At 44.7% G+C, this 72089-nt stretch overlaps 1 protein-coding gene across 1 annotated transcript; it reads left to right on the forward strand.

Moving 5' to 3' along the window:
* The first annotated feature begins 4723 nt into the window (after nt 1-4723).
* LOC8033263 (4-coumarate--CoA ligase 1-like) lies at nt 4724-37616 on the forward strand. The gene is made up of 9 exons (XM_042291594.1): nt 4724-4738; nt 4877-5078; nt 5206-5309; nt 17600-17802; nt 19874-20042; nt 20637-20909; nt 27131-27275; nt 28759-29019; nt 37492-37616. The coding sequence occupies exons 1-9, from the start codon at nt 4724-4726 to the stop codon at nt 37614-37616; spliced, it is 1497 nt and encodes a 498-aa protein (XP_042147528.1).
* The last annotated feature ends 34473 nt before the right edge of the window (nt 37617-72089 follow it).

Here is a 72089-nt window from a genome sequence, read left to right on the forward strand (position 1 = left end):
TTACAGACCAATAGCATTGTCAATTTGTCTGGGGAAAACCTTTGAAAGATTAATTAACAGACGTCTTATTTATTTTCTCGAGCAACATACTATCTTGGATACTAATCAGTGTGGCTCTCGTCCTGAGCGCTCTACAATAGACCACTTGGTGCGGCTGGAGACCTTTGTGCGCGAGGCATTCGTCAACAGGCAGCATTGTGTATCATTTTTCTTTGATTTAGACAAGGCCTATGACACCACTTGGAAGTATGGCATCTTGCACGACCTTTTTGTGTACGGAATACGCGGTAGAATGCTTCAGTGTATAAAGAGATTTTTGTGTAAACGCACTTTTTGAGTTCGGTTGGGAACAACTTTATCAGACTGGTTTGTTCAAGAGAATGGTGTTCCTCATGGTGGAGTCTTAGCGCCACACTCTTTGCAATAAAAATTAACTCTCTTAGCAAAGTCATTCCTCCTTCAGTATCTTACTCGCTATATGTTGATGACATTCAGAAATCTGTGGCGTCATGTAATATGTCTAGCAGTGAGCGGCAGCTACAACTGGCCATAACTAAAATGACTACATGGGCTGATGAGAATGGTTTTAGGTTCTCTCCGGATAAAACTGTTTGTGTTCCTTTTTCTTTAAGGTGTGGCCTCTGTTTAGACACTACACTTCTGTTAAATAGAAACAACATTGCTGCCAAAACGGAGCACAAGTTTCTAGGAGTTACTTTCGACCGTAAACCTACCTTTGTTTCGCACCTCAAACAACTCAAGCAAAAAACTCTGCGGGCATCGAACATACTCAAAGTTCTTTCGCACAAGTCGTGGGGCTTGGATAGGAAATGTCTCCTTCGTCTATATTCTTCGCTCATTCGATCCCGCCTTGACTATGGCTCAATTGTCTATGCTTCTGCGAGACCGTCTGCTTTAAAAATGCTCGATCCAGTACATCACCTTGGGCTGCGTTTGGCATCTGGCGCTTTACGCACCTCTCCTGTGCTTAGCTTGTATGTTGACTGTCATGAAATGTCGCTTGAAAAAAGGCGACAGCTACATAGCCTCAACTATGTTTACAAAATGTTGTCGGACCCCAGCTCCCCCACTAATAGTTGTATTCAAAACTCTAGGTTTTCTCGCCTCTTTAACCATAAGCCAACTGTCGTGCGGCCCTTGAGCCTTCGTGTCGAGAGTCTTCGCTCCTCCCTCAATCTGTCTCATGATTTTAACCTCTTGAATAGTTCATACCATAGTGCCCCATGGAATGTCAAACCCATTTTGTGTGACTGGTGCTTCACAAAATTCAGGAAGCAGAGTCTCACCTTTAATTTTACAACAGGAATTCTTTGCATTGGAGGAAAAATACAAAGATTATAATCATTATTACACTGATGGTGCAAAGTCGTCAATGTATGTTGGTGCGGCTGTATACTCTTCTCGTTTTTCCAAAGTCGCTCGTCTAAATACTCTTGCCAGTATTTTTACTGCCGAGCTGTATGGGGTCATGATGGCGCTTGACCATATAGTTCAGAGTAAAATAAAGAAAGCCATCATCTTTGTAGATTCTCAGAGTGTTATTCGGGCTGTATGTTCTGTTTTATCAACAAAGAATCGGCTGACCCGGACTGTGCGTGTTAAGGTACAGCAGGGCCTACAGGACGGTCACGACATTAGGTTTTGCTGGATTCCTAGCCATGTGGGCATTGCAGGCAAAGAGGCTGCAGATAAACTGGCCGTCTCTTCGCAAAATCTTCCCGTGTCACATGTCCGCATCCCCCACCAAGACTTAAAAATGCCTATAAGACTTGCAGTCTTCCAATCCTGGCAGTCTGAGTGGGATGTAGAGGTTAACAATAAGCTTCACACCATCAAGCCAGACCTTGGTACCTGGGAAACATCTTACAATAAAAATAGATTCCACGAGGTCCTCATATGCCGCCTGAGAATCGGCCACACCTACTTCACCCATAGCTACCTGCTTACTAGTGAAGAACCTCCATCCTGTGAGCGCTGCGGTGAACCTCTGACTGTTCTTCATATTTTATTTCTTTGTCCTGGTCTTCGGCAGCAGCACAAATTCTTTTTTCCTGATCTTTTCAAGTATCGCATTCCATTCCACCCTGCCTTGCTGCTTGGTGAGCGGCCACTAATCTCATTCAAACGCCTTTTCGATTTCCTTGAAAATACCGGATTTTTAAACAAACTTTAGAACCATTCTGCTCCCCATAGTTTAATTCTACTCACCCTTTTTTACTGACTCACCTTGTTTGGCGCAGTATAGCCATTGATGCTCTTGCGCCATTAAAACCGCAAACAACAACAACATCTCCCTACTGGTGTGATGAGGTGTCCTCCGGTGGTTCTTTTTTGTGGTTCATCCCACGGCGTCATGGCTTTTCGAAGGCGGAGGGAGAGCCTCCCACTCAAGACTGAGTAGTCTGCTCCGGTGTCGACGAGTGCCGATCCGTCGAGGCCGTCGATAACAATGTTTAGGTTGGTGGACACCGATGCAGGAGCGTCGTTGTGATGCGTAGCGTCGGGAGAGTAAGAGCGCTCCGTCGTCCTTGGAGACTCTTTACGTCGGTCGTCTTCGGCAACTCCACCTCCAGGGGTTGCCGCGCCTAGTTTCCCCGGCGAGGAGCTAGGGGCGACAAGCTTTCACGTCGGGGTCGGTGCATCGGCGCAGCTGGACATCGCGGCATTGGTGACCGGAACTCTTGGCGGGACGCAGGCTCGGAAGACTGGGGTCGTCGCAGGTACTCGTCGATCTCCCGAGGGCGTTCACCATACCGGGGGCGCGGGTCGTTTGGGTGGAGTCCGCGCAGCCCGGGTCGTCGATATGGGCATCGGCGATACACATGGTCAGCTTCCCCGCAGTGGTAACACAGCGGGCGCCGGTCGGTCGTCCTCCAGACGTCTGTCGTCCTCGGCGCAGGTTGCTCTGGGTGAACGTGCGCCTGATCTTCCTGTCGTCGGGGGTACTGCGGCGTTGGGGCGTCTCTTCGGGGTGGAGCCGTGGCTTGGCGGGGAGCTTGCGGCGGTCGCCTGGCCACTGCGGCGTAGGTCAGCGTCGGCTCATCGGCTGCGGCCACGGTGAGAGGGGCATCCGGAAGGAACGCTCGCTGAACCTCATCCCGAACAATCTCGGCAATGGAGTTTGAGGCCGGGCGGTTAGCTGTCGGCAGAAGCTTCTTAAGCTCCTCCCGGACGACCTCGGGAATAAGCTCTCGAATGCCCGTGGTGCCGTGGGCAAGGTCGCAAGGGGACGGCGGAACCGCGCTAACGCCTGGTAGCCTCTGGTAGTGGCTGGCTAGGGCTTGCAGAGCACGCTCGGTGTTCGTCGCCTCTGTTACAAATCCTTGAACGGTCGTGGGTGGGTTACGTACGAGTCCACCGAAAATGTCGTCCTTCACGCCGATGATCAGAATACGCAGCTTCTTTTCCTTGGTGGCCTGAGGGTCGACGCGGTAGCTCAGGCGCAGGGCATCTTCTACTAAATTCGTTACGCTCTCATTGGGGCCCTGGGTCCTGGATTGCAGCAAATCTTCGGCCCTCTCTCTTCGGTGTTGATTGGCGAACGTACGCGTCAGCTTGTTCTTGCAAAGCTCCCATGAAGTCAAGGATCCTTCGTGGTTTTCGAACCAGCGCCTTGCAGTTCCTTCAAGCGAGAAACAGACGTTCTGCAGGCGCTGTTCGTCAGTCCACCCGTTCTGGCGAGCCACGCGCTCGTACTGGTTGATCCAGTCTTCGGCGTCCTCGTAGATCTCGCCGAGGAAGGGAGTAGGCGTCCGCGGAGCGACGGGCAGGACGACGACGGGCGGGGTGGTCATCGTAGGGATGTTCTTCTTCGGCTTCTGCAGCAGGGCTGCGGATCCCGGGAGTTGGACTTTGGAACGGCGGATTGCTCGGGCGTCGGCGTCTTCTGCGAAGGGTAGTCTTCCGGGGCTAAGCACCTTACTTGGCCGGGATGTCTTCGGAGGGGTACGCTTCACGAGCATATAATGCAATACCCAGCACTCCAACAAAATGTCACGAATGACAATTGATGAGACGATGATAACTGAAAAAACTCATCGTTTAATGGAGCGAACTTGTGCCCAAATATAAAAAGGAAACAAAAGATAACAGCAGAGCGTCGCGGGCGTCGATGTCGGCGAAACCGCAGGATCGAGCGCTGGGGCGAGACTGACTCTGCTCGCCTTGCGGAGTCCCTTATGTACGTACCCTCGTCCGTTTCTGGATCATTCGGCGAAGAAATTTCGGTGCGTAGAATATTCGGAACTAGATCAGACGAGAATGTTCTCGAACTTACGAGAGGGCGAAGTTAAAAGAATGAATAAAAGGAAAGTCCGCTGACTGAAATCGAAGCTACACCTACCACGCGAAAGTCAAGCGCGGTAACCACTCGTCCACGCACGCGCTTGCTCGCCGACGCGCGTGGCAATATCATCTGAAGCAGAACGCAAAGGTGGCGGACGGATAAAACACACCCAAAGGTGTCCTTTTTGTCTAATAGTGTCTTTTGGTTTTGTTATTTCTTGGGAATTGTTGGGCACTTGTCTCTTCAGACGGGAAGTCTCCCCAGGTACACCTTCGGTGACGTCATGTCGCTCCAGGAGCTTCATACCCCCATGTCTGGAAACCGCAATTGTGTAAAAGAGAGAAATGTACATCAATGAAAAGGAAAGAGCAACATAAATTAGGAATTCACTCGGAAGTAAAGCGAGTCAGGCAAAGGATGTCAAGCTCGAATGTGCGTGCTTTGTGTAATGTACAAATATTACTTGATACACAAAATAGACCGACATAGACATGAATGACTTAAGGCCAAGCTTATGCAGCGGAGTTTGCATTTCTCAAAGGAGAATATAAGCCGGATACTTCTTTCCAGGTTGATTCTCAGCAGACCATTACCGCCAATGATCTCTTAAAGAAGATACAAAGGTACGCTTTTGGGTTTCAACAACATGGCTTGAAGCCTGGCTCGAGGGTATGCACCCAACTCCGGAACACCATCGATAACATAGCCGCAGGACTGGCGGTTGTATTTGCTGGAGGGACACTTGTTATGGCGAAGACCTCCTACGTTGCAAGTGAGTGTCAATTAGTCACCAGAACGATATGAATGGCGGTCGTAATTGCAAACATAGTCCTAATGCTACCCAAATATGTTTAATGTGTGACGGTATTTTTGTTGTTGTTTTTTTTTTTTTTTTTCAGGGGAAGTAATATACACAATTCGAGACAGCGAATGCGATTACATCCTAACAGACAAGGATACAGCTCCAAATATTCTCAAAATTACCATGCCGTCAACCATTAAGGTAAGCGTGGTCGAAAATCCCAGATATATCATTGCAGTCATACTGATGGGCACGGTAAAGTTGTTCGCATTAACGCGATGCTGTGAACTTCAGTGAATACTGGCGACGAAAGTAACTGTTCACTGGTTTTAGAACCCCTGCAGTCAAGCTTCAACCCTCGCACTACAAATTTCAGTAGTAACCGGGTGACATTAAATCTAACAAGGCTTTGTAATTATTTTTAAAATTGAAGAATCATTGGGGAGCGTGCGCCATCAAAAAGGGCGCGCCGCTCCTCTTTAGCAACCAGAGCCAAAAATAGAGCTCTGTTGGCAACTGCTTGGAAACAGCACAAAAGACAAAGTCCGTATTACTTCACGTAGAGAAGCGCTGCCCGCTCCAATTTGTTTCTAATGCCAGCATGCCTTGGCCGCTACTGCGCCTACTCGCGAAGTGGTTTGTTGATCTCGTTCCGGAGTAGAGGTTTAGCACCTTGACATTCGTAAAAGTATCTATGTCCTCCATTCCTCCGTGAGCATGTGAGCGCACCAGCAATGCGGTTGTCTAATCCTTTTCGCTTCTTAATGTAGTTCTTTGTGCCCCTTTGCGCGGGCTTTTCCGCGTTACTCTCAGGCCGTGCCGGTGATAGCGTTCGCGCTTCTGCGAGCCTTGTGCTACTATCTGATTTTGGCATCGCCAAACGCAGCAAGTGGCTTCTTAGCAGCCTAGTGGGATTAGCATAAGCCATACACCAGGCCATCTACATCAACATCGCCATCACTCCCGGCGCAAGTTCAAAGAAACTGGCAGCCTCCATTAGCATTCAGTGGGCATGGGAACCTACCAGAAATGCATGTCGTCCGATTCTTTTCCCTTCCTTATGCAGGTCGCTTTATTTCCATCATTGTACTGTAAAACGTCTGACAACCCCTGCCCCCTGGTACCTCAAACCCACATGAGCTTTTGGCGTCTTTTAAACAGTGTGTTTGTCTCCCTGTATCGCGCCTGAGTTTAATTTTGTCTGGTGATATCGAGCTAAATCCCGGTTCCCCTAAGAATGGGAAAGAAAAGCAAATAGCCGATACCCTTTTGGTTACTTCAAAACCTTAGTTCCCGTTCAGTTAGATTCGATGAAGGGCAATCCCTGCTTGTTAACATTTAGGGTGCCATCAAAAATAAACAGCAGTCAAGTGAAAATGAGGTAACCACCGTCCACAGCAGACTCACTGTCATAGAACAAAATATATCCAGCGTTGACACCGTTCAGCTGGAATTAAAAGCCATAAGTCAAGCCGTCGGTTCTCTTCCCAAAGAAAACGCCAGTCTGCGCACTAGCCTACCTGAAACAGAAGACCGTTCCCGCAGAGAAAACTTAATCGTATATGAAATCCCCGATTCGCAGTCTTATACGTTGCCGATGTCAGAAGTTAAAGTGTGCAAAATAATAAAAAAAAACAAGCTTGACCTTGACATTTCTTCTGAAAGTGCTGTCCTTGGTTATGTTTTTAGCGGCGACAAGCACCGCCCGCTGATTGTAAAGCTTTTCTCTTTTAAAACGAAAGAAAAAGTGTTCGTTTCTAAACACCAACTTTGAGGTACTAACATTTCCATTTCTGAAGACTTCTCCATCGAAACACGCAATGTCAGAAGAACACTGACTGAGTTTGGTAGGCAAGTAACGAACCTTCTAAACTGCGCTATATTGTCACGAATGACAACTGATGAGGCGATGATAACTGAAGAAACTTAACGTTTAATGGGGCGAACTTGTGCCCAAAAATAAAAAGGAAACAAACGATAACAGAAGAGCGTCGCGGGCGTCAATGTCAGCGAAACCGCAGGATCGAGCGCTGGGGCGAGACTGATTCCGCTTGCCCCGCGGAGTCCCTCATGTACCCTCGTCCGTTTCTGGATCATTCGGCGTAGAAATTTGGGTGCGTAGAATATTCGGAACTAGATCAGACGAGAATGTTCTCAACCTTACGAGAAGGCACCAACTGAAAGAATGAATAAAAGGACAGTACGCTGACTGGAATCGAACCTACACCTACCGCGCAAAAGTCAAGCGTGGTAACCACTCATCCACGCACGCGCTTGCTCGCCGACGCGCGTGGCAATATTGAGTTATATGTAAACAATAAGTGCTATTTCTACTGTCGAAACGGTAACTGCGTTTTTGAACAGCCACCCCAATACAGTCCGAATTTCGCGACGATGAAGTTACATCGTCGTCATCATTAAAACAGAATAATCGCCGTGATAACCTCGCTCATTTTCCCAGTGAAATTCCAGTTTTATTAACTGATATCCGAACCGTTATGATTTGGTGTCGCTAATCGATCTTCATCTAGTGATATTGTGGTACTGACAAAAACTTGGCTTTCTAGTACAGTTCACGACAGCGAAATCTGGAAGTGCGATAAGTGTTTCTACTTGTATCTTTGAAAGAAAACACCAAGAAAAGGGTGCGGGGTTTTATTAGCAGTGAGCGAATATCTTGAATCTTTTCATGCAAATGTTACTACCTCACTCAAATCTGTATATGTGCGACAACAGTGTGCATATAAAAGTGTCTTCCTGTGCGTTTGTTATTGACCGCCGACAGCCCTGCAAGTGTTTTGGGGTATTTACTCGATGTTTTTATGAGATTTGTTCTCGATTTTCACTGACACATCTGTTTCTCTAGGACGATTTTAACCTTTCGGACATCGATTGGTCCGGACCTTTTTCCTCTGCTACTTGCAACTCTTCCCCCTATTCAGACTTCCTTAACTCTTGTTCTGATTCGAGCTTATCTCAGCTTGTAACTGAACCTACCCGAATTACTGATTCAACTTCCAATGTATTATACCTTATTCATACTACTACTTTGGATCTTATTTTTCCTGTTACTTCTTTAGCAGGCATCAGTTATCAGTCGGCGTTAGATTTCTACCTTCTTACAATTGTATGTGGTCCCATAATAGTGTCAAGCATTTTTTTTATTATAGCATGGCTAATTCTGACATAATCAACAACAAATTGGCTGTATGTAGTAAGGAATATTTGCCTAGCTTCTATCAGCGCTGCGGTGATGAAAATTGGAATATGTTTAAAAGCAAAGTGAACTCACTCATTTCCTCCTTCACTCCGCTTAGATTTGTCACTTCAAACTCCGCGTCCCCCTGGTTCGATATCGTCCTCAAAAGATTATCCGATTAAAATAAACGTCTATTTCGATCGGCAAAAAATTATAATCGTGCCAAACATTGTGCCAAACAAACTTTTTTTGTAGTGTTATACCGCCCCCCATCCGGAAATTTCGGAAAGTTTTGCTCCTACCTTGAATCTATACTAACGAACCTCTTGTATAAAAACGAAAATATTGTAATAATGGGAGACATCAACATCGATCTACTTTGTGATACAACTAATCAGCAGCAATTCCACGACCTAATACAGTCCTACGGCTGTGCGAACTTGATAAATATTCCAACAAGAGTGACGTCACGGAGTAGCACCCTTATCGATGTCTGCATTACAAATATAAACCCACTGGACGCCGTTCCTGGGGTGTTCTTGGCGGATATGAGTGACCATTTCCCTTTGTTCTGCTTCCTTTCGCACCTTAAACCCTCCCGCAGTTTACCGCAATCAAGTATTAATTTTTTTCAAAAAATTGATCACCACAGTTTAGAAACTTTTTATAATCTAATATCTGAAGTAAACTGGGAAGACGTGATGTCTTGTCAAAATGTCGAAGAATCTTATGCTGTTTTCTTTGCAGAACTGCAAAAGTGCTATGACGCAGCATTTCCTTTACAGAAATTTAGAGTAGGACGCAAAAAATGCAGAAAACCATGGTTGTCGAATGACTTGGTAAAACGTATAAATAAAAAAAATAGGATCTTTCAAAAATTTCAGAAGACTCGCGATAACAGCATATTTAAAGAATATAAGCAGTGCAGGAATGCACTGAACCGTGACATTAAGAAGGCGAAAGCGCAGTATCATATTAGTAAATTCGACAATCTTCGAAATGATCCAAAACGTACCTGGAGTGCCCTAAAATCTATTATAATGCCAAATTCTAAGTCTGCCACTATAAATGAACTGCGAATGGGGTCCGATGTCTACAGAGGACGTGACATGGCTAATGCAATAAATGAATATTTTATAAACGTTGGTGCCCACAATGGTAAAAATACTACCGGACCTGAGACCTTCGCGCAAACGCACCTGAAGCATACAATTATGCTCTATCCTGTTACTTCCACTGAAGTTGAAGCGATAATAAGGACTTTGAAAAATAAGGGCTCCTGTGGAGATGATAATATAAAAGTTGCACCAATTAAACACGTGTCTTCCTTGATAAGTAAGCCACTAGAACACATAGCAAACCTTATGTTTGAAAGTGGTACTTTCCCAAGTCCGTTAAAAACTGCGAGAGTAACTGTAATACATAAAAGTGGCGACAAAGATAACATCAGTAACTATCGTCCGATTTCTATACTCCCAATTCTATCCAAGGTTTTTGAAAATCTAATAAATAACAGAGTACGAAATTTTCTAACATCTTTCTCGGCACTCTCGCCAGCACAGTACGGGTTTCAAAAAGGCAAATCAACTGAGCATGCAATATTGCACATCAAAGATAAGATTCTAAATAATTTTGAAAACAAGTTGCTTACACTTGGAGTATACTTGGATTTCCGAAAAGCGTTCGATAGCATCAATCATGACGTCTTATTACACAAACTGCCTCACTATGGCATTAGGGGAAAGGCCCTAGATTTAATAAGTAGCTTTCTGCAAAATCGCGAACAATATGTACAAATCAATGGTATTTGTTCCGACCACATGACACTTAAGTATGGGGTTCCGCAGGGTTCCATTTTAGGACCGTTACTTTTTATTATCTACCTTAACGACATAGTCAACATCGCAAACTCTCCAAGTTTAATTATGTACGCAGATGATACCAGTCTCTTTTTTTCTGGCCCTGCTATTGACGTCATTGAACGCGATGCAAATAATTATTTACGAACTTTAAACAGCTGGCTGGAGGCAAATAAAATGCAACTAAACACTAAGAAGACAAAATATATGCTATTCAGGGCAAAAAATAAAAAGATTGCCAGACAACCGCGCTTGAAAATAAATGACTGCACTATAGAACAAATATCTGACTGCAAGTTTTTAGGTGTATGGTTCAATGACCAATTCTCTTGGACTACACAGACCATGAACATCAAGAAAGAGTTATCTAGAGCTATAGGAGCCATTTATAAAACAAGGGATATCTTGCCTACCTGGCTAAAAGTACAACTATATTAATAGTTTGTTTTATCAAAAACTGTATTATTGCTTTCTAGTATGGGGTACCACTTGTAAAACAAACTATAATGGGCTCATTCGTTTACAACAACGCATAATACGAATTGTAGCCAGCGCAAAATACGATAGCAATGCTAATGAATTACTTGGAAAACTTAACATCTTACCGCTCAATAGGCTATACCACTATAAACTTGGACAGCTAGTTCACGCAAAAGGAATAAATAGCTTTGATTTAATTCCCTCAAATCTAACGGACTATAACCTAAGGGCAAAGTCAGCTTACAAACTACCACGAACTAGGACGAATTACGGCAACCAAAAGATCAACTTCCAGATACCCCAACTCTTAAACGCTCTAGGCAACAACGTATTGCTTGCCGGCACCACAGGGGCTTTTAAAAAACAGCTTCGCTCCTTCTTGGTCGAACATGAGATACGTATTGTGTAAATATAAATGTACTAATGGTTTTTACTTTTGCCTGCATATGTTTTTTATTGTTTTAAAGGTGAATTATGGGAAAGGAGTTTTTTTCCTGACCATTTTTTATTTGTCACTGTTTTAGATTGTCCTTTTGACTGACGACCGTAAAATATATGGTACTTTTTAATCGTGGAATGCTTTCCATACACAAGCATTATACTTATTTTTTACACTATGCACTTTGTACTATGTAATTCATGCGTATACTCATTTTTACATAGTATACTTTATAGGCCTTTTTTTTTTGCTGTTTTATTTACATATTGTGTTTCTTCTCTATCACTCTCTTAACAATGTCTAAAGGCGGGCGGTGTTAATTTATTGTGCTGCCTGATGTTGTTTGTACGCATATGTATTTTTTTTTTGCCTTGTATGATGTCTGGGTGTTATCACGATGTTGTGTTACTGTGGGTTTCTGCATGCGCGGATTCTCTTTTTTTTTTGCTTTTTGCTTTTTTTTGTATTTGCCGCTGGATTTTGCCGTCCCCTGCCGGCCGCTGGCACCTCGTCAGGCAACCTGTTTGCCTTTTGTGCCAGCGGACCGTTCAAGTCGAATTTGTATTTGACTTGAAAAAATAAAATGATTGATTGATTGATTGAATCTTATCGTGGTGCACCCGACACCAATAAAACAGCTATCGTGGATATCAAAAAAATGTTTCTTCAGTCATAAATTACATTTAATGTTGCTACAAAGCACGACACATTTCTGTAATATCGTGAGCCGAGCCAAATGATCATTAATATTGTTTACAGATTTTAATGGTGATGTCCTACCGAATAGTCAGTGTGCCAAAGTTTTAAACAATTTTTTTCGTAAGCACATTCACTTGCGAGTTTGATTTGTCTTTTCCTATTTACCATTATCACAGCTTTCTGCCTATGAACCCTTTGGTGTTTAGAGTTGATGGTATAGCTAGGCTAATAAAAAATAAAAAAACCTCTTGTTGCTCTGAGGTAGAAAATATAAAGTCTATGTTTCTGAAAAATCACAAAATGTATAGCGCTAACTTTCTCTCTAAACCTTCTCAATTGTCACTCAACTTCACTACACTTCCTAAAAATTAGAAAAGAGATAGGATGGTTGCGCTCCGTAAATCCGGTAACAATCAAATCCATATTAACTGCCGTCCAATCTCACTATTCAGTGCACCCTGTAAAATTATAGAGCATATCGTTTATTCGCACTTTGTTAATTTCCTAGACGCTAACTCATTTTTTACCCCCTTTCAGCATGGTTTTTGTAAATTTCTTTCCTGTGAGACCCAACTTCTGTCTTTCACTAACGATCTATTTTCTATTCTCGATCGAGGATCCCAGGTCGATTGCGTGTTTCATCATTTCAAGAGATTCGATAAGGTTTCTCATAGCCTTTTACTTCTCAAACTTAATAAACTTAACCTTGACTCCTTTCTGTGTGTTTTGTTTTTTGTTTTTTTCTGGATTAATCGTTTTCTTACAAATCGGACTCAGTTTGTCTCAACTAATCAATCTATTTATCACCTCGGTGCAGGAACATCCGGTGCCCCACAAGGGTTCGTTTTAGGACTTTTTGCTTCTAATTTATATAAACGACTTGCTCGATATATTTCATATTCTACTAGGCTGTTTGACTTTTACTGTGTAATCTATCGCGAAATTAGTTATGAATCTGATGCTCTCCTACTTCAGGCAGATTTAGATGAAGCTTTTGAGTGGTGTAACAGATGGTGTATGACTCTTAACATAATTATATGTAAAGCTACCCGTACAACTCGACGTAACTCCTCACCACTGACATACTACGTTGATACCTCTCCCTTGCAACTCTCAAACTCCTACAAATATATTGGTCTTCATATTACTCTAAAATGTCATGGAATGTTCACATTAATCACATCTCAGCTAACGCCAACTCTACGCTTGGTTAATTAAAATGAAAATTTAGATTAGCCACCGTATCAATAAATTTAACATTATTTAAAACACTGGTACGTTAAAAATTATAATACGCTGCAGCAATCTGGGGTCCCGTTCACTCGACACTCGAATGTAACATAAATGCCATCCGAAATCGCAGCGCACGTTTTAACTTTCGTAATTATGTCCCTACCGCAAGTGTCTTGGCTATGCAAACTAACTTTTCTCTGCCTCTTGAGTCTTCGTGTCGCAACATTTCTCGTCTCTGTCTTTTCCACAGAATGTATTACTCTAATGGCGCGTTCACACTGGAAGCGGATCCGCGTTCGCGAAGCGGATCCGCGCGTTCTCAACCGCAAAGCGGCTAGGATCGAGCGGTTTGAGCGCGTTTTTGCCAACCGCTTCGGGACCGATTTCTCCCAACCACTTTCACGAACCGCAAAGCGGCAACCAATCACAACGCGACGCTGACGTGACGTCAGTGACTTTCAAAACAAGATGGAACCTGTCGCTGGTGAGTCATCCAAGGCGCTGTAATCCTAGCGCTGTAGTCTTAGCTTTCGACAAATCAACGGAGAAACTTGATGCTCACGTCCGTCACTTGAATCCGCCGCGAAAAGAATTGACTCGTAATTTTAACGGGCTTCGCACCAGTGATTTGGTTCGGGTAAGAGTTTGTTTATTATTCCGGGTGCCACAGCCCAAGCTCGCTGTCTTGTTAATCTCTGCCTGTAGAACATCGGAACCCGCCCCTGATCGACCAAAATGTCAGCTTTTCTACCCAATAAGTTTGTCGCGTGAACTATTGAAAGCTTTCGACACCGTGCATGATCACCACGAAGGCCGATAGAGACGTCGTGAGCTTGATTGCGTAGCTAACGCATTACCGCGGAGGGAGCAGGGTACCTGCGCTAGCTCGACCTGTAACGTTTACTACTAATCAAATAAATAAAGGGAACCTACTCAAGGAATAAAGTGTACGTACCAGACAGTGCATAGGTAATCCATACGGCGTTTATTTGAGCTTAATGTCAAACAAACAGTAGACTTGATCGGCGAGCGAGTGACGAGAGGAGAGTCCGCCACCAACGAAGCCACGACCGGCTAGCACCGAACACATTCCCCCGCACCACGGTCCACCCCACCACTCACAACTTCGAAAATGATAAGAGCGAACAACAACGAGGGGGAAAACTGGCCCTCTATCTCGAAAACAAGGTCAGCTATTCATGCGCGAAGGGTCCACTTCGAAGAAAAGGTCATGGGCATCCTGTTCTGAGTCAGCAAGGCGCGCCTAGCTGGGCTTTGCTTGTGGGCGAAGTCGAGGGAATCACAGGCGAGTTTGGCGGGTCCATGCTTCTTTTTTCGCTGCCTGAACTTGTGATGCGTGCGAACATTCCGGAGAAAAATATTCCGAGTGCCAAAATAGCAAAACTTTGGCTTTGGATCTTGAATTAAAGTGGATTTTGGACTGTAAAACAGGGTTGCCAAACACAAGTCTCAAAAGATCACGCGTGATCGCCGAGAAACCGCCAACCGCCTCTCGGTGTGTCTGAACGGGGTCGCTCGCGAACCGCATCCGCGACCGTTTCGCGAACGCGGATCCGCTTCCAGTGTGCATGCGCCATAACTCTCCTCTAAAATAAAAATTTCTTCCTCTCCCGCATTCTTCTGCTTGCCTTGACAATCAAAGCAAAGTAGGATTTCATTAATGTTGTACCAACGCCTACTTCAACTCCTTCAAACCATTTATTTACAAGGTAAAATATTTACATTCTTCATTTATTTTACAACGTAAAATAAATGAAAAATTAACAAGCGTCTTAACGTGGTTCACCTAGCATAAAAACAAAGCACACTCTATTTCACGCTAGGAGAAAGCATACAAATTCTGAAGAACTAGCTATATACTTAGGTAACGTGCAGTTGCTGCATGTTTCCTGTTACAAATATTTAGGTGTCTGGTTTGAAACCGATAGGCATTGGAAGAATCAAATTAAAAACATAAGCACAAAACTTGCACACGGTTGCTACACACTACTAAAGGCTCGGGAGTTTTTTAATTCGTCTATACTGCGCGTTCCATACTTTGCATTTGCACATAGTCACTTGAATTACTGAATAGAGTCTTGGGGGAACATATACCACGTATTTAGAGCCACTCAGTCGATTACAGAAAAGGGCTCTGAGACTCGTTAGTTATTTTAGATATACTGAACCAAGTGGTCCTCTATTTCAATCAGTTGGTGTGCTGCCACTAGACCTCCTATACAACTTAAAAATAGCTGAAACAGTCTTTAAAATAATAAAAACTAACAACCCACTCCCATTACATCTATTTAAATTACCATTACGCAATACGAGGGCTGCAACAAATAATCTGTTTAATTTGCCACCTTGTAGAAATGTCTATGGAGAAAGGTATATTGAATTTAACGGTGCCCTAATGTGGAATTATATCCCTACTGACATCAAATGTAAACCCAATTGGCATCCTTAAATAAGTATTTAATTAATTTGCAAGCCAATGAATAAGTTCAATATCATCTCCTGTCTATTTTTTTTAATTAGTGTGTATATTGTTTTGTGTATACTTTGATATGTGCGCACATTTGTTTTGTTTGCCTGCCGCATTGTAAAGCTTATTTCTAATGTTGGACCCACGACTAGCCTCCACGGCTATGGGTCCCAGCAACGATTGTGTATTTAAAAATAACAAAGAAAAAATAAAGAAAAGAAAACCCAGACCGTCTTCCGAGTGGAACAACCTTCCCGCATCCTAAGTCTCCATATCATCACCTGATTAGTTCAAAACTGCAATAACCAATCATTTTAGTTAATAATAACGTTGAGCGCTCACGTTTATATAATTCGTATTTGATTTTGTTCTTACTGAAGCTTTTACTGTATCTTGCCCCTCGCATCCGTAATGCCCTGGTGGCCCTGAGGGTACTGAAATAAATAAATAAATATGTTCTCAGATCATTTGACCCGCCAAATTTGCTCCGAGCTCAGGTTCGATCGCGTACCCTGCAGTTGTAAGCGTAAACGAAGGCAACACACTACCATGTTTATGTATTCATCTGGGCTGTAATACGCTTTTAGAAAGCACTTTGGCTCTTGACTGCGCAAAAGTAACTGCAAAACGAAATTCACCAGGGTCAGCAATATATCAAAAACGAATGAGGATCTTCTTTTTTTTTTTTTTATTCAAGGAGACGCACTGGAAATAAAATGATCACGGCTGTTTTCGGCAGCGCATGGAGAGGATCGGTGCTCTCTGTGCGCAAGTCATTACCCCCTCCCAATAGCCCTAGGCGCTCAATAAGGCAATGCAGAGAGAGAATGTTAAAGTAACGTATCAAAATTCGATCAATTTATATATGTTTTTTATTAGAGAATGCGCGAAGTTGTTATGTTATTTTTAGCTCGCTTCTTTCTGAATTCTATAGCGTTTTTACCTTAATAATTCGCAGATGTGTACAGCGCGGTGGTTTACGCATGACGTAAATCCGCTTAGTATCATTACTCCAGCTGAACAGGAATTGAGAGATTCTTGTTTACAACTTAAAACAATAGAAACTAAATAAAAAAAAGATAGTCATTGTTTTCGAGCTTCCTTTGGCTACTCACGTGCGCTCTGCGCGTCGTGGCGTCATTTCAGCTGAATATCCAAATAAGCGCTACACGCGTACCTATAGACTATTTTTTTAAACTGCCGTTAATTAAAAGAGAGCTGTAAATATTGTCACGGATAAAGGCAACAAAACGATGAATAACCAACTGAAAATAAAGTTCTGATCGGGAGTTGGCTAGGTAGAGACTGACTAGGCAAGTTCATTCTGGCCTTCTTTTCTCCTAAACTCGTGTAACGAATAAACACAAAACTACTAGATGCGCGGACAAGCGTTTATTCCCGTTCATGCACGCATCATTATATTCGTCCTTGTTATTTCCATGCAACTCAAAAATTCTTGCACTTGAAAAGTTCCTGAGTCTTTTGCGAGTGGTGACAGACATCGTTGAGTTTCTTTTTTTTTTATCAATTTCAATGTTTAATTTTATTTTCTGTGTGCTGTAAAAACATTGACTTGTGTGAGTCATGATACAATGTTTCAAGATTCATTATAGACGAACAGACAAATTTAGGAACCGGAGTGCAACAGAAATTATAAAACATATTTCGCCATAAAAAAATATTCATTAATTTGACACCTACTGGTGTGTCTGAAGGGATTTGTATAACATTGGTTCATGATGGTACAGCCGGCACTCACAAACCCAACCGGCAACCGAGTTAACTGGGGGGGGGGTTCTGCTTGTGTTTATACAGCCTAGAACTTGGTCTGCCTCAGCGGGTGACGGGTCTCCCAGCTGTAGATGAACAATTTAGCCAGTGCAGTACAACCGCTCGCCTGGAGTCTTTAACGTGCATCACGAGGTAGTGATCACGACCGCACGAACCGCACGCCGGTACGATTCTTATCCAGATCGAAACGGGCAGGGGTGTGGCCTGAGCCCTGGATTGTGGGTCCTGCAGTGCGAGCTTTCACTCCACGAGCTCCTAGCTGGTGTGCGCTAGCCCGATTGGCTACCGAACCCCCCTTCGCAGGAGCTGTTTTGTGTTGGAAGAGTTCCCGGATTCATTGACGTCCTCGAGTTCCAAGACTACTCGGAGGCTGGTCTGAAACCCCACGTGCCTGATGACACCACAGAGGAGGTCGTCGTGATGCTGTACACGTCCGGAACCACGGGCCTCCCGAAAGCCGTGCAAATCTCCCACAAAGCTTACGTCTCCTCCTACCGTGCTTTAATGTACGTTGTTTGTTAAACAAAAGTTTTTACTGTCAGAGCTGTTACGGGCGCTTGCCACCGGTGTTGGGGCGGCGTGAGCGTAACCGAATATAGTTTCCACAATAAATTTAGCGGAAATATTCACGCCATGTGACTTATTAACCAATTCAGCTTTCCCGCTAAATTTAGCGGAAAAAATATACGTTACGTGACCTATGCACCGATTCAGTTTTCCCTCTAAGTTTGGCGGGAAAATTGATGTCATTTGAACTGATGTCACGGGTCTTACAGACATGATAAGACTCCCCGATAAATTTAGCGACACATTTGACGTGACGGAATATATAGGTCAATTCAATTTCCTATTTAAATTTAGCGGAAAAATTTACGTCACGTCACCTATCCAGCTATTCAGTTTTCTCCGCTATATTTCGCGAGAGAATTGATTTCACGTGACCTGGCGCAACGGGACCTGCAGAAAAATTATTGTTTACCGCTAAATTTAGTAGTTAACATTACGTGTGTTAACATTACAGGACAGACAAATTCAAGTTACCCGATACATTTAGTGGAAAACTTTACGTCATGTATCATATCCACCAATTCAGTTTCTCGCTAAATCTTCCGGAAACATTTCGCGATGATGTGACGATCGTGATCGTCATATCATCAAATAAGGAGAACAGCTAAAGCTGTCTAAACACATCACGCCCCATGGTCGTCAAAATATTTATTTTATCAAATTAAAAATTAGTAAATACTATGTGCTGTCGCAATGACATTTGAAATTGAAAATCAGTGGATGGGGCCCACCAGGGTTCCTGAGATGCTTTGACGTACCCATTAAAAATATTTGAGGGTCTTTGTATGTCGTCAAAGTTTTCTAAGGGGGCTGACGTATCATTTAAGAATTCGTAAAGCGTGTAAGAGACCTGTCATAGATTTTTAAAGCTTCCCGTGTCTGTCCCAACCCAAACCACAGCACCAATCAAAATTGTTAAACGTTATGCTTATAAGTATTCCCATTCGAGGAGCACGACGTCGTGCGTGTTGCATCTCTCATTCCAATAACGTTGATCTTGTACGTTTCGTGAGTGCTTCACAGTCATTTGGCCGTCAAAAGTGTTGAAGGGTTCAGGGGGTCTGAAAGGTTGAATGTTCTGACGGTCTGAAGGGGATTGTACCGCCCAGTGATTCAATGCTCGGAAGGGGTTTGAAGTGTTGATAGCGTCCCTTAACACATCATGGTTGAAGTTTTATTTTAATAGGTTTTAAAGGGCACATACAATGTTTCCCTGCAATCGTTCATTAAACTGTAGAGTAAATAAGGATGCGCGCAGCCTTATACAATTCAAACTTCCGAACTCACCACTTGCCTATCACTTCACTCATATATCAATACATATTTGGATTAGTAGTACGAATGTTATTACAAATCTGACAAATGTTATTACATTTATGAAAATATCAACGTCTGACCTACAAAAGGTAGGTCAGACGCTGATATTTTCAAATAGAGTTTTTAGTAGTTCACTTAAAGACTGGCATGTAAACTGAAGTCGGCTAAACGGGACACTGCGGCTTAAGGTGCCTCCGTCTTGTGATAACCTGAAACGTCAAATTGGGTCATTCTCATGAAAGACAGGACCGTTGATTGAGGATAGGATGAAGCCATGAAACGAACCGAGACGAATCGGCCCTATATTAACGGAAGGAGGATAGATATTCAGGCATGCAAATACCAAGGCTGCGCGAGTGAAGCGTGTATTCATTTTTTATCAAAAGATCGCCTGCATTTAGATCCAGTACCCAGGATCAGCGTCTGGAATCAGGACCCAGTCGCTGATCGATTTTTGATGCTGGCTGATGCGTGTCGCAACTTAGAACAGTCAGGCATAACATTTTTGTTCCTTTTGCTATTGCATTCTTTAACATATTTTAATAAGCCTTTTTTTTGAGGAATCGGCACTGTCTCTGACTTCTATTTGACAGTGTAATGGAAATGTAATTGTTTGCATTAAATGAACAGGAATTGTTTAAGCTGCATACCACTTTTGAAATATTGGTTGACTCTCATTGGACCATGTTACAGGGCTTCAGGCATGTTTGCTGAAGATGACATTATGCTTGCTTGGAATCCCTTCACTCACGCCTCTGGGTTCGTTGTCGACACCATCTGCGTGTGCCTGGGAGTAACGGTGATAATTACGGAGCATTCCCTATCGTGCAAAGATTTCTTGGAGACTCTCTCTACACATCAAGTAAGAAAACCTAGGTCAAACACATTTGACACTGCTGGGAAGGGAGAGAAACACTGGAAAATCAAGGGCACTCACAGTGGTACTGCCCTTGAAGATGGAAGCAAAAAAGTTAGCAAAAATTAATGCAATCACGTAAACTAGCGAATTCTGCCAGAGTTAGCTCTTATTCCCTCTCCCTCTAACCCCCCCCCCCCCCCTCCGACAAAAAATAAATGGTGACATACATGGTCTTGCCCGCGAAACTTGATTTCCAAGGCTCTTCCAGTGACGCACTTCTAGCCATACCAAAGTTCACATCAATAACGCATAGAAAATTTTCTCTTTCAAAAGTAAGACATATTCTTGTAAACTTTCATTAGAACATCTATTTTACATTAAATTTTCTCTACTCCTATCTTCATTTTTCTTTCAAATTTTACTGAAACATCTTGCTGGAGCAAACGTTTGGTCCTGGTTTACGTCAGAGCGACGTATCTGCGCTAGTTCATTCTAAAATGTCCGGCGCCATTCATATTCAAGAAAACAAACACACATACAAATAGGCGGCATCCCTACAAGATAAATGGAAAGTTAAACAACCGTCTTATTCCACAGATATCCGTGCTTTTTGCAACTTCTGAAAGGCTACGGGAGATTGTCAACGAAGCGAGAACGAACAACCATCCAGCAGTGGGTCTAAAGAAGATCATAGTCGGAGGGACGATGATCACAGAATCTTTAGGAAGAGAGCTATGCGAGTTCTTTGGCGTGAGCTCGTTTGTAAACTTCTACGGCTTGACTGAAACATTTCCTTTTATAAGCTGCACTCCTCCCGGAAACATCTGCATGGACAACGTCGGCGTTCCTTGCGCTGGCACCAAAGTCAAGGTATGTCTGATAAAAAAAACAATCTCGAACTCCTATACCCTAAGCATCTTTTGATAACACCATTTGTTTGTCTTTCTTAAACAATGAGCCAGGCCAACAGCTTTTAGTAGTAAGTCGTCTTAGTTTTTAGAAGCACATATGAACGCCCTAATATTTATGCGCCAGCATACAGTCAGTTGATGTACCCACACGCGTCCAGGGTGATTCATCGTCCATTTTAGATCTTGTCCTTTATAGTAGGTCTCTGTCTGAGGTACAGGTATCAGTGGAGGATGGGTTGTCCGACCATAAGCTTGTTTCTTTTTCCTGCCTCATGGGCAGCTCGGATGATTTTGTGGCCCAGAAGCGCAAAACTATTAAAGACTTTTCTAGGGCGAATGACGAATCTGTTCTAGATTACCTTGAGTTATCCTTAGATACATTTTCTGGGAACGACGTTAATTATTTATGGAATAAATTTAAATCAATCTGCCATTTTTGTCTTCGAAACTTTATTCCTAATAAAAGTAAATATGTGCGCCGCAAAAACCCCTGGATGACACGCGAAATAATTCATCTATTACGGAAAGTAAAAAGAGACCGTAGAAGTCGAGTTCACAGTTCCTCCCTCCCCTGCCTAAAGCGAGCACTAGCAGCTAAAATTCGCACAAGTAAACAGTTCTATCATACCAATACACTCACACGATTCCTTAAGACAGATCCAGCGAAGTTCTGGCGACACCTCAGCTCAAATCAACAAAAAACTGTCGATTATGTCAAAATTGGGGAAATGTTGGTTCACGACAAACAACAAATAGCTACGGAGTTTAATCTTTTCTTTCAGTCAGTGTTCTCGAAGTCTTACACTAGACATTCCTCCTTTAACGAAGAAACTGAAATAAGCTCGGAGTTCATCACGTTTGAAGGTATCTTTTCTATGCTACTTAACCTCAAACCTAAATCGTCAAATGGTCCTGATGATATACCAAATGCATTTCTTCGTCGTTACGCTGAGTGGATTTCTAGATTCCTTGTTGTTATCTTCCAGATGTCATTTTCATGTGGCGTTGTTCCCTCAGATTGGCGAATTGCTCGGGTTGTACCCGTTTTTAAAAAAGGAGACCGTACAATGTTAACAAATTATCGCCCAATTTCACTCACCAGCTCTTCGTGTAAACTACTGGAAGATATAATTTCTAATTACATCAATGATTTCCTCGATAAACATGAAATAATCTCGCCTTTTCAGCATGAGTTCCGAAAGGGATTTTCTACTACTACTCAGCTCATTTCAACTATTCATTCTTTTGCTTCTATAGTAGATAGGCCTGGTCAAGTCGACGTCATCTTCCTTGATTTTAGCAAAGCCTTCGACAGAGTTCCTCATTCCGGTCTTATATACATACTTAATGAGATTGGCCTTGCCAGCGCAGTTGTTCAATGGATTGCATCTTATCTTCAAATGCGAAAACAATTCGTCGATGTAGTCGGTCACCATTCTGACCCTCTTCCTGTAATTTCGGGTGTTCCGCAAGGGAGTGTCCTTGGCCCTCTTCTTTTTTCAATTTTTATTAATGACCTCACTTTTTGTATAGATAAAAGCGTGAGTATTCGTTTATTTGCGGACGACTGTCTATTGTTCAAGGATATTAACTCTACTAGGGACCAAGTTGTTCTGAACGAAAGTCTTAATGCAGTATCTAGCTGGTGCGATCGTTGGGAGATGAAGCTTAACCAAGAAAAGTCCTTGTACATGCGCATCACGAACAAAAAGTCCTCTCATCAGTATGAATACTTTATTGGTGATAACTACATCTCTCGGACGATGAGCTTTAAATATCTTGGTATAACAATTTCTAGCAACTTATCTTGGTCCTCACACATTGAACACGTGTGTGCAGCTGCCCGTCGAAAACTAGGTATGATAAGGCACAAGCTTAAGCACGTGCCTTCTCATGTGAAACTTTTAGCCTATAACACATTGATAAGAACGAAGTTAGAATACGCCTGTACAGTCTGGGATCCATTCACAAAAAAAGATATCAAGATACTGGAAAATGTTCAAAAGCAAGCAGCTCGTTTTATATTTAATCGCTACCACCCGCATGACTCACCTGCTGCCTTAATTCAAAGTAACAACATCATCTCTCTTGAATCACGAAGGAAGCTAGCTAGACTAAAATTTCTTTATCAACTCTGGTTTAAAAAACTCCGGCTTGAATCGTCGTCCTTTCTTCACCCATCATCGACTAGGCGCACAAGTCATGACCATCCGCATAAAATAACTCCAGTATTCGCTCGAACAAATGCATTTAAATACTCCTTCTTTCACAGAACCATAACTGAATGGAACAACCTACCTCATCACATATTTATATCTGACAATGTTTTGGAGTCGATTGAGCGTTTGTTTGATGTGTAACTCTTTGCATTGTTTTATTTTCCTGTTCCCCACTACCGCCACCCCTCCCAACTTTGTTGTGAGCTATTACATGTGCTTTATTACAATTTCTGCATAAATTTCCTCTGTTCCCCTCTCCCATTTTACGGGTTACCTGGTGCAGCGCTTTTTTGACTCCACTTTTGTAACCCCCAATCCTGCTTGGGCCGCAATTGGCCTGCAGTATTCCTAAATAAATAAATAAATAAATAAAAAGAAAACGTGCAAAATTAAAAACAAAGCGCAAAAAAAAATAATGTAGGGCGTCTGCCACAACGAACAAGTGGTTTTCACTTTGCAATAAAAATATTTCGCATAGCGGAGAGCCCAGCATTCGCCTGAATGTGGCGCCAACGATCGAGAACTGATTCGTAAATAAATAGGTTAATGCTATCGAATTAAAATGCTAAAACTTTTATTTTCTTCAAACATTGAATGCCAAATTATGGTGCGATCTCCGCATAAGACGTTACTCAATTCCACGTATTTGGAGGCAGAGTCGGTTGCTATTTTCTTACTGAACGTATTTGAATTATATGCGGAAGTTTTCATTCTGGTAGATGTAACTTTTGTATCTGATCTCGACGTGTTGTGCTACATTTTGCAAACACTGAGCGTTCGGCAATGCGTTATGCACTGTTATGACGGAAGGTACTCAATTCTCTCTCCTCACAGACACCCGGTAGTCTGGAACTGCTCTACTCTAATAATGTCCTTATAGAGGCGAACTGAGACGAGCAAATACAAAACCCAAAGATGTATCGTCCTTTTTTGTCTTTTTCCTTAGTTTCCGTAATTGAATATTTCGGCCTAAAGCCACTACGTAATGTACGCTCAGAGTATATTGAATCTGCATTCTCTGTAGTCTTGGCAGCGTGGCCATATTGTGGAACAGTGCAGAACAGGCGAAGTGGTCAAAGTGCAAACTAGCAGAGACCCTAGCGGTTCAGGTGGACTCTGGGAGCCGGAGACCACCAAAGGGTAGTTTAGTTTCGATTTAGTAGGGTTGCGCATCTCGCGTTTGCTATCGTCTCCGCACCGATATTGGTCGCGTCGTCCTGAATTGCTCCACATTTACGCTTGATGCAGTAACATTTCCTTCTCCTTGCTACATATCAGGTGCTGCGGATAACGAAATATTTACGATTCCGTTGGCACGGGGAGCGAGCAAAAACGCCACAACGGAAACGTCATGTAAACGCAGATCGACGTACAGCGAACGCGGTACCAGCTCACTGCGTGCATTTGTATGTAACCTGCAGAACAGCCACTGATACTAGTACTCCACTTTCATAGCACCCTTGCTTCGCCGATCGCTATTTTCAACCAGGCTAACGCTGTACATGTCGAGCCTCGCCGTACGAGAATGTGTTGAAGCCCTAACATGCACCTCTCGCTATGTCGCTGTGAGACAATAGGCCACGGGAATGATCAAAACACAATACCGGTGTTGGTGTCCCCATATCGCTCAATGTGCAGGTTCGTTATTGATACATCTTTTAGCCCTAACACTTCTTTTTTCGTGAAGTTCGCTGTTATCGGATTTTTTCTTGGCCTTTCTCGAGTCCAGTGCTTTTCTCTGTGTTCTCGTGTTTGTTTTTTTGTGTTTTTTTTTTGTTCAACTCACCTGATTGCCAACAGTATGTACCAAGCAGCTCATTTAAAACTTGAAAATGGCTATCGGCGAAGCAAGGGTGGTATAAAACTGGAGTACTTGTCTGAGTGTCTATTCTCGAGGTTGCAAACAAATGCACACAGTTAGCTGGCACGGCGTTCGGCGTACGTCGATCTGCATTCAAGTGACTTCGCTGTTGCAGCGTTTTCGTTCGCTCCTCGTGCCAAAAAAAAATCGTAATTGTTTTGTCATTCACTCTGTATGATATCCAGCGACCAAAAGAAAAGGGTACTTACTGTATTCCGCGTAAGTGTGGCGCAGTCTACGACGACGTGAGAAATGTGAGAAATTATGATGCGGAGGCAAGAGCAGACGACAGATGCGCGACGCATTGAAACCGAAACCGAACCTATCCGTTGAAAGTCTCCGGCTTCCGTTATGCACTTAAACCTCTAAGGGCGCTGCTTTCTTGTATATTGATCATTGCCAACCGGAACGATTTCAATATGAGACATGCTGAACTTCAGACAAAAATTTGAAAGTTTCAGCCGTATTGTTTTGCTCTTTCGCGGACCGTATTAACATTTCTGGAACGAGAAAAAGCGCTGCCCGCTCTTTCAACGAAAACGTTTAGGCGACTGGCAACAATGGTTTTAGGCAACAAAATAGGATAAGTAGGGGTACTTTGAAGCGAAGACCTTTAACGCATGAACACGTACAATCAACCTGCACAGAAGGCCTTCCCCAATAAATTGCGAACGCTCTCCATGGTTTGCGCTCCTCCTTCTTTCAAATGTACACGGTCTCCAAGCGACGCTTGTAACGCATAGCGCAATCTCTCGAGAGCGCAGCGAACATACTATTGAGCGTGCGTCATATGCTTGCTCCGCCTATCGGAAGATGAACCAACGCGTTACAAGCACCGCCGAATTGAGCCAGCCGAAGAACGCTAGGCTCACGCCAGTGCCCCTATAAAAGCAAGCTCCAGCGAAACGCTTCCGAAGGCGTGTACTTGCGATAGTTGCTTCCTACAATCCAATTCAGTTGAGAACTTCGTGCGAACGTCTCGTCAAAGGCGATACGACTCGCACTCAAAAAAAAAAAAAAATATGAGAGGTCATTGAGCTATGCGCTGTATGGAACATACCCGCCGAAAAAGCGGGAGTCATTTTTTTATCGTTTGTAATTAAAGTGAACGTGGCGATCTCGTAATATTCGATGAAAACAAAAGGGACTTTATATAGATCGTTTGTATTTGAGACAAAAAAATGTATCAATGTATAACGGCAATAAGGTCCGATTTTACACATTCTACATGTCAATAATCTCTCTAACAATTATATCTGAGGAGCGGTTCTTCCAGTTCGTTTAAGCTTAGGTCCAGACGTAACCGACGCTACGATCTAACGGAACCAATAATGCAGCCTTAAAAGCGCAAGTCACTTGGACTTTTTTTCTTTATATTTGGTTCAGCGTTCAGCAATTCATCATATTAATTACATTTTTTTTTACGTTCAGCGACACGAATGAAAAGAACTGGCTATGCCTCCGTTTTTGATATAAAGCCAAGTATGCGGCAAACCTGGAAAGCGCAGCGTTTTCCAATTAGGTTTATCTTGTCAAGTACTGCGCCTTCCGCGACGAATCGCGATCTGCTCTGACAAAATAATGTCGCATGGTGCCACAAGTCTCCATGGCAAGGAAAATATAAGAGTTCGTTTCGGGCTGCGCGGTGTATTTTTTATTAACCCATTATAATATTATTGCATGTAAAATTCATGATTTTACTCGTCTATTTGCACCTAACTAAAAAATGAAAATGCGGACTTTGATATTTCCTTTTTCGTATCTATGTTTGAAGTGACTCCATGAAACTCTATGAAATCACCTAAACATTCCAGTCGATATGAAGTACATAACACATTTTATTCTGGATTAGGACATGTTACTTTTCCGGTCCTTACCAACGCATCCGGTAAAGAGTATCTTTTTCTTCCATATTGTGTCCGAAAAGGCATCACGTTTTCTGCTATGTTTTTTTAAACGTACAACTGGAAACACATACCGTGTCTACTGCCTAGAAGCTACATTAAAAAAAAATTGAGTATCTTGCGTCGTTAATTTGTTTGTACATTTAACGAGTTGCCGCGTGAACGAATAATCAGTATAATCAAAATCACTACCTAGATCCTCGACCTCTACAGCGGAGATTCTCTCGGCCCCTATCGAAAAGGCGAGATCGTGGTTCAGAGCAAAACCCTAATGAAGGGCTACTACGGTCGTCCGGAAGCTACTCAAGAAGTCCTGAGCAGTGATGGCTGGCTTCGCACGGGTGAGATTGAGAATGATCTTTGTGTTTCTTATTTTTAAAGTAATCTAAAGTGCCTAACCCAGGTCATGTCGTGTCCCACGTGCGAGTGCACGTCGAGGTCTAGTACTTGTGAATAAGTATTTTTCTTTAATTATACATTACTTGACTAGTGTGTTTACAGATATCCTTTTCTATTTTTGAAACTGCCGTTTATAAGAAACCGTGCTATTTTGATATGCTCAGAGGATATACAAAATGTAGTTATCGTTTATTTTCCCTGAACCAACTTACAAAGAGTCCTTATTATTGAGCAGTATATCTGCAGTTCGAACCGAGTTCTGCATAAATTGCTCTTTCCAGTAGCCTGTACCTCCTGCCCAGGTGGAGAGAAGACTTGGGCAGTGTACTTTAGGTATGTGTATTGAGATACTATAGAAAACACATCGCCCTTCACTTCGCTACACCGGTGCACGAGGGTCAGGTAAATGGAAGGAGCATATTGCCTTAATATGTTTGAATATTTCTTGAGAGCTGAGTTTCGTAGGCAAATATTCTCGGCAATTAGGTTTGTTATTGAATTAATGTTTTTACGCTGGATAATTTAAAAAGTTAAGAGGTGTGGGTTGAAGATGCCAAACAAAGCAGTCTTAGAAATGGTGAGAAAAATAGGAGGGACCTCAGAAATGCGAGAAAACAAAATGCGTTGGAACTTCAAACATCGGGCCAAACCTTGCCAGACAATTATTAATGATAAAAAACATCGTGCTTTGACGCTACATGATTCTTTTACTTTTGGTCCCCGGAAACTTGTCGCATTTACTCAATGCGCATGCGACCGATTTCAGGAACATTTTATTTCAACTGTATAATGTCCCAGTCTTAAGTGCCAATATAACCTGTGAAGAAACGGTCAAGGATAGATTATTTTGAATTAAATTCCAAAGAGGAAGCATTGCCATCTTTCCACCAATATTATTTCCGCAGTGGTAAAAAAATTAACGGCAAAACTACACTAAACCAAAAAGCGATCATTCCTCTTTTTTTAATTCGCAGAAAAAACGTGAAATAAACCAAGTGAAGTTTTTTCAACATTGTTGTTATAGAAAAAACTTAATTTATAGTTTTATTTCTCTATCTGAAGAACAGTGCCGGCCGAGTGCTTTTAGTCAAGACATACTGGAGTATAAAACATCAAGGCAGGATATATACAGGAATACAAAGTAGACAAAGCAGATGTTTAATATTTAAAAAAAAATCTGTTGAAATCACAGATAGTATTATGCATTTTTAAACAAAATCATATAGTGCTAGATAAATAAGTTTAACCAGAAAACCCTCGAAGGCTACGATGCAAACAATTCCATTGTCGGACGGAAATATGAAAGCATTATATTTGTAAAGTCTCTGCATTGATTCTGGTGATTACGTTTCTCATGTGTCTGCCTTTAACAACAGCAATCATTGTACGTCAAGTAATTGTCGCAACATATGCACTTCTTCGCAGGGGATCTTGGGTACTATGACAGTAATGGAAAGATCTACTTCGTAGATCGCATCAAGCAGATGATAAAATGTATGGGGAACATTGTAACTCCTGCCGAGTTGGAAGAAATTTTGACCACACACGAGGCTGTTTTGGAAGCCGCTGTGGTCGGCATACCCAGTTCGAAGTACGGGGAGGCTCCGGTCGCTTGTGTCGTTGTCAAGGAAACCCAGGAAAAAAGCCTAGACATTCTGGAACAAGAACTGAAAGAACTTGTAGCAGGTATGCTGTCGATTTTCTTCATGTAGGGGATCTACCCAATACTTGTTTATTTATAATAATACAGATTTTTATCCGGGAGGAACCGTTACTATGAGTTAATTCGACATGGAGGCTCACAAATATGGATCAAATGATCATAAACACGAATTGATTGAAAATGTTAAATCTTCGGTAAAAATTAAAACAAAACCTCACGCTAGACTGCAAATAAAACGGCATAGCCTTAAGTTGCAGGTTTGAATCACAGCGCTGTTAGAATTATTAGGGAAAACTATGTACAGGGTGTTTTTTCATCTTTCCAGTTTAGTTTTAAAAAAAGCCGTGAACGTTACACTTAAGCGGTTCCTGCAGGTGACTTATACAACCAGGGGGACAGTATACGGGTGGCTGAGGTTTGCGATAAGTCGGCTGATTATTTAAAAACTTGTTAAATAACTTTTTAGTTACTAAATAAAGACATATGGTTCCAATTAGAAACTAAATGAGCCCCATCAAAAACCACTACATGAACACTTTTTAGAACGACTTGAAGCCCGTGGGAAACTTTGGGGTTCGCCAGTTACCACTCGTGCAGCAGACGCAAAGCTAGAAGTGGCGGAACGCGGATGATAAGATTATCATCGCGTTCCGCCACTGCTAGCTTGGCGCCTGCTTCATGAGTGGTAACTTTGGCGCACCCCGAGTTTTTATGACCTTCAAGTCGTTCTAAAAAAAGTCGATTAAGTGGTTTTCGATGACGCTCAGTAAGTTCCTATTTGGAACCATATCTATATTTTCACAAATTGAAAAGTTAATTAACGAACTTTAATTAATAATCCGACTTGTTGTAAATATTAGCCACCTTCATAATTTCCCCCTGGCCGTATAACTCACCTGCAGAAACCGCCCTATTGAAAATTCCATCAAGATACGTAATTTGGGACACTGACTGCCAGTCAGCAGCCTTGGTGGAACGTGATGGACCATCAGACGTCATCTGATTGTCCATCAGATGACGTCTGACTGCCACTGCCAAGAGAATTTCATCAACAAGGGCACCATTTATATAAGAGTAAAGCTATACGCACTCATAAATATTGCCAAATGCCTCGATAAAACAAAATGTTCGAGGCAAAAAAAAAAAGAAAAAAAAAAAAGCAGGACCACCGCGGATCGAACCCGCACCACTTGCGTACAAATCGGACATCTTGACCCCTATGCTATGCCGCCGCTATGGAAACTCGATTTGACTATTCGTTTTATACGATATGCTTCGGCTCAAATGCAGTTAAGCCGTCAGCATGTTATGCAAACCACTCGTACATCACTCGCCGTACTTCAGTTCTACTCACCTGCCATGTAGAGTACTTTCGCGTCATAGACGATCCTTTTGTTCGCGCGTCTCCGGCCCAGTAGACCTGGTACACCTTGTCGTCTTCAACTACACCGCTAAAGTCCCTTACATCGTCGGAACTCACAACAGGCTGGGTCTTGTCGAGTAGAAATTCTACTAAAACATAAGACATTGTAGAATCCGGGCAGGATCAACAGGTTGGAGCCAGCGGGCAAACAAAACGAGTCGAGAGCGATCGTTCATGAAAGCTCGGCGAAGCCTCTATGGGCGAAGCGAAGTGTCGTGTTTGGCGCTTCGGCGGGCTTCTGATCAAGGTTGTCGGTCGGTTGCGTGTCATATCTCTAACGTCAGCGGTTTTATGGGCTCACGTCCCGAAATCGTTTTCTCGTGCATAGATTACTTTTCGTATTCATAGATTTGATGAAATAGTGGTATCGGAACGAACTTTACGTGCTTTGACCGTACGTCTGTCTTCACGTCAAAGCTTTTTGACGTCCAGTCAGAGACAGTCGATGTACAATCAGAATCGCCACCAAGACATCCTGATGGCATTTCGCGGCGGCCGACTGCCACCAGGAAACCATCAGAAAGCCGACAAGCGGAGTCTGACTGGAGTTTGACTGTCGGTCAGGGTAACTTGTTGGCCAATCAGACGTGCTTGACGTACAGTGAGGCACAGTCAGCGGTCCACTAGAAAACATAGACTGCCAAACAGGGTTACATTGATGGATTTTTCCTTCGGGCGCATAAGTGTAAATCTTAAAAAAGCACTCGGTATATAACAAAAATAATCTAATATATAAATATTATATCAGACCGGTCGAGAAGGGCAGATCTTTAATTGGGAAATCATTTCTTTGCAGTGGTGGGCGTAAAGGTTTGAATATAATCTGATAAATATTAAACTGACATAAGTGTCCTCCTCCACCGCTCTCACCCCTCCCCCCTGCCTACATAATAAAAAAACAATTTCGCTTGTAGGTACGTATAAATACTACATATACTAGAACGGTAACGCTACAAACCCACAAAGCATTCCCTTTCCTCCCCAATCTACAAACTACGAGAATAGACCCTTTCCGGAATTCAGTGCCATCTGGTGACTCAAATGGCAGTTTGACGTTTACCGTACTAATGGCGGCAATGAACCTGTGCTCCGCAGTATTTTATGGGGCACCGTCACTTTCGCAAGTCAACGGTAAACGAGAATGTGCGCTTCACTGTACAGTTCCTTTCAATGTTTTTCAGTGTCGATGTCGAAATAGATGCAACCAGTAAGAACGAAGCGCCAACCCACACAGATGCCTTCATAGAGTTATATACTGTGAGCGGTGGAGCGGGCGTAAAGGGGTAAAAAGGCTTTAATTTGGTGGAAAAGGGGCTGGGTTACAAGTTCGTCAACACACGAGGCTCATGGCGGCTCTTCACGCTCCTCGCGCCGGGCTGCCCAAGGTTGTTAGACCTGGTCTCAGTGACCGCTGTCTGGAGGTCGCCTCAGCTCACATCCCACCCCACTTGCAAGTTCATGTCCTCTTGGAACAAAAGAACAACCTAATCCTGCAGCGACAGGTCATAGTCCTGTAGTCGCTTTGGTTTTGTCCGATGACGCTGCGGTCTTTGGTTTGGAGGGTGGCCTGGGTCCTCACTTTGGGGCAAAGGCACCAAGTCAGGTTCAGCTTCAAGTCCCACGGAGTTGTGTGCGGGGGCTTGATCTTCAGTGGTCGACTCGGCTAGAATTGGATCGATATATGGGGGCCGGTATTTTTTCATTTGGCTTACGTGGGCGACTCGGGACTCTGCTGTAGACGTCTTCGAGTTTGTCACACGTCGCACGTCATACGTAACTGGAGTTCTCTTGCGTGTGACTTGATATAATCCTTTGAATTTGGGAGCAAGTTTCTCCGATCCCTGAAGGATAGGCTGTTGTCGTCGTATCCATACAGAGTCACCGATGTCATAAGATGCATCGCGGTGGGTCCTGTCGTATATCGTCTTCCGTGTTTCCTGAGCTTGTTCAGAGTTACTGACTGCTTCGCTTCGCAGGTCTGGTAGTGCTAGAAGTCTTTCGCTGAGGTTAGAGGCTCGATGTGGGCGGACTTTCTGGTGTGGCAGCCTTGGTATGAACCCGAACAAAAGTTCGAAGGGTGAAAATCCGGTGCTTCGGTTACGGGTTGTGTTCACAGCAAAGGCGGCCTCTTCCAGTTTAGCGACCCAGAGTGACTGATCACCGTCACACAGTTTCAGAAGTACTGTCCCAAGCGTCCCGTTGGCACGTTCAACAAGTCCGTTGCTGGCAGCACGGTATGCTACTGAGAAGTGCACGTTCACACCATGCATGCGCATGAATTTCCTGAACTGGTGGGACCCGAATGACTTGGCATGGTGGGAGAGACAGTCATCACAGGCTCCGAATCTGTAGAACAGCGAATGCAAATGTTTCAGCACATCTTTTGTTGAAGTTGTAGGCACTGCTGCTGGGACGATGTATCTGGTTGCGAAGTCGTTGACGTTGAGTATGTACTTCGCTTCTGTTCCTGGCATTGTGATGTGATCAAGGGCTATTTCACTGAAGAGGATCTCTGTAGTGGGCATGAAACACATTGTGCCAACTGATCGCGTGGTGGGTAGGTTGTGCGCTTGGCAAACTTGACAACCTTCGACATACTATTTCGTAGTAGCCGTCATCTTCGGCCACCAATAACGGTCTTTGACCTTTGTGAGGGTGCGTGACACATCCATCTGTCCATTGGCGTCATGAGCAAGTTCAAGGACCTGCTGTTGCATCTTGGCCGGGACAACAATAGTGCACAGTTCTGGATTCACAACTCTGCACAGGGTCCTCTCGACCACAGCAAAGTTCTGGGTGTCCTGTCCTGACAGAAGTTTTGCACGGATGGCCTTGCATGTTTCGTCTTCAGCTTGCATTGCGATGAGTGTGTCGACCTGGGACACCGTGGCACATGAGTGTCGTGAAAGCATGTCAGCCGCGTGGTTCTGACGTCCGGGTCGGTGCTCAACCGAGAAGTCAAACTCGGCTAGGTCGAGTAGCAATCCTGTAAAGCGTCGCGACGGCTTGAAGTTAGTGGTCAAACAGGCGACTGACCTGTTGTCAGTCAGAAGATGGAACCGTCGTCCCAATAGGTAATGTCGAAATTTCACTGTGATGGCCCAATGCACGGCCATGGCTTCCCAAACATTGCTGTGCAGTTTCCGTTCAGGTTCCGTGAGCAATCGGCTGGCATACTCAATCACAGTCTCTTTTCCGTTTTGCTTCTGGGCCAGTACTGCTTTAAAGGCTGTAGCAGATGCGTCTGTGGCGACTGTCGTAGGCGCATCAGCATCAAAGTGGCCTAATATTGGGGGTGACGTTAGTGCAGAGCGAATAGTTTCAAAAGCCTGCTGGCACTCGGGTGTCCACTGGAACTCCACGTTCCGACTGGCGGCTTGAAGAGGCGCTGAAATCTTCGAAAAGTCACATATGAAGCGTCTGTAAAAATTGGCCGTTTGGAGCCACGATAGCAGCCGCTTCGACGTTGTTGGCGCTGGAATTCGCAGGAGTGCTTTGATCTTCGAAGGGTCTGGGGTTTTATTTTGTTCAGAGATCACAAATCCAAGAAACTTCACAGAAGCAACCGCAAACTTGCACTTCTTCAAGAAAACCTTGAAGCCGGCCTGCAGCAGGAGAGTCAGGGCCTCTTCGAGAAGATCCAGGAACTCCGAAAAGGTGTCGGCAAAGATGATGATGTCATCCAGGTATGTGCGCACACCTGATTTGGACAGTCGGGGCTTCAGCTGAGAAAATATCTTGTGCATCGTTTTTTTGGAAAGTGGACGGTGCATTCTTCAAGCCAAAAGGCATTCGCGTCCGCTTGAAGGTACCTTGATGAGTGATGAATGTGGTTTTCTCTTGGTCTTTATCTTTCACTCTGATCTGCCAGTACGCACAGTATAAGTCCAAGACCGCAAAAAGGGAGCTCCCACCAAGGTCATCAAAAAAGTCATCAGCTCGGGGGAGTGGCTGCAGGACGTTTAGTCATCTGGTTTAGAGGTATGTAGTTCACACATAGCCTCTTTTTGTCTTTTTGCGTCACGACAATTGCTGGGAATTCCCATGGTCCAGAGGATGGGCGAATGATGTCATACTCGAGCAGAGATGCTGTCTGACGCTCGAGGAATTGTCTGTCGCTGGCGGTGTAGCGGTATGGCTGTCGACCGTAGGGCTTGGCGTCGGGCATCAGCTTGATCTCGTGTTTAATGCCTTCATATAGGCCAATGTCCTCAGGGCTGCTGCTGAAAAGACCAGCATGGCATTGTACAATGCTCTTTACGGCTTCTTGTTCTTTGCGACTTAGCTGAGCTCCTAGGCAGATATCGGTCAAATTATCATCAAGAATGATAGCAGGTTGGTCTGGAGGCAACGGTCTTGGGGGCCCTGTCTCGAGGTGGCTCGTGGAGCGAGTTGTGTCCACCTGAGCCAAGGTTGCCTTGTTGAGTTGGCTCCACAAGGGTTCGTTTTCATCTGGCTCGTGCTCGACTTGGAGTGGCTCTACTGTAGAGTGCGGGGGGTCAAAACGTGACAACGCAGGAGTTGTCAAGATTACTGCATTCGACATTCTTGGCAAGAGTTCCTCCTTACACTGCACGATAATGTTGTTTCACGGTTGGCAGATCACAGGTAGGAGCGGAGGCTTGAAATGCAGTCCCGCTTGGGCTGCGTAGAACCAGTCTTCTCCCAGAATGAGCGGGAGGGCATTCCTTTCAAGTACGGCTGCTTTGACAACGGCAGACAGAGGTCCGATAGTTATTCGCAGAAAGACTGATCCTTCGGGCATAACTGAGCTTCCTCCGACGACAAGCAAAGGTGGCTTGGTCCACGGTTCCAGCTTGAGGTTTGATGCTAGGCTTGCTGCAAGGATGGTGACGTTCGAACCACTGTCTGGGAAGGCACTGATCTCTCCCAGTCCTTTGACTTGTGCGGTGACTACAGCACATTTAAACTTGGATCCAGACAAGAAGTCCTCGGCGCGGCGAACACAAGCCGTTGGTGCTTTGGGGACTGTCTGCTTGTCACGAAAAGGCTGTTTTGGTTCGGTACATTTGCTTGCAAGGTGGCCCATCTTTTGACAGTTGTAGCACACAGCATCTCTCAAGTCTTGTCCTCGTCTGTATGCTGGGGCACCATACTTCGTCGAAATGGCCTCATACCTTGATCCTTGGTCGGGAGGTGGTAGGCTGGTGGTTCGAGGAGGCGGCATAACACGTGTGGTGTGCTGGAAGGTAGATGATCGAACAGACTGTGGGGAGTTCACGGCACTGTCAGATTTGGCGATGGTACCTTGAGGCGTGGGGCGTCCTAAGGCTTGCTCTGTTGACTTTGAAGATCGGGCCAGGCGGGTGTGGTCCAATGCTCGATCCACTTCAGACACTATGCTGAGGAAGTCGTCCACGGTCCGGGGTCGCTGAACAGTGATGGATGTGGCTACCTGTTCGTCACGAATGCCTTGAACGAGGTATTCAATGCGTTCCTTGACGGCAATATGAACTGGACAGCGTGACATGCGCTTCAGTTTTGCGAAGGCGTACTGCTGCAGGCTCTCTCCGGCTTTCTGCGTGATCGCTGCGACTCTATGGTGCCACTGTATGAGTGAAAGTTGTTCACCAAATTGCTCTTCAAATCCGGCTTTCCAAATGGTCCAGGTTGTAAGTTGTCGCCCTGTTGACACATGCCAGTCTGCTGCGACACCACGTAGCTTTCCTTGTGCGATGGCCAAGAGAGTTGGGTCTTCCCATCGCGCAAATCGTTGAGTGCGCTCGAGCTCTTCGACCCAATGCTCGAGGGTAGGGGTGCCACTTCCGTTGAAAGTAGGCAACGAAGCTGAGAGATCCGGTAGCGTCGTTAGGTGCACCGGATTCGCTTGACTCGCTATCGTTGTCATCATAACGGCCATGTTCTGATGGAGGAAGGCTGTCATGCGCTGCATGTTCTCTGCTGGGTCTGATGTAAAGGTTGGCATTTCCAAGAATGACATCGTAGGTGCTGACACGGTTGGAAACGACGTCGAAGCTGCGGGCACGTTTGGCGGTGGTTCTTGGGCGGTATCGACCAGAAGTCGGTCGATCAATTCCTCCGTGTTGCCGGTTGTGGAGAGGCTCCGGCGCTGCAGTTCGGTTTTTATCATCTGTACATTCAGGGTGGCAAGGTCTTCGGCGGTGGCAACACGCCAGTTGTTGAAAGGCATCGTTGTTGACGGGCTAGGCAGGGTAGGCTTAGGAGGCGGTCGACGTTCCGACAGCGCTCAATCAAATGCGGAGGGGCTTACTTGACGGGCAAAGCGGCTGCGGCAGGTTGCGGGCGTCGACTGCGCCATGTGTGAGCGGTGGAGCGGGCGTAAAGGGGTAAAAAGGCTTTAATTTTGTAGAAAAGGGGCTGGGTTACAAGTTCGTCAACACACGAGGCTCATGGCGGCTCTTCACGCTCCTCGCGCCGGGCTGCCCAAGGTTGTTAGACCTGGTCTTAGTGTCCGCTGTCTGGAGGTCACCTCAGCTCACAATATATCAAGGGCTTTGAAACCGAGTTTGTGCTACTGACAGATTGACTGGGCCCGAGTTAGAAATGATCGCTTACGCAGCTCTTGCGTCCAATTCCTTCTTCAAGTAGCTTTAACGTCTACAATGCATATGCCTCAAATCATCTGCTTAGGAGCATCTTCGACATCTTCCTTTATCAGTAAACAGAAGGCCGCCATAAGTATAGCAAATATGCCATTTTTCAGATTAGGATAGTGATCAAAGTGGCCAGACTGAATTCCGGAAAGGTTCTATAAGTTAGCTATCGGCCTCGCTTTCCTGGCATCAACCGGAATTATACATCGTCACTTACTTCAGTGGTGCCTAGGAGGGCGGAAAAGTTTAGTCAAGATTTGTTCCCTTCGAGAAGAGCAGGCACTCAGCCTCTTTTACAAGGTTTGATTTTGTGTTTATATAGCAAAAGACGTACAAGTAAAACAATCTAAAACAAACGATATGCAGAAAGAGAAGTTATTGATTAACACTGTGTACGCGTTTTGTAGCTGCACATATTTTTAGCCGAACGCTCTTCCACTATCCTTGTTGATGAGGTGTTACTATGTTGTTTGCAGGTCAAACATCGACCTTCAAGCATCTCTACGGCGGTGTGGTTTTTATAAATTCTCTACCAAAATCAGAAAACGGGAAGATTCTGAGGCAGGAGTTGAAGTCGAGGATATTGTCCGGAAATGTCTAGTGTTATTCAACGAAAATCCAGCATGTTGTTCTGCAAAGTTTGGCATAATATTCAAGAGAAAATAAAGGAAATTTAAAATATATTTCGTGTCGAGCACAGCCAACTTCACGAATAATGTTGCGAATCTCTAAGAGGACAACACAATTTTCTTAACTTAAATTATTAGAATAATTCTGCGCCCATATCGGCTTTATTTTCACACGGATCGACGGGCTGGAGCTTGTACAGACACCGTCCACCTTACAGTCACTTGTGACCAAGACTAGGTTAGCCCTGAAACGACGGGATTTTCGTTTCTATCTGTAATATGAAGAATACCAGAAAATAATAAAATAAGCGATGAAACAACAAATTATAAAAACGTTTACTGTATTTTGACGGCATCATTACTGGTCTCACACATTACATTGAACAGAAGGTTACTTACTAAGCTACCTCAAAACAGTTTACACAACCGACATGCATATTTCCCAAGAAGATCTCACCAAAAAATATTTCAATTTATTTCATACAGAACAAAGAAATGCAACTGAGAATGGCCAATGAAGACACCTGTTTAAAATTTCAAACTTTCTTCCAAACTTACATCCTACGGAATGGAAAAAAAAAAAACGTTTAAAAGGTTAATCTCGAAGGCAAAGCAAGTAAACATGAGTGTTTTGACAGCATAAAATCGGTGTTCTGTGAGGTATGGCGACGATGCTTTATAATTTACATTTTAAATTCTTCCCGTGCCCCACAGTTGTGACACGCAAAAGCACCCCCGCATGCTTCTAATCCAGATCTAATCACACTTGGGTGGAGGTTAAACCCAGAGTATTTTGGTTCTGCGAGCCCGAACATTCGCTCCATATGCTCCACCTTCCGGTGCTCTAACACGCTTGGCCCTATCGATCCCCCCCAAAACCCCACGTTATGATGTGTAAACTTTACTGTGCCATTGTTTCGCAAAATTGAGCCAAGTAGAACAGGAAATGCAGCCATTATTACAAGAAACATAGCGCCATATAAGAACAATTGACAGAATTTCAGTTAAATTTATGCACATTGCACTTAATAGATGGCTTGACCGTTTTACCTCTAGATATTCAGAGTAGAGGTGCCGTCCGATGCAGGACCGGTGGTCGTCAACGGCCACATCCTAGGATTGCTTTGCACCAGAGCTGCCGCTCAGTCTTGTATGGGCCTGGCGGTGGATGGTATTTTCTACTACTGTGTAGGATGGCCACCATGTAATGCACCAAAGCACGGCGTCCACTCGTTTTGTTTTTTGTTTGTTTTTAATATACTCGAAAAGAAATATTTTATGAGTTTCACAGCATGGAAATCTATGCTTGAAAAAATTAAGATCTAGGAACTCCATTTTAAACAGTTCGTTTTTTGAGCATATTTACTATGTTTCAGATTCCTTAACATGTGCCTGAAATTTGTCTCACTGCATGTCACCATCTCGTTGGCAGGAGTCACTCTCCAGCGTTTTTCTGCCTTCGCACACTGCTAGCGAAACTTCGAATAACCATCCTTATTGAGCATTAGCTTTCTGTGGCCATCATGGCTTTAATTCTTTTCTGCAACATAAATACTGTAACAAAGATATCACTTAGGTCCTGCAAAAATGCAAATCTGCTTTCTGTAGGCGAATTCCAGAAAAGACAAAAATTTGACCAGTGTGCTTGAGGTCATTACATCTGCTGTTCGCTCAGCGTTCCAACATTTCCTCGTACAAAACTTGATCGACTTTGAGGGATAGTAGATGAGGTGACCAAAAAAATACTTCAGCCTAAAGAACTGCCCCAACTGGTGAAGGAAACGGAAAGTCTTCCAAGTCTTCCGTCTACAGAAGCCATTAAGAACTGCCCCAGCTGGTGAAGGAAACGGAAAGTCTTCAAAGTCTTCCGTCTACAGAAGCCATTAAGACGATCTCAGCCTTTTAGAGGGTATCTGTGCAGAAATACGATGCAATCTCTCTTTAACACTAAAAAAGTCAATGGGGTATTAAAAAGAACACACCTTCCTCAGGAAAGAGACGATCACTGATGTTGTCATTAACCCAGGTCGGTTGGTGGGAGTTGGGCTGGTGGCGAACACTGATACTGTACCGCATCAGGGACTTCCATTTGGCCAGTTAAACGTAATCGTGGCCATTACTATGGTGATGGTTAAGAGAACTAAACCACTTAAGGCTGGTTAGAAAATGAAAAGAATACAAATTGGGAGAAAAAATAATAGAATGACATAGGAAACGTGCCAGACAAAGCTGCGTTTGGGACATAGCCCTCTTCACTCGTCTACTATGGATTCTTCTGGTCTCCACACAGCCCTTTGTTGGCTGTGTGTTATATTCCGGTTCAATCACGAAAGCTATAAAGCTTCAGAGTGTAGCAAGCATTTTTGCCAGGTAGATTTATGCATCTTACTAGCCGTCGAACACCAACTGGAAGACAATCTTAGGAAAGCTATTCTCTTTGACTTTTCACAAAGTGTGTTACTCGCCCCTTTCCTCATGACTTCCTACAAAAAATCATCTTACTTAACATGTATGAGGTAAAATAAATTAAGAACTCTATTGCCACATCAAAGGTATTCCACCTTCAATCATTCAGTGAATATGGCATACAACTTTGTTGGGTAGCAAGTCATATTGGGATTCCAGGGAATGAGGAAGCAGATGGATTGTCTGCACCTTCCAAGGAATCACTATATGCGGTGACAGGTTAAGGGTACAGGAAAAGCTCGTCCCACCGCTTTCCACTTTAGTAGAGCGAATGCTGGAGAGGACGGGACCTCATTTTCAGCGCTCGATCTGCTCAAGTGAAAAGGGGTTGAAGGATATTCTCTTCTAGTCTTAACCTGACACAGACTATAATAACAACGCGTGGTTCACCCCAGCAAGTTGTGAAACCACTTTTGATGGAATCAATTCTTATGAAATGGCAATAAGGTTCGGACACGTAATGTGACAACAAACTCTTGTTATTAAGCTTACGTTGCCAATCTGGGAGGGCCCTATTTACAAGGAACGCTGTGCAAAGGATTCGCTATACACGCCATACACGGGGGATTCGCCGTACATGCTGAGGATTTGCCACACACGCTGTGGGGCTAAGAGATTGGAGGAAATGCGTTGGCACGCCATACTGGCCCGTGCTCGTGAGAGTAAGGCGAGCAGGAGTAGTCGAACTTAAACAGAAAAAAAAACGACAGTTTTTTTTTTTCACACATTGCCATTTGGGGAGCGGTACTGTCATGGTTCTGTGGAAGGAAGAATGTGAAGGACGAAGTGACGGGTGCGAAAAAGGTGCGTGAAGAGCACGAGCCGCGACGTTCGGCAGCTGCTTGAAGAATCTGGCCCGCAGTGTCCCGGTATCGATGACCTGAACCAGAACCCGCCACTACGCACGGTGTGAAGGGAACAGCGGAGGCATGAGCATCTACGCCACCTCAACACCGTCCCTGGACTGAGCGTCTACAGAAGCCAGGAACCAAACCTCGTCACGACATATGCCGGTGCATCTCTAGGACGATAGCCCCGTAGTTTGAACTGCGTACTTCTTTCTTGTGACTTTACTTATAGTCTTTTTACATTTTTTCCTTCCATGCTGATATTTCTTTTGTGCGTGCAAAATTATGCCCTGTTTTTTTTGCTAAATCCCTGTCTCCCGACCCTTTTCTTACCAACCCCGGACGAGCCTGTGGCAATTTGGCGAGCTTGTCAGGATGGCGCGGCCCATTACATACTTGTTAGTTTTCCGGGAGGTGAGAGAGGAGAAGGAGATTTGAGACTGGTGCATTACTATGGAGCTCGATAAAAAAATGGCGGCAGCTAAGGAATTGGGGTATACTGGGGACGAGTTAAAAAAATGGGTTGATGAGGAGAGAGCGCGTGGGAGAGCTGATAGAGCACAAGAGCGTGATAACACCAGGGAGGACCGTGAGGCGGCTCAAAGAATGTTAGCGGCCGAAAACGCTAAGCTGGATAAGGAACGAGAGGTCCTGCAGTTGAGGATTGCGGCTCGTGAAGGAGGAGGTGAATGTGCTGCAAATTTGGAAAGCGGCCGCGGGGAAGAGTCAGGCCGAGGGAGTCACGGAAGTCCCCACAAACTGATTCCACAGTTCAATGAACGAAGGGACGATCTAGATGCCTATCTGCAGCGCTTTGAGCGTACTGCACCATGGTTGGGTTGGCCAGTGGAGAGGTTTGTTACGCCTTTAGGCTTATGTTTGATCGGAGAGGCACTCACGGTGGTCGGCCGACTGACACCTGAAGATGAGTTAGACTATGCCAACGTCAAGCTGGCGCTGTTCCAGCGATTTCGTTACACTAAGGAAGGATACCGCGAGAGGTTTCGCGACGCCAAACCCGAGGAGGGCGATACGATGAGACAATTTGCTGCTCGACTGGCAGGGTACTTTTGTAGATGCCTCGAGATAGCGGGAGTTGAGAAGACGTTCGAATCATTGCGAGACAATGTCCTAGTGGAACAATTGCTGTTGACATGCTCGAGCAAGCTGACGGTCTTCCTGAGAGAGCGCGACTGTCAGAGGTTGGATGACGTAGCAGCTAAAGCTGACCTCTTCTTGGAGGCCCAGCTGCAGCATAGCACGGGTAAGCAAAAGCGAGACGAGGCGACAAACAGGCGAGACGCTGAAAACGAAGACAAACACGCAATGGGTGGTCTCCGAAAGAGTATCCGCTACTTCCTTTGTGAGAAGATTGGGCACAAGGCAGAAAACTGCAGTGGTAACGTCCAAGCTATGAGGTCACTGGCATGTTGGAATTTCGGCCCTAGTGGTCACAAGGCAGAGAACTGCAAGGGAGGGCAGAGCGAGAAACATCAGGCGTCGTGCTTGTACACGGTGCCAACAGATAATTGCGACGACGCGGACGATTCCTACGTCACCATGAATAATGGGGACAAGATCCCGGTAGTGAATGCGGTCATAGGGAGAACCCCAAAATTTCTGTCGGAGAACATGCCGGTAGTGGAAGGTCAACTGGGAGAACATAAGATACAGTGTTAAGGGACACCGGCTGCAACACCGTTGTTGTTCGCAAAGAACTAGTCCCTCAAGAGAACCTCACTGGAATGTCGCGTCCAGTGTTTTTATTAGATCGAACAGTTCGGTACCTGCCGGAGGCGGTTATTGTGATACAAACGCCCTACTACACGGGAAAGGTAACGGCGAAGTGCGTCAGTAATTCCCTATCCGACTTTATACTGGGAAACATACCGCAAATGCGTGAGGCTAATGACCCTGGCCCAGAATGGGAAAAGAACAATGAAGACAATCTCGGCGACTGCCTAGACAAGCCGAAGGAGAGATGTGAAACGTGTTTGAACGCCATCGGAGTCAACGTGGGCTGTCGCAGGGCAATATGGAAGCAACAAAGAGCATCGACGAGCTCCCGGATGAGAAACCAGCCGTAGCTGCGTCCGCGAGAGAGGGGAGAGAAGCTGGAAGACGAATAGGAAAACTAGAACGCCCTCTGAAAGTCGCACAGGTGTCAGTAACCGACAAAACAGCCGAGAAACTCGGAAAGCAGCAGAAAGGGGACGCTACTCTTACGAAGTGTTTCAACGATGTAGGGAAAACAACGAAGAAACACAATTCCAGGACAAGGATTCAGTTTTTGTTGAAGAACGATCTTCTATACAGGAGTATCGCATACTCATACGGCAGAAGATCAGCACAACTGGTTCTCCAAAAAAGGTTCAGGGCCGCTGCTGTAACTATGGCACATGACAGCGTTATGTCCGGACACGAGGGGGCGAAGAGCACCCTCAATCTGGTGGCGGAAGAATTCTTTTGGCCATGTAAGCAAAGCGAAATCAAAAGGTACGTTCGTTCGTGTGACGTCTGCCAACGCACCGTACCCAAAGGCAAGGTGGGCAAGGCCCCCTTAGGAAGCATGCCAATAATCGAAACACCTTTTCAAAGAGTCGTGATAGATATCATCGGTCCTATAGTGCCTATCGCAAGCTCGGAGAACAGGTGTTTTCTTAGAATGGTTGACATGGGTTAGTGTCGTGATGTAGGCGAGTTGGTTCATGGTAACGGAAATAAACAGCGCGCAAAAAATACACAGGACGAAAGGAAGGTGTGAACGACACAAGCGCTGAACTCACAACTAAACATTTATTGAAAAAACACCAACGAAATAAACCGCACTATTACTTCATTCAGCACGTGTCAAGATAGGTAATTTCTTTTTTGTGAAGAAAAACCGATGTTTGGCTGACGCATGCATCTTGCCCCTCTTTTGTTATTGCATACGCTTCCAATAATTCCCTGGTAGTTTTATCTGTGCCCCTCCCGATGATTGTGATGTTATTAAATTGGGGCTGGCATTTACAGGCAGCACAATGCAGAGGCAAGTGACCCCCAGCGGTCGACCGGAGTGTCCAGTCATGCTCACGTGCCCTGTCATTAATGCATCGGCCAGTTTGGCCGATGTACACTCTTCCGCAGCTTAGTGGTATCTTGTAAACCACCCCCACCACACAATCAACATACTTGTTCCTGTGCCTTACGGCACATTGGCTCCTGCCCCTAGCCTTATCCGCAATTCTAGGGCAGAGTTGCGCCAACTTTCGTGGCGCCGGAAAAAAAACAGGAACATCAAACCGCCCGGCTACCTTTTTCAAATTGTGCGAGAGTTTGTGCATGTAGGGGAGTACCTGGGGTCTGGCTGCTGGTCTCTCTTTTTTCTGGCTTGACCCTCCCTTAATATTTTTAGCAACGTCTGTGCCACTGCCAGAATAACTGACTCTGGGAAGCCGGCATCCGTCAGTCGCTGTACCTGCATCTTAAAACTTTCTGACATTGAATGGTAGCATGGCCACGAAGTATCCTGACGCAGTAGCGTTGAAGAGCATTGGTTCCCAGCAGGTAGCCGAGGCGTTGGTTCAGATGTTCACGCGGTATGGAATACCGGCAGAGATCCTTAGCGATCGCGGCACCAACTTCACCTCTGAGGTAATGAGAGAGGTGAGCCGGCTTTTATCGATGAAGCGACTCTTAACCACTCCCTATCATCCCATCAGCAACGGCCTGGTCGAGAGGTTTAACGGCACCATCAAGCAGATGCTAAGGAGGATGTGCAAAAAAAGACCAAAGGATTCGGATAGATATCTCCCAGCTTTTCTTTTCGCCTACAGAGAGGTGCCCCAGGCTAGCCTCAGGTTATCGCCATTTGAACTGCTATACGAAAGAAGAGTACGAGGCCCACTGGCCATCCTCAAGGAGGTGTGGTCGAACGAAGTTCTGAAGGAAGACATGAAGACGGCATATGGATACATCTTGGAGCTAAGGAAAACTAGAGGAAACATACAAGCTGGCGCACGTATGCCTGCATAAAGCAAGGGAGAAGTATAAGGAATACTATGACAGGAAGAGCTGCAACCGAAATATGAAGCAAGGAGACCTGGCGCTCATTCTGCTCCCCACCGATCTAAACAAGATGATCATGCAATGAAAAGGTCCCTTCCCCGTAGTCGCAATGAAGAATGAGGTGGATTACGACTTAGACGTAGGAGGCAAGAAGAAGGTGTTTCACATCAATACGCTGAAAAGATATGAAGAAAGAGAAGGAAGTCAACAAGGTAGACAACATTGCGGTATGGCAATGGATTCTCAAGAGAAAGATGGAGTCGCAAGCGAGCTAAGGTTTGAAGATACAGAGGGAATTTCTACGCCAAGTTGGACGAGGCAGCAAGGATGGGATGACGTCAACATAAACGAACACTTGGAATCCCAAAAGCGTGATGAGGTACAAGAGCTGATTGAGGACTTCAAAGATATATTTTCGAACCTTCCAGGCAGGACGAGTCTGCTTACCTGTGACCTTCAACTGACCACGTCCCGCCCAATACACGTGAAGCAGTACCCACTGCCGCAGTCGGTTAAGGAAACAGTCGAGCAAGAAGTCGACGAGATGTTGGAGCTGGACGTGATTGAGAGATGTACCTCATTATACAACGCGCCAGTGGTAAAGAAAAAAGACGGATCAAACAGGTTTTGCATTGACTACAGGAGGCTCAATGACCTGACCAAGCCCGATGCAGAACCAATATCACGGATCGACGTCACGTTCGCTAAGGCGGGACAGAAGCGCTTCTTCTCGAAGCTCGATGTAGCAAAAGGGTACTGGCAGATACCTTTGAAAGAAGAGGCCAAGGAAAAGACTGCCCTCTTTTCGACGAGTGGGCTTTACCAATTCAAGGTCATGCCCTTTGGCTTAAGAACGGCTTCTGCGACATTCACGAAACTGATGCGAAAATTGTTAGATGGCATTCCTGATGCACACCACTACATCGACGACATCCTGATCGCCACAAGCTCGTGGAGAGAGCACGTTGATACGCTTCGCTTCATTTTTAGGCGCCTGCGCGAGGCTAATATTACCGTAAAGCCAAAGAAATGTGAAGTGGGCTTTAAGGAGATCAGCTTTCTGGGGCACGAGCTCGGAAATGGAAGGGTATCACCTAAGATATCACCTAAGATCATTGAACGGATTCAAGACGTACCAAGACCGCGAACAAAGCGACAAGTGAGGTTGTTCCTTGGACTCACGGGGTTCTACCGCGAGTTTGTAGAGGACAATGCGGGCCTTGCCGCGCCGTTAGTAACCTCACCAGAAAGGGAGCCCGCAATGAGGTTGAGTGGGGGCCGGAGCAAGAGGAGGCCTTCAATAAACTAAAGACCAAGCTGGGACATCCTCCCATCTTGTTGGCGCCAGACCCCAAGAAGGGTTACGTGATAAGGACAGACGCGTCTGACGCGAGTCTGGGTGCAGTGATGTTTCAAGAAAAGGATGAAATGCTACATCCCGTGGCGTACACCAGTAGAAAGCTCAGCACTTCAGAAAAGAACTACGCAACGATAGAAAAGGACTGTCTGGCATTGGTATGGGCCGTTGCCAGATTTAGGTTGCTTCTGTACAGAAGAACTTTTCGTGTTCAGACCGACCACCAGCCACTGGAATTCCTAAACAAAGCTAAGCATACAAATAGGCGAGTAATGAGGTGGAGTATGGCTTTGCAAGATCATAGCTTTCACGTGGAATACATAAAGGGCATGGATAACGTGGGAGCAGACTTTCTAAGCCGCCTTTAGAAGTTTATTTTTCTTTTAAACTAAGATTTTTGTCAGGGATAACTAGTCGAGACCCGGAAGAGGATGAATTCCCTCAATGTATATTTTTGTGTTGTATGTGTGCCAATGTCTTTTGTCAGACTTAAGACGGGACTGTTGCATATGTGTGTGACTACAGTGAATTCTCACAAAAGAAATCCTCGATTTAAATGTGGATGGAGAGGACCCTCCGGCCAAGTGTGGTGCGGTGTAACCGGACGTCGTGGCTAGGTCATCGAGAAGGTCGTGTCGCGAAAGTGTCGTGTAGGAGGATTGTGAGGGTGGCTTGTGGTCGGCGACGTCAGGATATAGTTCTCGGAAATACCAGGCATCATGAATGAAAAGTTTATGTTATAAACTTCTTGAAGTTGGGGGGTGTCATGGTTCTGTGGAAGGAAGAACGTGAAGGACGAAGTTACGGATGCGAAAAGGGTGTGTGAAGAGCACGAGTCGTGACGTTCGGCAGCTGCTTGAAGGATCTGGCCGGCAGTGTCCCGGTATCAACGACCTGAACCAGAACCCGCCGCTACGCACGGTGTGAAGGGAACAGCTAAGGCATGAGCATCTACGCCACCTCAACACAGTCCCTGGACTGAGCGTCTACAGAAGCCAGGAACCGAGCTTCGTCACGAAATATGCCGGTGAATCTCTAGGACGATGGCCCCGTAGTTTGAACTGCGTATTTCTTTCTTGTGACTTTACTTGTAGTCTTATTACAATTTTTCCTTTCATACTGATATTTCTTTGTGTGTGCAAATATATGCCCTGTTTTTTTTCTAACTCTCTGTCTCACGACCCTTTTCTTACCAACCCCGGACGAGCCTGTGACAGGTACCCTAGTGCCCCTCAAATAGGCTCCGGTAATTCCGGTGCAGAAATGTCGGCCATTTTCGTCGGCACTGTATTCGACAAACCCAAAGCGACAAGTCTAGAAACGAGGTAAGCCACCGATCACATAAACGTGTCTTTCGGTGGCTTCAGTTCCTTACAGGCTCCCGGTTAACCCACCGTTCCGGTTCTCCACCGGCCCTGGCCCAGCTTCACGAGCAACCCCGGCTCAGGCCCCTGGTAATGGGCCCGATGTTGCAGCACCTGGAGTGTCATTTGCTTGAGTGAGACGATGATGCTCCCGCTCAAAGTTTACACGGTGACGCTCTCGCGGACGCTAGCAGAGATACACCCGGTCGTATTAGCATCGGGGCTTTCCTCTGAGCTTCCCAAGGAGGGGCACTTTGGTGCGTCCCAGTCACCGTCGAAACAACTCGGGGTGAGACACAACGACACCAGTAGCTCGGAAGATGTACCAGCGGCGTGGACGGCCGCCGCCTACCCGTACGCCGTGAACACGGCTGGTGGATCACCGGTAGCGCTACCTGCAGGGGAACCCGAGAAGGAGGCTGTGAGGTTCACGGTCGAATCCGTACCTCGAGCCCGTGGCAGGATGCTGACCTGGGTGGGCCTCCAAGGCGCGGTTATCCTCGGCCTGTCCCTTACCTTAGGCCTACTAGCAGCCACGGTGTCGTGGATGAACCTACTGAAGTTCTGTGAACTGTTTCTAAAGTTTTGCTTGCACACAACCCCGCACTTTCTACCATATCTTAACGCCAAACGCCATCATAGAGATTGTGTAAGAGAGCCACACATAGTCGTTAACATTGCAGGCCAGCAGATCGCAACCCTCTTATATCCAGAAGCAGCGATTTCACTTTTCGGAGACTTCGTCAAAAAACTTTGTAGAAACCAAAGTGCCTTATTACGGCCTTTTCAAACTAAGTTACATATGGCGTCGGATGAAGTCATTTTAGCTACTGAAGAAGCTCACCTGAAGCCGCGCTTTCATAGGAAGCAATACCGACAACATTGTACGTACCTGCTGGGTATTGGCTCCCTATTTTTCTCGAACTAGAATTTATCGGTCGAGACAAAATGGTCCTGGATTTGGAGGCGGGAGAATATGGATATGGATGGCAGTTGGCACCTTGACGTTTGCAGCAAGACCGAAGGAAGTGGCCTCTGATCCTATGCAGGGTGCGATATGTGAGTTCCCGAATTTGGAGTGTATGCGCTTAGCAAAGCGTTCATTCTCTGGCAGTGACCCGCACCGCTCATACTTGACAAAACTGTTGGTGACCGTCTCACATATATTAACAGAGACACATGGGAAGAGTGACATTATCGAGCACAAAATGAATACGTTTAGTGCTCCTGGACGGAGCACTAAACTAAGTGGTACAGACTGGTGCAATGCGTTCTTTAAACAATCCAATTTTTTTGTGTTTGCACCTAAAAAGGATGGCACCGGAGGGCTCTGCATAGGTCATTGTCCTCTAAATGCTGTCACGAAGCGAGATACCTGCCCGTTTTCATCCGCCTCGCCCAAAATGCACGCATTAGAATCTGCACAAGTATTCACCGCAATCGATTGCAGCAGAGGCTTTATGTAAATCCTCGGGTCTATAGACGAAGTCTCAAAGAGGGCATATGTTTGCCAGAGGGGTTTATATGAATGTGTCGCCCTTCTCTTCGGAATATCAAATTTTCGCAGAAGCTTCCAGAGGCTTATGGGTACGGTTTTTATTAACGCAATGTTTAACGACGCACTGCCCTACTGGGATGATGTAGTAGTGTTTCCCGAAAACATTCGAAGAGCATCCTAACCATTTGCAGACTTTGCTGAAGCGCTTGAGTAATGCAGGCCTTACAATTAACCCATCTAAAATAAAACTGGCATCACCCAGATTAGAACTTCTCGGTTTCGTGATTGAACAGGGGTCACTCTAGCCAGAAAAGTAGAAGTTAAGAGAGATTATGGAATTTCCACAGCCACGATACAAAAATAGTTTGCAGCATTATTTCAACGTGATGGTGTTCTACCGCCAATATATTGCCATTTGCGCTGACCTCGCCCGCCCCCTTCACCTACTATTGCGTCTAGAAGTTTCGTGGAATTGGACTCTTGTTTTCGAGGAATAATTAAAAGCACTAGCACTGGCCATCGCAGAAAATACCTGTCCTTGTCTTCCAAATCCCAATGCTCAGTTTGTTCTCCAAACTGATGCTAGTGACTACGAGGTAGGAGCGGTGTTGAGTTAGGACCATTGCGGGGCATTGCAGCCTGATGGTTTTGCCAGCCATACCCTGACTGAAACAGAATTTGATTATAGTGTCACGGAGAAAAAATGTCTGGCAACCATATTTGCCTGAAAAAAGGCTTGAAACGTACGTCGATGGGGCTATCCTTACCATCCAGGTTTACATTCAAGAACTAACATGGTTAAAATACTTAAAATATTATTCTTGCCGCATCTCTCACTGAGATTTTGATTTACAGGGATATGACATTTCTGTTGAGTACAAACCACGCAAGGGAAATCTGGTAGCAGGTGCTCTATCACATCGTTTTCCTCCGGAACACGACAAAACAACAAAATTCATTGATACCAATGATACTGAACTTTTCTGCGGTGTTGTAGTCAACTGCAGCTACTCCTCGCCCAGCGTTCAGATGATATGTGCCAAAACCTATCACAGTATCTACGTCAGCCAAATCAAACTGACCGATCCGCTGCGACCGAATCAGTAGATACCCCTCAGCAAAGTGAGGATAGGCTTCTTCGCTACATGCATACCCCAGGCAAATGAGGCGGATCACACATCTTCCTTCCGTGTGGTTGCACCACAGGCGCTGAAAGAGAATTTTCTCTGGTATGTGTACGACTGTGTACTGGGTGGCACAGCGAATGCAAAAATATTTATCAAGAGTTGTGTCGTGCTGCCCCTGGGCATAGGATGCTTCAGGATATAATTTAATACGCTCGCAGCTGCTCAGCTGCCAACAAGCAGGGCCTAGAGGAGGCAAGGCACCGGGTTTTATGCAGTCGGTGCAAAGCCGATTTTCCCTTGGAAATTATCGATTGTGACCATAATCGGTCCTCTTCCTAACAGACCTAGAGGAAACAGATACATCCTAATGATCACCGACCACTTATCGAAGTGAGGGAGGTTGCACGCACAAAATTAAGTGAATTCCAGAAACATATAAGAAAAATTAAAAGACACCTTTTCCTGCTGCGGATTCTGTTTTCAATTACCTACAACGCGTCTTATTTCACAAGTGGGGCTGTTCAGATAAGAACAGTCATAGTGGTGTCATCCCCATTTTAATGCGAAAGCATTAACTGTCCCATGAAGCGAACCGGCGTTATCAGCTCTTGAAGCCGCGCCGAACGGCACATAAACTTTCCTGTTCCAATGGAGTCAAGATTGGCGTCCGTTGTAGCGCTCTGATTGATAGGGTCCCATTTGCTGGCGCGCGTCATAGTTTCAAGGAACGAGCCTCCTATTGACTGCCGTGCGGCGTAGTTCCAAGGACCACCACCGGAAAAGCCCTCACCATGGCGGCGCGGCCGCAGTAAAGAGGGAGCCACTGGCCGCAGAGCCAGCAAAGCCCGCACGGGCAGACTCCGGAAAAGCTGCATGGCCGAGCCCAGCGCGGCACGGCCACTTTGCAAGTGCACGCGCTTGGCCGTCGACCACAACATCCGCAGTAGCAAAACGTGGCCGTCCGCGCCAGTACGCCGCAGACGAACTAAGGGAGAGGAAGAACGACATTCATGCTTTCGCATTCACAACTCATAACAAGTGCTTAGGTGTTTGTTGTTGTTTTTTCAACTTATTTTTTGTGATATAAAAAAATCTGTTCATACAACAGTAAAAACCTCATATTTGAAAAAAACTTTTTTTTCTTCTATTCGTGACAAAACTTTGCACTTAAGGTGCGGTTGAAAACAGGGCTTTCCGAATTGCGCGCTGACGCAATTTTAAAGAAACCTGAATTGAAGAGTACAATTGTTTACGTCATTCATTTTTTTATGCCGGACCTAGAGAAACTTTACTACTAGAATTAATCAAATTTATTTTATTTTATACTTAAAAAGAAATACACAAGGGATACTTGACTTTTTGAGCAACTCTTTCTGAATAACGCATCTGACGGCGAATTTTTAGGACACTTTAAAATGACACCTCCAACCTCAAATTTTTGTCCTGAGTTTACTGTTTCTAATAAATTTTCAGAAAAATATAGCACTCTACTGCTCCAACTATATTTTGCATCGCGCCCGAAATGTTCCAAAAAAATATTGAAGTACAACACGGATCAAATGTGTGCTTGAATTAAAACAAAAATCATCACCGAATTTTTTTCAAATTTTATTCAGTGGATCTTTTACAACCGCTAATTTTATATTCACAAAAACATGTTGCAGTATATCGTTTGAAATGTAAACAACAACATAAATGGCTCACCAAGTCAATGTTGTTGTCCCATTTGTGGGGGGAGCGTGACGCACTATAACCGTAGTTGTGTGTTACGTGCACACCTGCCGTCTATTGCGTGTACTCCACGTATTGAAACTAACAATCTGAAGGAGCCGGCGGATGCAATTGAACACCAGTGTTGGGAAGCCGGTACACGTGACCGGAGCTACCGCAAGTTAGGAATATTTTGGCGCGGTCGCTAACGAGCCATGAGGCTAATAACGTTCTTTATATATTGTACGACTTGTTTGTAACCGAAACAGTTAACGTATCCTCGTATATATACAAAACTATCTTGGTAGATCTCAAAATGAACACATGGGCCTTGTTATCAGTTGTGTGGATACAGGAAACGTAGTCGGAAAGGTCTATGGAGGGTCTAAAATCAATCTTGTTGGCGAGCCTCAGGGTCCACAATTCGGCGGTACTCACTGAAACTCACGGAAGATCGCTCTGCAGATCCGAGGGATCCTGGGTTCGATCCCCATCCCAGCTCGTTTCTATATGGCTGAGAATCATACTGGCACCCTCTCACGTAATCACTACTGCGTGATGCACTTTAAAGACCCCAGGCTAGCGGTCGTACTGCACTGACGAAATTTCTCGCCTACAGCTGAATTCCTGGCGCCACTCTGAGGCAGAATAACATTTTACTATCTAAACATCCTCAGCACAAATTGAATTTTGTTTGAAAGATATGATCATCTGGAATTTTATGGTTGAAGTTCAGGGGAGAAGCGACATGTCTGCTCGTAAGACAACTGGGGGCGTTGAAGTGTGTTCTACCGAGTTACTCCGAAGGGGATCTACGGGCGGCGGAGGGAAGGCGGCTTTTTACCGGGAAAGATTAGTTGTCTCCTTTTAAGATCGACTGTTTTTTGCAATTCCTAGATAGATTAATTAAACTATTTGGTCAGTAAAATTCCTAAATTAAGGCATTACACTGGAGAGGTAGCGTGATGAACCTATAATGAAACGAGTACAACACCCGAAGGACCGAACGCGTTGCAAAGTTCAGTTTTCACAGTCAATATCGACGACATCACTAATAAAAAATATATATTTATTACTTTGCAGTGCTTTATTGTACTTGAGACATTAGACAACCAAATGAGGGCACCGGGGTATGCGGTGCTCGAGTATCACTAGCCCTAAGGACAGAAAATTCCCAGCCTAGTCAAATGCGAAAGTCCTGATTACTAATTTATTTATATTTTTAATTTTAAACAATATAATGCAACATGTTTTTGCAGATATCAAATAAACGTTTGTAACCAATCCACCAAATAAAGCTGAAAAAAAATGAGAATGTTTTTCTTTTATGTAAATCACAAATGTGATTATTATATTTTTTTTTACTTCACTTTTTTTGGAAACTTTAGAGCACGAGGAAAAATATTTTTGATTAGTAGAGCGTTATACTTTTTTTGTATCTACAAGAAACGGAATACCCAAGACAACACATTTAAGTTTGAATGTTTAATTTTAAAGTGTGCAAACAATTCGTCGAATAATGCCTTACTACAAGAGACTTGCTCAAAAAACAAAGTTCGCCCTTTTATTGGTCTTCAAGTATATGATCAGATTCAATAAATTTGAAATATTCTAGTAGTAACGCTTGAGTGCGTTGGGCATAAAACGTTTGATAACGTAGATAATTGTATTCTTTATTCCAGGTGCCTTCAAAATTTCGTCAACGCGCAATTGGGAAAGTCCTGTTTTCAACCTCACCTTAGGTGCGTTTTTTGTCTCCCAAATAAAAAAAACGTTTCTTTTTTTTTTGTTGAAAAGTATGGTTTTTTCCGTTGTATGGACACATTTCACTACCTCATAAAAAGGGTAATTGAAAATAAAAAATAGGCGTGACACCGCTATGACCGTCGTTATCTGGACATAGCCAAGTAAGGTTTTTGAGGACTGTTTCACGGCACTGCGAAACTAGCACGAGTGCTCCACTCCGTACCACCCTCAGCCCAACATAGCCAAGACAATCAACCTCAACCTCAAAGCAATGCTGGTGGTTTACACAACAAGACATAAGAGTAGGAAAACTATCTATCTGGAATGGCTTTCGTGACACAAACTACGGAGAATCGTATGACTGGGTTTACAACAGGGCAAATCAACTTTGGACACGAGCTGAGATTCCGTCTCGAGAACAACTTCTTTGACACCAATGTTTTATCCAGCAATTCTTACGCAAGATTCACTGAGAAACTTCGTGTCAAGATTACAGAAACTGGTGGAGGCTTGAGAAAACATAGAACTGGAAGGGAATCAAAGGAGCCAGTATGACCAAGGCAGGATATCTTTTGAGGTTTAGTTAGGAGACTGAGGTCTTCGATACGCGCACCCATGAGAAATGCAGCCAGGGAATTTTTCTCGCTAAATTTAGCAAGAAAATGTTTCCACTATATTTAACGGTAAAATTTTCCGCTAAATTTAAGGACGAATTTCTCCCATTCAATTTAGCGGAGAAATGTTTCCGCTAAATTTAGCAGGAAAATGTTTCAGCTAAAATTAGCGAACAAATTTTCCACTAAATTTTGGCGCCATCTGGCGTCACCCTTGTGAAGTCACTCGTGACCTTCGTGACGTTACACTTGACGTCACGAAAGATGTCATTATGGGAGACGTTTCATAATACAACGCTCGGTTACGCCGACGGCGACACCGCTCAAGCCGGAAACGGGCGCCTAAGAGCTGCGCTCTAAAACTCGTACAGTAGGCATCAAAATAAAAAAAACGGCATATTTCAGGGGAAATAAAAGCAAATTAAATTAATCTCCTTCTACAGCGCAGTCAATATCTGAAACCCTTTGCACATCGCTCAAAGTTGACTAAAGAAGTTCCTGACCTTAACTCTTTAGGTCACTAATGACACGCTCCAATACTAATACAAAGGGGGGTTTCTCATATTGTTACTGATATCTACTTTTTTATTCCCTGGACAGACAGCGCTGGAATTTGAGCAACGATATTTATGCAGCGAGATTTTTTTTTAGCTGCCATGCCACATTCATCGAAGGTTTTATACAGCTTGCCTGGATATTAACACGATAAAGCACAATGCGCCATGGTCAATGACAGGATTGGGAAGGTAGGGAGGTCCTGCAGTATTCCTATCTTATGCGTGAGCCTCTAAGCTTTAGTAAATCTTCAGCGTCTTGTGAGTTCCGAGACCACACACCCAGCTAAAGCACGTAATTTAGCTTAATAAACTATAATTTGTGACAGACAAACATATTTATCCCTGTTGTGGCACTTCATGACTCTTATTATCGCTTAACATTACATTATATTCGAAGCACTTTTCCCCTCACTGAATCCACACACAATTTCAAAAGCATGTTCCATGACGTCGAAGATGCGAACGAATATTCCAGACTAGCAAGCATGAGATACGAACTGATACTAAAGCTAGGTTGCAAGAAAATAAAGCTTTATCGCAAGAAGCCTGCCGTGGGCGTCTACATATCGCGCTTCATATATGTAAGCCATATTTTTCTTCTTCTTTATTTTCTCTTCCGGCATTATATAAAACGATTCATGGATTAGACTTCGCCGGTTTAAGAGTAGAAGAGCCTCACCAGTCTTTCTTTAACAAAAAGCTTTAAAAAAACAAAGGTCGGTTTACGAAGTGCTTCACGAATACATAAAACAGCCTCCGGCGCTCGTCGAACCTGGAATACAAAATAGTGGACAGGCGCACGTCATTTCTACGGCATCATCTCCCTTGCTAGGGTTTTTCTATGGTGCGATGCCACTCCTGTGGGAGGAACCGAGGGGCCAGCAATGACCATAGATTGTCAAGCTCTTCATTCAATATCTGGACTTCAACCACACCTAAAGTGTTAATCTGCGTCTACGTCTGCGTTGACCCTGGCATATTTGTTGGTCTTGAATTAGGAAATAATAATTGCCAAGGGGGCAAGCTGTTGATGCATAGTTATTAGAAAAAAAACGAAAAACAATGTTGCCATTTTTTTTTTTAACACAGAATGTGCTATATGACTGGCACCTAGCAATGTCCGGTCCCCAACCAGAGATATGAGTCGGCAGGCCAACTGCCAGCCGAGCGCTGACAAAGCTCTCGTGTCCTCAATTACTGAACACCAGCGCCAGCCGTACCTTATCCTCGAGTGCCTCTGTGTTACTCCTAATAAATATTTGAAAAGAGGAGAAGTCCAAGTACCGACCGCAGAGGCTAAACGCATACTTTTAAGCTTTTCGTGACTGCTTGCGACCACCAGCGCCAAAGACGTAAGAAGCCACAGAAGGCTTAATAGCGTCTCCTGTCGCAAGCCGTCGGAGGTGTTTGAACCAGTCTTAAGCTGATCATCCGGATCAAGACGAACAGGGGCGGGCAATAATGAGCGAAAGAAGACGCTGCCAAGGTTTCAATACACGCATCACAAAACGCAGCAAAAGCAGCATTTACGAGATAATTTTTTGTGTTTTATTTTTTTTTTATTTTTAAGGCATATCAAGCAGGACTACACGCCTGATTATTTTCACTCATATACCAAAGGACGGCGCCGATAACAATATTCAACATGTATAATATTTTTTCAAAAATTAAAAAAAAAATCTCCGTCATTTATATGTATGCACTTTCACAGAACAAACAAATTGTCCATCAAAAATGTTATAATCGATAATCTTGAACATGACGCTATAGTATATGTGAATGGAAGTTCGCCATATTATAGTTTAAAAAAAATGAATATCTCATAAACCTACCGACATAAAGAATGGGTCAATATATCTTCGGAGAGCTATAAAACAGCTCCATTCACTTCAATGAATGGAGCTGTTTCACTAAAATGATTTATAGTTTAAAGCGCTTAGAACGCTACATTTAATTGCACTGTTATAATTTTATTTTTTAAATGCCTAGATTTATACTATCAGTGTACTATAATTGTCGGTGATACATATGTCGTTTTTCTTTTTTTTTTTGAGAATGTTTAGCGTCTTAAAAGGATGTTAGGGATGTTACTTCAAACTCCCTTAGAAGTATACTAGAGAGAGTTCGATTTAGAGCAACAAGTATATTTCTCAAAGTGAGGTGAAATATATACCCTGCTGTGTATATTTTTCAACCCTGCTGTAGAAGTATGTACATTTCTTAAGTGAAGTAAAATATACTTAAAGTGCCCCGGTGTTCTGAAAGGCCCGCTCTCACAGGCCAAGGTCGTTGTCACTTTTCGGTATCGAATCGTGTAAGCTTTGAACACTATGCCGACCAACACATTCAGGGGTGCTGCTTGAATAGTGTAGCTAACAAATTCGCCATCTGGTTCATGTTTGACCATTGCATTAGTAATTATCTCTAGCTTTTACTTTTTTGTCAGCTATCTTTTGACGTTCACTTGATCGTCAGACTTTTGAAATGTGGTATCGTCTTCCGCAAGCCTTTCACTACTCAGTTCAGAAGCAACTGTTTCAGCTTTTCAATTCTACCACGCGCCTTGTAGATGTCTTACCTCGTCTTCGTCATTCTTTTTTGGCGCTTTGATACCTTCTAAGGACTTTGAACCAACTGGCCCAAAACAACCAACTTGCTGCGGCAGCCGCTGTCTAAGTTGTCTGTGTCACCGCATAGGAGACAGTTGACAGGTGCGGAAGTAGATTTATTGACCTTTCGACGAACAGCACACGTGGTCCCCGTGGTCTCGTCGTTGACGATGGCGATGAGACAGGACTCGGCTAAGTGAAGTGCGACGTTAAGCGTGTGGCCTTTTTTGAGTCACGAAGACCGATGGTAAGGGCTGTCAAAAGCGAGCAACTTAAGGTACCAGCTTCACATTTATATTGGCAATTTAGGATGACTTTTACTTTCACGTATGTGTTTTCTTCCTGACAAGCCAAAAACAACTTCGCCTCGTCAACAGGAAGAGAAGTTCTCAGCGGAGGAGTAGCGAAGCATTGGTAAAGCCTAGAAGGTCAAGTTATCGGTCAATCTTCAGTCAAATTCCGCTTCCTAGCTGTCGTCTTAAGACGGAGTGCCCAAAGTCGCACTCACTTGTAGACGTTTGGAAGACCAGTTTTGACGACAGTTCCTTTTTACCTTATCCCTTAGCGAAAAAGAGCGTGATAAAAGTATACTCGACATACTTTTAGTGTGCTATAAAGGAAGGGAGTGTAATAGAATATTACAACAAGTAGAGTATTAGTTTACGGCATGCCAGAGTCGTTCCATGATCCTAGTATACATGCCAAGTATGTTTCGATCATATAGTATACCAGGCTACTCCAAGTACGCTCTAAGCAACCGCTGACACATCAAGTGTACTTTAGGCGCGCATAAGTATTGTTCAGGATTATAGAAGTAGAGCACTCCCGGTAAACAAGTTAAGTTCCGCACAAGGCTGGCGTTCCACTAATTTTGACTAAGTCCTGGCAAATGTTTAGCGGATCAAACGGGTTTAACTGGAACGCCCCCGATTTTCGGCCATTTCGACCAGTTCGCTGAAAGAGAGATCCACACGGACGCCAGTAACATCGAACCTGGCGCGGTGTTGGTCCAAATACAAGACGGGGCAGAGCGAGTCATCGCATAAGCGAGTCGGACGCTGTCTGAGGCGGAAGAGAACGACTCAACGACTTAAAATGAGTGCCTTGCTGTCGTCTGGGCAATAACAAAGTTTCACCCATATTTGTATGGAAGTCTTTTTCGCGTGGTCACAGACCAACACTCGCTCTGCTGGCTCGCGAGTCTGAAAGACCCCTCCAGGCGCCTTGCCCGGTGGAGCCTACAACTGCAGGAGTTCGACATGACAGTGGCGTACAAGTCCGGCCTGAAGCACTATGACGCCAACTGTCTGTCAAGGGCCCCAGTCGAGGCCGCTCCTGCCTGCATCAAAGACGACGACGATGAGTGTTTCCTCGGCGCTCTGGATGTCAGCAACACGGCAGCACTCAAACGAGACGACCGTGAGCTGCAAGCGTCCATCGAGCATTTAGAGGGACAAACGAGTGCGGTTCCCCTTGCTTTCTTACGAATCCTGCCTACCTTCACCATACGGCGAGAGGTGCTGTACAAAGAGAGCTTCGTCAACAACAACACAGCGTGACTGTTGGGTATTCGTTCCAGTCTACGGGAAGAAATCTTTTAAGTATGTCGATCATGACGAACCAACGGCTGGACACCTTCGCTATAGCAGGACGCTCGCCAGCATTCGAGAAAAGTACTACTGGAATGCTCTTTTACTTATTCTTTCAACATTTCGTTCTCGTGAGTTCGAGAACATTCTCGTCTGATCGAGTTCCGAAAGTTCCAGTCGCCGAACATTCTAGGCCGATTGTTCCAGAAGCCAATGCGCGTACATAAGGGGCTCCTCGTGGCGATCTGCAGTCAGTCTCGCCCAGGGTGTCGAACCGGAACTGAACCGAACCGAAAACCGGAACCGAACCGTTATTTTGAGCCGAACCGGAACTGAACCGAACCGAAATCTTTGCCGCCATCTTGGAACTGAACCGGAACTGAACCGGAAAAAAATATAACGGTAATCGGTTCAATACGGTTCACGGTATTTTTTTTTGTTAGTATTACAAATTTAATATTTGGGAATAAAAATTGGCACATGCATTCCCCTACGTATTGATCAAATCGTCATATACAGAATTTCAATGTATAAAATCCTGGGTTTTTGCGGCGCTTTCTTATTGGCACTATGAGCCATGTGTCACGTCGTCACGTGACTTCATGATGTCAAGACATGCTGTCAAGTAATGTCACATCACGCGAACCCGTGACGTCACGTGACTCACCGCGTTAAGTCAATTCAAATTGAGGACGTCGCTAGATCTATTAACATTGTTGATACCGTGACGTCACATGGCATCAGAACTTCGCACTGAGAGTCACGTGACACCATTATGTACCCGGTTGTCATGATCCCGAGTCGACTTCTCTGGTTCATGACAACCAGCATCGCCAAACATTCGGGTAACGGCTCGTGTTCAACTCAAAGATTATAATGGGCCCGAGTCCCACTAGAGCTAGAAACAGAAACAAACGACAGCGACAACCTCAGACACATGCAGCATGCTCGCGGTGGTACCTTTATACGGCTTTGAGTTGTTCGGTGCTCGTGAAGTTAGCACGTGTGTTTACAAGCCTGCAAATGGTACGCTCGTGTGCATGATGCTCGTGTTTGAGCATAGCCTTACTTTATTCTACAAAGGCTGTCAAATTGCCAAAGACTCTGGTTTAAGGCTTTCCGCTGTCGTTTGTTTCTGTCGCTTTAGTGGGGCTCGGGCATTATAGCCCAACTAAAACTATGTCTGAAGATCAGCCCAAGCTCTATGCTTTTCCAACCCTGCGTATGACTATGATGAACACTGACGGTGTATATATTAGCATCAAATCACATGGCTGATAGTTCTAATTGCGAGTTGAGGAGGGAAATCTGTTTCATTTCATTCTTTTGACTGCGCCTCCCATTTCGCGGAGAGGCAAACTAATGGATGTTTTTGCGAGTTATCAACGTCAAGGATTACATCTTAGCGGTATGTACTGAACTTAAGGTGAAAAACAATGCTGTACAACCCATTTTACATGTATACACACCATTGAGGCTCCCAAACATGTTTTCGTTGTTGCTGAACTGCCTCAGAAAGTTGTCTTGAGAATAGAAGTGTTGAAAGGCCTAAATGTGACATATTAGTCCGACGTTACATTGAACTATTAGTGTGTACGGGAGGGATACCTGAAAAGAAAGATCCTAGTGGCCTCAGGGGGATAGCCGAACTAAGTCTCACAGGAGTGTCGTTCTCAAGTTCTCCAAGGTTCGACCGCCCTGTATTTTGTTTAAACTTCACAGTTTGGTGCAAAGTAAAAGCAAGGAAGTATTACTGTTAGCAAGTGACACAAATATAATTGTCGAATGAACACCACTCAATACGGAGCAGGCAATCCCTGAGGAGAAAAAGTATCTTGAGGAGCAACTATAAAAGAAAAAGGAGTGGGGAGGGAGTGTAGTTTTAAAGCATACTGTGTCGTAAAGGTTCCTCTGCCCCGCATTTTCGGCGCAGACCAGAAAGCGTGGCCTGGAAGCGATAGTGACAGATGGGTAGTTGGTACAACTTTTATTTGTAAAAACACTCCTGCCAGAAAGCACGTTTTCGTCGCGCCAGATACTCGCGCCGTGCCTAACGGCGATGCACCAACAAGAAAAATGTGTGCCTCTCAAATACATAGCTTGCACTCAGCGCGAACCTTTTGCAGCGTGCATTTCACCCCACCGGATTTGATTATCTCAGCAGGAACAACTCGCAAGAACCACCAGCATTTAGTGCGATTACGTCACGTGCAAACCATGTTAAACACTTCAGCTTTCTGGTGAAGTGCGACGTTCGCAACACTAGCAGTAAACGTCCAAGGTGTAAAGTTGTGTAGTATTTATAGCAGTCTCGCGATGATATACGGCAGCCTAGTGAAGTCTTAGAGCACATGACTGATAAAGAACAGAGTCCTGAAGTAAGGTCCCAAAACAAGTGCACGTAAAACCTACGATAACATTAGCCTCCCGAGGCAGTATCTTGCGACGTTTCGAGCTGAGGTAAGCTGATGCCCAAAAGCGATTTATATTAAGATTCTATGAATCTTCGTTTGCCCTGCGCGCAATTTATGTTTAATTAGGAATGTCATTTTATGCATTTCTATGCATCTCTTTTTGCAGTAAAGCGTTGTGTAAGAAATTATTTAGAAAAATTACCTGTCATCTCCTTATTTCTGCGCATTTCGTGTATTTTCCTTTCGATATATCATGTGACCACAGTCTTTTTTGGCATACCCTGCAACCCAGTATTTTCAGGGCCGGCCTTAGAGCAGCAAGCGCCCTGGGCAAACTGCAGCCGTGGCGCCCCCCCCCCCCCCCCACACACACACACACACTATTTTCGCACCCAACACCACGTTGTTCGCAAACATGCCACAGTGACCCAGCGCGAATGGTCGCGATTTTGTCTTTGTCAGTCGAAAACCACATCCTAAAAACGAACGACGTTCGCAAGCATTGAGAGTTTGTCGGCACCGGGTTCAAAGGTTCAAGAATCAATTATTTCTTAGAATAACCAAACTTCAGCTGTGGGTCTCTCATAGGAAGCTAACGTCTGATGGACAGAGAAAAAAAAAGCACAAGTTAACCATGTCAAATACCCTAGAAGGCAACCTTCCAAGCCTTCAACATCGCAAATTGGTCTGCGTCTTGCGTCATATCCAGGCTAGGCGCTATCCTGTTTTCAATGGACAAAATTGACAGTGACGATATGCTGCCATCTGCCAGGGCTGATCTTAGGTATGCCTTAATTAGATTTAATTTTGAGAAACTACTCTCAGCGGTGGCCACTGACACTGGCAAAGTGAGGAGGATCCTCAGTGACACCCACGTATACAGGAATTTGTCACATAGATTGTTGTCCAGAATGAACTGGAGGACGTCCTGGCGAGCCCTGCATCCAGTGGGCAGCAGGTTGCATAGTTAGATCAGCTCCTCGCAGAGGTCTGTACCGTGGATGCCTGCACTTTCTATGTGTTTCAGACTCTCAGTGGATGGTCAAGGCCTTTCCAAAGTTTAAGAAGTCATGCTTTATCGGGAAGTCGGGTGAGGCCGTAAAGGAACCCCCAGAAGCTCACGTGCTGCTCCATCTGCGTGAAGCGTTCTTCAATCGAAATCTTACGGTGTCAATCATCTCGTAGAAGAACTCTCGCTTGAATTTTGTCTCGATATCATTAACCTCGTCTTGGCACTCATTACATAATTGACGCTTTTTCCGCCGCAGTTGGGGGGCCGGTTTCATCACAATGTCAGCACCCATGTTCTAGGGAAGACCGTTCGCAGTTTCCAGTTGAAGTTTCGTACCTGACATCGCGATAATTGTCGATGTAATCGCTGCATGCTTCCATCAGCTGGGTGGTTGCTACGACGTCCTTTGTTTTGCATTGCATGTTCTTGCTTACAACATTAACTTGAAAAAAGAAATGTCGTACCATACAACAATGTAAACGAGAAACCTAAGGTCCGTGAGCTGCACTGCAAGAGTTCGTTCTTCATGTCGGCCGCAACGGTCTGCCTGCTGTGAATCGGCCATTCTTGCGCGACATTATAAATTTAGTTGTTTTTAGCGGTTTTCAGGCTTCTTGCGGCGGGTTTCTGAATATTGAGTTGGCAACACTGGTCAGCATTGCGAGTCCAGAGTAGTCGCTGGTCGCTCACACACACACAAAAAAGAAAGAGCTGCGGATCCAAAAGTTTTTTACACATTATTTTCAGTCGGTTTGAAGCCTCTGGGCACAGAGACTCACCGGATGCCCAGGGGGCATTAATTCGTTTAGCTTATTGCTAGAGACTCCAGATTGAGCGTTACCCAAAGGGCAGCTCGAATTCCGGGAGGAATCGGATTCATTTTACCCCCGGTCAGACCTCCTGAGCGAAGGCATTCTTCGGCTCAGAATAACTTGGCAAAGGCAGTCAATCAGGGACTCTGCCAGTCAATCAGGGACTCTGCCAGTCAATCAAGGACTCTGACCGAAGCACGTAATAACTAAGAGCAAAAATCCGTTCCAATAGTATTTTGGCCCGTGACTCGCTCCGACACACTGATTTGCTCGCCGATGAGTTTGGCGCCACCGTTTGGTAACTTGCGCTAAGAGTGCGGCATGCTGGCTCCATCACTTTTTGCGAGTAGGTTTTAGTCCGCTCGTAATTCGAGAGCTGTGCGAAGGTGATCGCTTGCCTAGTCGTTCATGATTCATTCCATGGCGCTTTGAATCTCACGGAGGAGAGGTTCTCTATAGTGAAACATCCGCAGGTGGCTGAGAGTTGATGGATGTAAGTTATAACAAAAACGTAGTCGTTGGTTTTGCGGCCGAAATGCCAAACGGCGAGCGACACCAACTTCTTCTACATGTAGGGGAAAGGGGGGGGGGGGGGGGGGTGCCCTTCGCGATGCGGTCGTTTTTTTGTTTTTTTATTATATCCCCTCGGAGGTTTGAGCCCCGCATGACCTGGCGGCCCTTTCGGTGCCCCCCTATGAATTGCGCCTTGTGCGGCTGCACAGGTCGCCTACCCTAATGCCGGCCCTGAGTATTTTACACTGCAAAACAGCTAACAAAAACACGTTCCCGAAGACTCAACAGCTGGCGCATTTTCAAATATCGTCCTTCCGTGTCGGTCTCGGGCGGTTATGGGAACTTCATAAAGTCAGATTTATCGATGATAATAAAAATATACTTAATTCCTGTCTGAAGATTTGGCAGCATAAATAGAAGATCCTCATCTCAAAGATATATAAGTAAATGCACCTTCAAATTATCTGAAAGATGTTCTGCCAATATTTTTCGGCGCTTTTATTCTCTCTAGACACGTTATAGGTGATTTGGGAAAGCTTTAATTATTTTTTTTTCATTTTTAAGCTAATTTAAATAACTATGTGTTCCTCAAGCATATATAACTTCTAAAATATATAGAAGTTTATTATCGTGTTTTTTATGTGGTGAAGAGAACTTTTACGTGTCTGTGGGTCGGACCAAAACAAAATACACTGGGACGAATTGTGGAACTATGACGATTACACACGCAAACTGTCAGAAAGTGTCCAATTAAGTAGCTTCCCAATCGAGTAGAGCATGAAATACCACTTTGTTCTATTTAACAAAAAATATAAATTAGCGAGGGTGATGCTTATTTGCAAATTAAATTCACCGGCACCTTGTCAAGAACAAACCTCAACATCCTGGCTATGCCAGTTTATCCAATATAAGAAAATGTTCTCATGGGTAAGCACTGTTTTAGGCTAGATTATATCTCAGTACGAAGGTGCTCATAGATTAGAGTGAACAATTTCAGTCAGGTGGTTATCATTTGAGCCCGTTCTCGTTTCCCCCTTCTCAATTGGCCCTTCTCAAAACAACCATTCTCAAAAAGATCTTCTCTCATGGACCTGTCGCATTTGGCCCTTTCCCGTTTCGTCCTTCACATTTCAACCCTCCTCATTTGAGTCCGTTCTCGTTTCGCCCTTCTTACTTGGCCCTTCTTGAAACAACCATTCTCAAAAAGATCTTCTCGTTTGGGCCCATCGCATTTGGCCCTTTCCCGTTTCGTCTTTCGCATTCCAACTCTCCTTATTTGGGCCCGTTCTCACTTTGCCCCTCTCACCTGGCCCTTTTCAAAACAGCCATTCTCAAAAATATCTCGCTTTGACCCGTACGCACTTGACCCTTTCATAGCAAAATCGTTTTTAGGGTAATATTAATAAATACATCGATACATTTTGTGCGTGTGTGTGTATGTGCCACGCTACCGGCATACTTTCTCTGCTAAGGATTTTAGCAGTGCGTCGAGGTCGTCGTGAAAAGCTAATAGCTGACAATAAAACAGACCAACTATTTATCACAGCCAGATCATATTCCGAAATGTCACGTTGTTTGAGGTCTCTCGACTTGGGACAATGCCACCACTTCTATAATTAAGTGGTTCTCAAATGAGGGTCTGCGAAGGCATCCTGCGGGTCCGCGAAGCCCTGTCTCAACAGTCAAGCACGACAATATTAGTTGTCTTTCTTCACGTTGAGAAGAAACGTTCCAATTTTCGGGTGGGTACTCTCGTGTGTATGTCAATGAGATAAGTCTACTTCACACTAGCAATTAGTTATATTCATTCATTAAATCATTATCATGATAACCTATACCTTTCTATTCCCCACACCCCGAACGGGGTCCTTCATCATCTCCGCCTCTCTACAAGGGGTTTGCGAAACATCAATGGTTGAGAACCATGTATGCTATTTCTGTTCAAACAAAGTTTCCAAATTAAATGTTCATCACTTTTTTTTCTTGTTTGCTTAGAGGAAGGAAAGCAGGCGTCATTGTACGGTTCTCAGTGCGTACCTCTACGCATAACATATATCTGATGGTATGTTGGGGGCCCAAGCAAGGTAAGGGCTCATCAACAAAACCGCGAAGGCATAACGACGTTAAAAGCATGCCGAACTAGTGCCATTCGGTCGTAGCGCGAACGGGCGAAATGAGAATGGATCCAGTTGCGAAAAATACAATATGGATCTTATGAGAAGGTTCAAACAAGGCCGACCAAATGAGAATGGGACGAAATGTGCAAGGTTCGAATGCGAATGGGACGTTTTGAGATACATCCTTTCAGTCACTCCTTTTTGCATGATTCGTCGCCCGCATCACGGTGCTGAGAGCAAACAATGCTGGTTAGAAAAACAAGCATTGCGATTGTCGCTCAGTGTTTCTATGAAATATAGACTGGAAGGGCTTGTCCTGTGACTTTCGGGACATTTTGAAAATTATATTGCTTTAAACTCAGTCGTCTCGTCATCATATATATACTGTGAAACGTATTCCGTAAAACACATTTCATGATATATATGGCGACGAGGTCCTCATTTCATGATTTTATTCACTGTAATTAATTCCTTAGTTCAAAGGCAAAACCACGATTCAACCTGTAATACTGCGATGCAAAGTTGTACCAATCACGGGCATTTAGGCAAACTACTTCACTTCGTAGGTATGTGACTGGCAAACGAGGGGAGGTTGAGTCGTATAAACACGACGTTTTGTATGTTAATGTAGATTTTCTTTTCTTGTTGTGTAGAAATAAATAACATAATTTTATAATTTTGGTACCTGAAAATAAAACTGGATTGAACAAACGATAGAAAAAAGCTATATACAGTAAACGACTTATTTTTCGTGGGCTCAATATTTCGCGATTTACGTCAAAGCTGAAGTTTTGGAATAATTCGAGGGTTGAAATTTTCTCCGCGCGATGGAATCTCAATATAAATTCCAATCTGTTTACATTTTACCGAAATTGTTTGCGGGCCCCATTTTTCGTGAATTGTAGGCGATTCGCGAAATTCTCAAAAATAAGGTCCTCGCAAAAATCAGGTCTAAATAGTACCTATTGACAGAACAACGAGAAAAATATATTCTCAATTTAGCGGTTCCAACCGGTTCGAACCGGTTCGAACCGGTTTGAACCGTTTTTTTTTTGCGCCCCGTAACTGAACCGGAACTGAACCGAAATCCATGAACCCGAACCCGAACCGAACCGATAAAAATATCGGTTCGACACTCTGGCCAGTACTACCCTAAACTACTGCGTGTATTGCGGCAGGAGAGCACGTTTTTATTTATTATTTCAGACATCCATTCATGGTCGCTAAAGGCCTACACCAGTACGAACTTTGTATAGTAAAAAAAGGTACTGCCACCGGATTCACTTTTCGCCGGAGACCGGCCAGTCTGACACAGTTTTCCCTATTTTTTTATTTTTTATTTGCACGCAGATAACAGCACAATTGGACCCTCTTAGTCTTTTCTATCTAGCATATTAATACACAATAACTGGCATACCAAAATCTGCGCATCTGCGCTTGAAATGCACAAAATGACGCGATTTTAAACAGAGTTTGTACGCCAGCCGGATGCTAGGTACTGCCCACTCGGCAGAGCAGACGACATTAGGGCGAGAGGGGGAGGGCATTTTTTTCTCTTTTTACCCTCTCTGCTATGACCCTAATGGAACGGTCTATAGACGTTTTTCGCAAGGGCGTCGCCATCTTGAATTGTCGTCACTTCCAGTATGGGCGAAAACATTGTTTTGCCGTCGCCACGCCAACAGAAGGCATTTAGGGCGTAAACGTAACCGTCACACATTCTCGCTTTGCCTCCCCTCTATTTTTTTACTGTTTGCAGGTTGAAACGTTCTGATATTTTTTCGTCGCCCATACCGGATATGCCTACTTGGCGGTCGGGGCCGAGAGTAAGCGGAAAAGGTCTATGGTCCGGAAAATGCGGTAGTTCCTTCGAACTCTACGGTTCTTGGACGATGGCCCTTGGCCTATGCCCATCCTCACATGGCCTTGGGTCACTTTACATGGACGGCAGAAGCAGTCAAATGCTCGGAGTAGCCAAGCATGCTTATCGCAAAACGAAACAAAAATTCAGACACAAAACCGAGAGGCTAGGCTCTGAAATGCTGCAGAAAGGAGAGTTCGGTTTCGGGCGCCTCTCTGGTATCGCCGGAGGAAAGGGGTCGCTGTGCCTCCCGCCGCAAATCGCCCATTATGCGCTTAGCTTGGCTTATCTGGCCCCGAGATGCATCAACAAAAGGAGTCTCCCCGACGTCAAGTCAACTGTGGGAGAGGAGGAAATGGGAAGTGTGGCGGGGGAACTTTTTTCTGGTTGAAAAATATTCTGCAGGTTGGTCTTTGAGTGCCGCGTGGTGGGAAGTTTTGAAACTAGCCCGAATGTCTCGGAATCTTGGCCTTGTGTCGCTTTAGTGGGGCTCGGGCATTATAGCCCAACTAAAACTATGTCTGAAGATCAGCCCATGCTCTATGCTTTGCCAACCCTGCGTATGACTATGATGAACACTAACGGTGTATATATTAGCATCAAATCGCATGGCTGATAGTTCTAATTGCGAGTTGAGGAGGGAAATCTGTTTCATTTCATTCTTTTGACTGCGTCTCCCATTTCGCGGAGAGGCAAACTAATGGATGTTTTTGCGAGTTATCAACGTCAAGGATTACATCTTAGTGGTATGTACTGAACTTAAGGTGAAAAACAATGCTGTACAACCCATTTTACATGTATGCACACCATTGAGGCTCCCAAACATGTTTTCGTTGTTGCTGAACTGCCTCAGAAAGTTGTCCCGAGAATAGAAGTGTTGAAAGGCCTAAATGTGACATATTAGTCCGACGTTACATAGAACTATTAGTGTGTACGGGAGGGAAACCTGAAAAGAAAGATCCTAGTGGCCTCAGGGGGATAGCCGAACTAAGTCTCACAGGAGTGTCGTTCTCAAGTTCTCCAAGGTTCGACCGCCCTGTATTTTGTTTAAACTTCACAGTTTGGTGCAAAGTAAAAGCAAGGAAGTATTACTGTTAGCAAGTGACACAAATATAATTGTCGAATGGACACCACTCAATACGGAGCAGGCAATCCCTGAGGAGAAAAAGTATCTTGAGGAGCAACTAAAAAAGAAAAAGGAGTGGGGAGGGAGGGTAGTTTTAAAGCATACTGTGTCGTAAAGGTTCCTCTGCCCCGCGTTTTCGGCACAGACCAGAAAGCGTGGCCTGGAAGCGATAGTGACAGATGGGTAGTTGGTACAACTTTTATTTGTAAAAACACTCCTGCCAGAAAGCACGTTTTCGTCGCGCCAGATACTCGCGCCGTGCCTAACGGCGATGCACCAACAAGAAAAATGTCTGCCTCTCAAATACATAGCTTGCACTCAGCGCGAACCTTTTGCAGCGTGCATTTCGCCCCACCGGATTTGATTTTCTCAGCAAGAACAACTCGCAAGAACCACCAGCATTTAGTGCGATTACGTCACGTGCAAACCATGTTAAACACTTCAGCTTTCTGGTGAAGTGCGACGTTCGCAACAATAGCAGTAAACGTCCAAGGTGTAAAGTTGTGTAGTATTTATAGCAGTCTCGCGATGATATACGGCAGCCTAGTGAAGTCTTAGAGCACATGACTAATAAAGAACAGAGTCCTGAAGTAAGGTCCCAAAACAAGTGCACGTAAAACCTACGATAACATTAGCCTCCCGAGGCAGTATCTTGCGACGTTTCGAGCTGAGGTAAGCTGATGCCCAAAAGAGATTTATATTAGGATTCTATGAATCTTCGTTTGCCCTGCGCGCAATTTATGTTTCATTAGGAATGTCATTTTATGCATTTCTATGCATCTCTTTTTGCAGTAAAGCGTTGTGTAAGAAATTATTTAGAAAAATTACCTGTCATCTCCTTATTTCTGCACATTTGGAGTATTTGCCTTTCGATATATCATGTGACCACAGTCTTTTTTGGCATACCCTGCAACCCAGTATTTTCAGGGCCGGCCTTAGAGCAGCAAGCGCCCTGGGCAAACTGCAGCCGTGGCGCCCCCTCCCCCCCCCCCCCCCCCCACACTATTTCCGCACCCAACACCACGTTGTTTGCAAACATTACACAGTGACCCAGCGGGAATGGTCGCGATTTTGTCTTTGTCAGTCGAAAACCACATCCTAAAAACGAACGACGTTCGCAAGCATTGAGAGTTTGTCGGCACCGGGTTCAAAGGTTCAAGAATCAATTATTTCTTAGAATAACCAAACTTCAGCTGTGGGTCTCTCATAGGAAGCTAACGTCTGATGGACAGAGAAAACAAAAGCACAAGTTAACCATGTCAAATACCCTAGAAGGCAACCTTCCAAGCCTTCAACATCGCAAATTGGTCTGCGTCTTGCGTCATATCCAGGCTAGGCGCTATCCTGTTTTCAATGGACAAAATTGACAGTGACGATATGCTGCCATCTGCCAGGGCTGATCTTAGGTATGCCTTAATTAGCTTTAATTTTGAGAAACTACTCTCAGCGGTGGCCACTGACACTGGCAAAGTGAGGAGGATCCTCAGTGACACCCACGTATAGAGGAATTTGTCACATAGATTGTTGTCCAGAATGAACTGGAGGACGTCCTGGCGAGCCCTGCATCCAGTGGGCAGCAGGCTGCATAGTTAGATCAGCTCCTCGCAGAGGTCTGTGCCGTGGATGCCTGCACTTCCTATGTGTTTCAGACTCTCAGTGGATGGTCAAGGCCTTTCCAAAGTTTAAGAAGTCATGCTTTATCGGGAAGTCGGGTGAGGCCGTAAAGGAACCCCCAGAAGCTCACGTGCTGCTCCATCTGCGTGAAGCGTTCTTCAATCGAAATCTTACGGTGTCAATCATCTCGTAGAAGAACTCTCGCTTGAATTTTGTCTCGATATCATTAACCTCGTCTTGGCACTCATTACAGAATTGACGCTTTTTCCGCCGCAGTTGGGGGGCCGGTTTCATCACAATGTCAACACCCATGTTCTAGGGAAGACCGTTCGCAGTTTCCAGTTGAAGTTTCGTACCCGACATCGCGATAATTGTCGATGTAATCGCTGCATGCTTCCATCAGCTGGGTGGTTGCTACGACGTCCTTTGTTTTGCATTGCATGTTCTTGCTTACAACATTAACTTGAAAAAAGAAATGTCGTACCATACAACAATGTAAACGAGAAACCTAAGGTCCGTGAGCTGCACTGCAAGAGTTCGTTCTTCATGTCGGACGCAACGGTCTGCCTGCTGTGATTCGGCCATTCTTGCGCGACATTATAAATTTAGTTGTTTTTAGCGGTTTTCAGGATTCTTGCGGCGGGTTTCTGAATATTGAGTTGGCAACACTGGTCGGCATTGCGAGTCCAGAGTAGTCGCTGGTCGCTCACACACACACAAAAAAGAAAGAGCTGCGGATCCAAAAGTTCTTTACACATATTATTTTCAGTCGGTTTGAAGCCTCTGGGCACAGAGACTCACCGGATGCCCAGGGGGCATTAATTCGTTTAGCTTATTGCTAGAGACTCCAGATCGAGCGTTACCCAAAGGGCAGCTCGAATTCCGGGAGGAATCGGATTCATTTTACCCCCGGTCAGACCTCCTGAGCGAAGGCATTCTTCGGCTCAGAATAACTTGGCAAAGGCCAGTCAATCAGGGACTCTGCCAGTCAATCAGGGACTCTGACCGAAGCACGTAATAACTAAGAGCAAAATTCCGTTCCAATAGTATTTTGGCCCGTGACTCGCTCCGACACACTGATTTGCTCGCCGATGAGTTTGGCGCCACCGTTTGGTAACTTGCGCTAAGAGTGCGGCATGCTGGCTCCATCACTTTTTGCGAGTAGGTTTTAGTCCGCTCGTAATTCGAGAGCTGTGCGAAGGTGATCGCTTGCCTAGTCGTTCATGATTCATTCCATGGCGCTTTGAATCTCACGGAGGAGAGGTTCTCTATAGTGAAACATCCGCAGGTGGCTGAGAGTTGATGGATGTAAGTTATAACAAAAACGTAGTCGTTGGTTTTGCGGCCGAAATGCCAAACGGCGAGCGACACCAACTTCTTCTACATGTAGGGGAAAGGGGGGGGGGGTGCCCTTCGCGATGCGGTCGTTTTTTTTGTTTTT

The sequence above is a fragment of the Ixodes scapularis genome, unplaced genomic scaffold, assembly GCF_016920785.2.
Source record: "Ixodes scapularis isolate PalLabHiFi unplaced genomic scaffold, ASM1692078v2 PGA_scaffold2__306_contigs__length_199485367, whole genome shotgun sequence".
Taxonomy (NCBI): domain Eukaryota; kingdom Metazoa; phylum Arthropoda; class Arachnida; order Ixodida; family Ixodidae; genus Ixodes; species Ixodes scapularis.

What these genes read in the sequence shown, in the direction of transcription:
- LOC8033263 (XM_042291594.1), top strand. An exon ending in CCATGCCGTCAACCATTAAG is followed by an intron (nt 5,310 to 17,599) that starts GTAAGCGTGGTC and finishes CCCCCTTCGCAG; the next exon opens with GAGCTGTTTTGTGTTGGAAG. An exon ending in TGATGGCTGGCTTCGCACGG is followed by an intron (nt 27,276 to 28,758) that starts GTGAGATTGAGA and finishes ACTTCTTCGCAG; the next exon opens with GGGATCTTGGGTACTATGAC.